This window comes from Schistosoma mansoni, chromosome W (assembly GCF_000237925.1).
Source record: "Schistosoma mansoni strain Puerto Rico chromosome W, complete genome".
Classification (NCBI taxonomy): Eukaryota; Metazoa; Platyhelminthes; class Trematoda; order Strigeidida; family Schistosomatidae; genus Schistosoma; species Schistosoma mansoni.
Genome location: NC_031502.1, coordinates 37,539,254 through 37,611,342, shown reverse-complemented (window position 1 = coordinate 37,611,342; position 72,089 = coordinate 37,539,254). Strand labels below are relative to the sequence as shown.

The 72,089-nt window shown below is 36.5% G+C and overlaps 2 protein-coding genes and 1 non-coding gene across 3 annotated transcripts; 1 reads left to right on the top strand and 2 right to left on the bottom strand.

Moving 5' to 3' along the window:
* Positions 1-8,075: 8,075 nt before the first annotated feature.
* Positions 8,076-8,154, bottom strand: Smp_tRNA_01348_Leu_TAG.1.1. Its single transcript has one exon. It is a non-coding gene (tRNA).
* Positions 8,155-28,821: 20,667 nt separating this feature from the next.
* Smp_046140 (protein kinase) lies at positions 28,822-56,020 on the top strand (the record flags this gene model as incomplete). Its single annotated transcript, XM_018789597.1, has 16 exons — positions 28,822-29,127; positions 29,165-29,344; positions 29,379-29,508; positions 29,545-29,618; positions 29,663-29,888; positions 31,614-31,815; positions 33,118-33,434; positions 33,691-33,957; positions 38,568-38,584; positions 47,713-48,225; positions 49,724-49,890; positions 51,766-51,958; positions 52,886-53,009; positions 54,366-54,655; positions 55,103-55,433; positions 55,521-56,020. 16 exons carry the CDS (start codon positions 28,822-28,824, stop codon positions 55,865-55,867), a joined length of 3,684 nt encoding a protein of 1,227 aa, XP_018655024.1. The 3' UTR covers positions 55,868-56,020.
* Positions 56,021-56,229: 209 nt separating this feature from the next.
* Smp_046130 (putative alpha-actinin) lies at positions 56,230-67,762 on the bottom strand (the record flags this gene model as incomplete). The annotated part of the gene is made up of 12 exons (XM_018789596.1): positions 56,230-56,573; positions 58,353-58,402; positions 59,583-59,697; positions 62,793-62,866; positions 64,763-64,865; positions 66,070-66,906; positions 66,948-67,143; positions 67,180-67,226; positions 67,262-67,400; positions 67,443-67,491; positions 67,534-67,687; positions 67,723-67,762. 12 exons carry the CDS (start codon positions 67,760-67,762, stop codon positions 56,437-56,439), a joined length of 1,941 nt encoding a protein of 646 aa, XP_018655023.1. The 3' UTR covers positions 56,230-56,436.
* Positions 67,763-72,089: the final 4,327 nt, after the last annotated feature.

Here is a 72,089-nt window from a genome sequence, read left to right as displayed (position 1 = left end):
ATCGAGATTAGTGTATTCATGTAACGTTTGGATTTATTTCCGGTGTCGAATAGATCCTCATCACGAGTGTTTGCGTTCACAATACGCTTCGTGGAATTCGGGATTTGAGCACGAGGTACAGGTGAGTTGAGCATTCGGCATACATGACAGTAGTTCGATACAGTCAGACGATGTTGTCAGTGGGACTAAGAAAGGGAGTGTGACTGGTCGGTGTTGTGAATTAGACGAAGTCTCGAAGTGACACGTAACGGAGTGAGAACGTGTAGAGTGTGACGTGGTGGTGTTGTTGATTGGCTGTGATTGTGTGGTTGTGGTAGTATGTATGTGATATTCGGTATTGTCTGTGATGTGATAGTGTGATGGAGGTGATTGTGAAAAGGTATGGTGGAGGTGGGATCCGAACCCACGCCCTTTCAGACTGGTGCCTAAAACCAGCGCCTTAGACCACTCGGCCACTCCACCGACAATTGTCGTCACTCACACAAGCAACCCAACTCTCAACAACACAACCCAGACACAAAATATAAACAACATCCCAAAACACTTATTCCTCAATATCAACATTCCATTTCACCATCGTCCAAACACACGAGACTATTCAGGACAACACAATACACAACACACAATATACACACACGTGCACATGCATAGGCACCGGCACTATCAACATCGAACAAGACCAGTCAGTCAGAAGAACTGGTGGAAACGATCTCCTCCTCATTCACTCACTCAATCATCCAATCAGTCAACCAATCATCCAATCAGTCAATCAAGCACTCACTCATCACCATGTGAATCCTCCTACTACTGTCGGACTCGTTAAACTAGTCAGTGTGAGACATTCACACGATGAGTAGGGGAGAGTGTGTTTCATCCTGTTTGGTTGACACTGGTCGACTCAATGCATCTGCATCTCGGATGTTGATGTTCACACTGAGTTTAGTGTCTGTCTGCTGTTGATTCCGCCACCTGATAGGCGATGTTCGACAGGCTGTTTGACCAATCCATTCTATCGTCAAGTGATCGTGATTATTGACTGATCAGTCGATAGTCAGACGACAACCGTCCGATTTCACTCAGTCCACCTGAACCAAGTGTTCGTTTGTGTGTACCATGCACTAGATACACAAGCACTTTTCATCTCTAATACTCCAATACTCGTCTGCTCGTGTCCATCAGAGACATGGTCAGTGTGTCTGATGAGATGTGTCAGTTGACCATCGTCTGCTTGCCTGTTTGTATACATTCACTGTAGGTGATTTGGTGAGCGATCACTGACTAGATCGATTCGAGTGCGAATCACGTATGAAGTTGATAGATTTCCAATCGTCTGTGACATGTCATCACATCTTGAGCAGTAATTATATGACTGTGTCAATTATTTGTTAGTTATATCCGTTGACCATCGATGCTTGATTGTAAGAAATGGTAGGTGTGTGTTCACACGGTAGACTATTGGGAAATAGGTGAAATGGTGAAATACCATTCAAATATTACTACTAATACTTCTACAACTACCGCTTTCATTATTACTACTATAACTGCTACGAATAATATTACTATTATTACTACAAATGATACTGATATTACTAATAATAATTCAACCTCAAATTCAAATCCAAATTCCAATATTACTGGCAGTGCTAATGCTAGCATTACTACCATTATTATTGTTGTATTATCCTTATTATTATTGTTATTATTATTATTATATTATTATCATTATTTTATTATTATTATTATTATTATTGTTTCCATCTTTATTATGAATAATAATACCACTACTTATACTACTTCTAATATTATTATTACTAATACTAATGCTAATACTATTACTACTAATACTGCTACCAATACTTCTACTACTAGTGCGACAATTCTGATTGTTAATCTGACTGTGGGTTGAATATATCGAGATTAGTGTATTCATGTAACGTTTGGATTTATTTCCGGTGTCGAATAGATCCTCATCACGAGTGTTTGCGTTCACAATACGCTTCGTGGAATTCGGGATTTGAGCACGAGGTACAGGTGAGTTGAGCATTCGGCATACATGACAGTAGTTCGATACAGTCAGACGATGTTGTCAGTGGGACTAAGAAAGGGAGTGTGACTGGTCGGTGTTGTGAATTAGACGAAGTCTCGAAGTGACACGTAACGGAGTGAGAACGTGTAGAGTGTGACGTGGTGGTGTTGTTGATTGGCTGTGATTGTGTGGTTGTGGTAGTATGTATGTGATATTCGGTATTGTCTGTGATGTGATAGTGTGATGGAGGTGATTGTGAAGAGGTATGGTGGAGGTGGGATTCGAACCCACGCCCTTTCAGACTGGTGCCTAAAACCAGCGCCTTAGACCACTCGGCCACTCCACCGACAATTGTCGTCACTCACACAAGCAACCCAACTCTCAACAACACAACCCAGACACAAAATATAAACAACATCCCAAAACACTTATTCCTCAATATCAACATTCCATTTCACCATCGTCCAAACACACGAGACTATTCAGGACAACACAATACACAACACACAATATACACACACGTGCACATGCACAGGCACATGCATAGGCACCGGCACTATCAACATCGAACAAGACCAGTCAGTCAGAAGAACTGGTGGAAACGATCTCCTCCTCATTCACTCACTCAATCATCCAATCAGTCAACCAATCATCCAATCAGTCAATCAAGCACTCACTCATCACCATGTGAATCCTCCTACTACTGTCGGACTCGTTAAACTAGTCAGTGTGAGACATTCACACGATGAGTAGGGGAGAGTGTGTTTCATCCTGTTTGGTTGACACTGGTCGACTCAATGCATCTGCATCTCGGATGTTGATGTTCACACTGAGTTTAGTGTCTGTCTGCTGTTGATTCCGCCACCTGATAGGCGATGTTCGACAGGCTGTTTGACCAATCCATTCTATCGTCAAGTGATCGTGATTATTGACTGATCAGTCGATAGTCAGACGACAACCGTCCGATTTCACTCAGTCCACCTGAACCAAGTGTTCGTTTGTGTGTACCATGCACTAGATACACAAGCACTTTTCATCTCTAATACTCCAATACTCGTCTACTCGTGTCCATCAGAGACATGGTCAGTGTGTCTGATGAGATGTGTCAGTTGACCATCGTCTGCTTGCCTGTTTGTATACATTCACTGTAGGTGATTTGGTGAGCGATCACTGACTAGATCGATTCGAGTGCGAATCACGTATGAAGTTGATAGATTTCCAATCGTCTGTGACATGTCATCACATCTTGAGCAGTAATTATATGACTGTGTCAATTATTTGTTAGTTATATCCGTTGACCATCGATGCTTGATTGTAAGAAATGGTAGGTGTGTGTTCACACGGTAGACTATTGGGAAATAGGTGAAATGGTGAAATACCATTCAAATATTACTACTAATACTTCTACAACTACCGCTTTCATTATTACTACTATAACTGCTACGAATAATATTACTATTATTACTACAAATGATACTGATATTACTAATAATAATTCAACCTCAAATTCAAATCCAAATTCCAATATTACTGGCAGTGCTAATGCTAGCATTACTACCATTATTATTGTTGTATTATTCTTATTATTATTGTTATTATTATTATTATTATATTATTATCATTATTTTATCATTATTATTGTTATTATTATTATTATTGTTTCCATCTTTATTATGAATAATAATACCACTACTTATACTACTTCTAATATTATTATTACTAATACTAATGCTAATACTATTACTACTAATACTGCTACCAATACTTCTACTACTAGTGCGACAATTCTGATTGTTAATCTGACTGTGGGTTGAATATATCGAGATTAGTGTATTCATGTAACGTTTGGATTTATTTCCGGTGTCGAATAGATCCTCATCACGAGTGTTTGCGTTCACAATACGCTTCGTGGAATTCGGGATTTGAGCACGAGGTACAGGTGAGTTGAGCATTCGGCATACATGACAGTAGTTCGATACAGTCAGACGATGTTGTCAGTGGGACTAAGAAAGGGAGTGTGACTGGTCGGTGTTGTGAATTAGACGAAGTCTCGAAGTGACACGTAACGGAGTGAGAACGTGTAGAGTGTGACGTGGTGGTGTTGTTGATTGGCTGTGATTGTGTGGTTGTGGTAGTATGTATGTGATATTCGGTATTGTCTGTGATGTGATAGTGTGATGGAGGAGATTGTGAAGAGGTATGGTGGAGGTGGGATTCGAACCCACGCCCTTTCAGACTGGTGCCTAAAACCAGCGCCTTAGACCACTCGGCCACTCCACCGACAATTGTCGTCACTCACACAAGCAACCCAACTCTCAACAACACAACCCAGACACAAAATATAAACAACATCCCAAAACACTTATTCCTCAATATCAACATTCCATTTCACCATCGTCCAAACACACGAGACTATTCAGGACAACACAATACACAACACACAATATACACACACGTGCACATGCACAGGCACATGCATAGGCACCGGCACTATCAACATCGAACAAGACCAGTCAGTCAGAAGAACTGGTGGAAACGATCTCCTCCTCATTCACTAACTCAATCATCCAATCAGTCAACCAATCATCCAATCAGTCAATCAAGCACTCACTCATCACCATGTGAATCCTCCTACTACTGTCGGACTCGTTAAACTAGTCAGTGTGAGACATTCACACGATGAGTAGGGGAGAGTGTGTTTCATCCTGTTTGGTTGACACTGGTCGACTCAATGCATCTGCATCTCGGGTGTTGATGTTCACACTGAGTTTAGTGTCTGTCTGCTGTTGATTCCGCCACCTGATAGGCGATGTTCGACAGGCTGTTTGACCAATCCATTCTATCGTCAAGTGATCGTGATTATTGACTGATCAGTCGATAGTCAGACGACAACCGTCAGATTTCACTCAGTCCACCTGAACCAAGTGTTCGTTTGTGTGTACCATGCACTAGATACACAAGCACTTTTCATCTCTAATACTCCAATACTCGTCTGCTCGTGTCCATCAGAGACATGGTCAGTGTGTCTGATGAGATGTGTCAGTTGACCATCGTCTGCTTGCCTGTTTGTATACATTCACTGTAGGTGATTTGGTGAGCGATCACTGACTAGATCGATTCGAGTGCGAATCACGTATGAAGTTGATAGATTTCCAATCGTCTGTGACATGTCATCACATCTTGAGCAGTAATTATATGACTGTGTCAATTATTTGTTAGTTATATCCGTTGACCATCGATGCTTGATTGTAAGAAATGGTAGGTGTGTGTTCACACGGTAGACTATTGGGAAATAGGTGAAATGGTGAAATACCATTCAAATATTACTACTAATACTTCTACAACTACCGCTTTCATTATTACTACTATAACTGCTACGAATAATATTACTATTATTACTACAAATGATACTGATATTACTAATAATAATTCAACCTCAAATTCAAATCCAAATTCCAATATTACTGGCAGTGCTAATGCTAGCATTACTACCATTATTATTGTTGTATTATTTTATTCTTATTATTATTGTTATTATTATTATTATTATATTATTATCATTATTTTATCATTATTATTATTATTATTGTTTCCATCTTTATTATGAATAATAATACCACTACTTATACTACTTCTAATATTATTATTACTAATACTAATGCTAATACTATTACTACTAATACTGCTACCAATACTTCTACTACTAGTGCGACAATTCTGATTGTTAATCTGACTGTGGGTTGAATATATCGAGATTAGTGTATTCATGTAACGTTTGGATTTATTTCCGGTGTCGAATAGATCCTCATCACGAGTGTTTGCGTTCACAATACGCTTCGTGGAATTCGGGATTTGAGCACGAGGTACAGGTGAGTTGAGCATTCGGCATACATGACAGTAGTTCGATACAGTCAGACGATGTTGTCAGTGGGACTAAGAAAGGGAGTGTGACTGGTCGGTGTTGTGAATTAGACGAAGTCTCGAAGTGACACGTAACGGAGTGAGAACGTGTAGAGTGTGACGTGGTGGTGTTGTTGATTGGCTGTGATTGTGTGGTTGTGGTAGTATGTATGTGATATTCGGTATTGTCTGTGATGTGATAGTGTGATGGAGGTGATTGTGAAAAGGTATGGTGGAGGTGGGATTCGAACCCACGCCCTTTCAGACTGGTGCCTAAAACTAGCGCCTTAGACCACTCGGCCACTCCACCGACAATTGTCGTCACTCACACAAGCAACCCAACTCTCAACAACACAACCCAGACACAAAATATAAACAACATCCCAAAACACTTATTCCTCAATATCAACATTCCATTTCACCATCGTCCAAACACACGAGACTATTCAGGACAACACAATACACAACACACAATATACACACACGTGCACATGCACAGGCACATGCATAGGCACCGGCACTATCAACATCGAACAAGACCAGTCAGTCAGAAGAACTGGTGGAAACGATCTCCTCCTCATTCACTCACTCAATCATCCAATCAGTCAACCAATCATCCAATCAGTCAATCAAGCACTCACTCATCACCATGTGAATCCTCCTACTACTGTCGGACTCGTTAAACTAGTCAGTGTGAGACATTCACACGATGAGTAGGGGAGAGTGTGTTTCATCCTGTTTGGTTGACACTGGTCGACTCAATGCATCTGCATCTCGGATGTTGATGTTCACACTGAGTTTAGTGTCTGTCTGCTGTTGATTCCGCCACCTGATAGGCGATGTTCGACAGGCTGTTTGACCAATCCATTCTATCGTCAAGTGATCGTGATTATTGACTGATCAGTCGATAGTCAGACGACAACCGTCCGATTTCACTCAGTCCACCTGAACCAAGTGTTCGTTTGTGTGTACCATGCACTAGATACACAAGCACTTTTCATCTCTAATACTCCAATACTCGTCTGCTCGTGTCCATCAGAGACATGGTCAGTGTGTCTGATGAGATGTGTCAGTTGACCATCGTCTGCTTGCCTGTTTGTATACATTCACTGTAGGTGATTTGGTGAGCGATCACTGACTAGATCGATTCGAGTGCGAATCACGTATGAAGTTGATAGATTTCCAATCGTCTGTGACATGTCATCACATCTTGAGCAGTAATTATATGACTGTGTCAATTATTTGTTAGTTATATCCGTTGACCATCGATGCTTGATTGTAAGAAATGGTAGGTGTGTGTTCACACGGTAGACTATTGGGAAATAGGTGAAATGGTGAAATACCATTCAAATATTACTACTAATACTTCTACAACTACCGCTTTCATTATTACTACTATAACTGCTACGAATAATATTACTATTATTACTACAAATGATACTGATATTACTAATAATAATTCAACCTCAAATTCAAATCCAAATTCCAATATTACTGGCAGTGCTAATGCTAGCATTACTACCATTATTATTGTTGTATTATCCTTATTATTATTGTTATTATTATTATTATTATATTATTATCATTATTTTATTATTATTATTATTGTTTCCATCTTTATTATGAATAATAATACCACTACTTATACTACTTCTAATATTATTATTACTAATACTAATGCTAATACTATTACTACTAATACTGCTACCAATACTTCTACTACTAGTGCGACAATTCTGATTGTTAATCTGACTGTGGGTTGAATATATCGAGATTAGTGTATTCATGTAACGTTTGGATTTATTTCCGGTGTCGAATAGATCCTCATCACGAGTGTTTGCGTTCACAATACGCTTCGTGGAATTCGGGATTTGAGCACGAGGTACAGGTGAGTTGAGCATTCGGCATACATGACAGTAGTTCGATACAGTCAGACGATGTTGTCAGTGGGACTAAGAAAGGGAGTGTGACTGGTCGGTGTTGTGAATTAGACGAAGTCTCGAAGTGACACGTAACGGAGTGAGAACGTGTAGAGTGTGACGTGGTGGTGTTGTTGATTGGCTGTGATTGTGTGGTTGTGGTAGTATGTATGTGATATTCGGTATTGTCTGTGATGTGATAGTGTGATGGAGGTGATTGTGAAAAGGTATGGTGGAGGTGGGATTCGAACCCACGCCCTTTCAGACTGGTGCCTAAAACCGGCGCCTTAGACCACTCGGCCACTCCACCGACAATTGTCGTCACTCACACAAGCAACCCAACTCTCAACAACACAACCCAGACACAAAATATAAACAACATCCCAAAACACTTATTCCTCAATATCAACATTCCATTTCACCATCGTCCAAACACACGAGACTATTCAGGACAACACAATACACAACACACAATATACACACACGTGCACATGCACAGGCACATGCATACTCACCGACACTGCCGGTAAAATTAAATGGGGCTCTCTCATCGTGGGAACTAGTAAAAATTGGAGTCCTCCGCGTCACAATTTTAGGTACTCTTCTCATTTTACTTCATACAAATGAATTACCAGCTATAGCTAATTCATCCGTCCTACTTTTCGCCGATGACTTTAAGATTTGGAGACCCATATATAGCTTGTCAGACAAAATAGTATTACAGGAAGATCTTAACTCATTAGTGGCATGGATGAACGGGTGGTCACTAGAAGTAAACCCTAATAAAATTGTAGTAATGCAAATTAATAACTACGATGATTCGTATCACTTCATAATATGTGGACTAGTGTTGCCCAAAGTAAGAAACTATAAAGATTTAGGAGTCATACTAAGTAATGATCTCAAAACAACCATTCACTATAAGGCTGCTGTTGCAAAAGGCTATAGGGTATTATGGTCTATTCGTAGATCTTTCCGGTATCTGGATGGGGAAATGTTTAGATTATTATACCCAGCTTTCGTACGGCCACATTTGGAATATGGGATTCAAGCAGCGAGTCCTTGTTTCAAATATGAGGCGGATATGTTGGAACGAGTCCAACGCCACGGGACAAAAATGGTAAAAGGCCTATCTGGCCTATCTTATGAAGACAGACTGAGACACCTCAACTTATTTCCGTTATCTTACCGGCGAATACTGGGTGATCTAATATTGGCATATCGTATCCTGAACGATGACCTTGGTACTAACATGTCCTATCTTTTCCTCCCGTCTAGGGCTGGTCATTTGAGAGGACATTCAAAGAAAGTCCAAAAACCGAGATCAAATCGTCTACGTCTGGAGTTTCGTTTCTCGCACCGAGTAGTGAATTACTGGAATTCTCTACCAGAACACGTAATATCAGCACCTTCTGTTGATATGTTCAAGACGAGATTGGACCTCCACAGTGTAAAAAACTGCAAGGATTAAAATAGGTCACTAGACCTCCTATCCTTATTACTGAAGACTGAAGACTATCAACGTCGAACAAGACCAGTCAGTCAGAAGAACTGGTGGAAACGATCTCCTCCTCACTCACTCACTAACTCAATCACTCACTCAATCATCCAATCAATCAACGAATCAATCAATCTTTCTATCTCTCTACCATTCAGTCGATCAAACTCTTGCCTACCTGATTTCACCTTATTCAATATGTAAATTGAACTGTAGCTAAATGGTTGTAAATAAATCCCCAAATTCTGTAGTTCCTTAAATCTTCAATTTTTAATGCTGATCGCTTTTTTCGCGTCTAGATCACTTAGATGAGGACGCTTCGTCATGCTTGCACACCATTTGACGATTGGGAACGTTGTGTTCAAAATCTCGAAAAACTGTTAGCCAGCTCAGATCGGTTACTCCTCGATGTATCGATAACCTATCTGTTATATCCCGTGGAGATTTATGAATGGTAATTTTGGGAATCGTTTATGGACCAATATGCTACGTATACTTCCTGTTATATAATTGTTAAGTAACTAAAGTATCCATATTCGTGTCCCTCTTATTATGAGCTTTATTTTGACCTATAGACTATAATTATACGATTTACCATTCTTGAGTTATCCCCAGTCTATTGATTACTGTTCCCCCCTAATCACAGCCACATTTGTCCAAATCTTTTAAAAATGTTATTTTCTATTTTATGGTACAATGTGGTCTGCTTGTTTGGTATATAGACCCAGTATGTTTGAGAATAATGATTCATATTTCAATAGCTATTACTGGTTTTCTGGACTTAACTGGCTGGGCTAGTCAAATAGCAGGACTGATAAGCACTGTAGACTGCTCATAAGGTTTTTGTGTATCATAGCTCTGATCAATAAATCACTGCTCTCTCGTTGGTGAGAATCAGCACGTTCATATATCAAACAGGGCACGCCCGAACCCCTTCGATATAACAACTGGCGACGGGGTAAAAATGATATTCAAGAACCTAGTGCAGTTTTGATGGACGCTGATTATCATAGTGACTCACTATTTAACAGTGATTTTTCCAATAAATCTAATGACAATATTTCAAATGAACCAAATGCCGGTCCTCACCATCCAGTCAGTCCTAGCAGATTCTCTATTGAATGCAGGAAAAATGTTATAAACAGAATCACATTAAAAGTAACTTGCGAATATGAGTATCCAACACTTTCGTGGGGGAAGATAAATAAATAAATATATCTTCGCACATCTTCACTGTTGACTTTTGATTTAACTGGGTTGGCACGTTTCGATTATAGGTGTTACTAGACAAGGTGTTGTCAAATTCCAAATACTCGTGTCATCTTTAGGGTGTAACTGTTTTTTTTGTTGTGACTATGCCGTTTATTCTTCGACTACCGGAGGATTTACTTTGCTATTTAGCTGTGGCAAACAAATTGTAGGCACCAAATAAATTAATTCACAGACTTCAAGTATTACTATGAAATTTGGGAAAATCCATTTAAGACCTTCGCAGCATTGACAATAATTCACTGCCTACATACAAGTAGAAGTCAATGAAAAGCATAGTTTAGGTATTATCCATCCATATGAATCAAATCTCTGATTACAATTTGGTCAGTCGTTGCAGGAATTCATTCTCAGTCTCTATAACAAACAGGTCACATGTTTTTAGTAAGTAAACAACTTACTGAATTGTAATTTTGAGAGCAGAAGTGCATCATTTTAACTGTTAAGAACACGTAGTTGATCATTGCAACACTTACAATTATATTATACACGTTTGCTGCATGTTTTCAAGAAGGGTCATCAGCGTCAGCCACTACCCACACAGTTTTTCTTCCTCAGATAATATTATATGCTCTGTCAAAAAATGACGCTCATAGTGGTTAGGATTGCTAAAATACTGCACTACAATTGCTGGAGTTAAGACTGATACGAACAACCACGGGAATTTCGGCTAACTATTAACCCATAAAGTGAACGAAAACTACATGAAACTTCTACTTACTGCGATAAAGACTATAAAACAGATATCAACATTGCGGAAATGGACGTGTGAAGGCAATAATGTTGTTCATGGCTGAGAAACAGAGACACCTAATACACTTGATGGTACGTAATATGTGAGTAAGAATTCAGCTCCTTTTTCATGCCACAATCGTTTAACGTAGAATCCATATGACGTGACATTTTATACACTGTGCAATACAGTTTTGATTTAAAAATCGTGTATTTATGCACTGACATTTTGTTATCCAGCAAGACCTTTGTTATAACACGCCGAGGAAAATAGGAAAACGAGTTTGAAGTAATAAATAATACAACATTTGTATCAATTTGATGTTGCCTCCAAATTAGCACGCCTCATATTCCTCATGGTTATTATTGATTTCTAACCACATGACCTCTGAAGCGGAACACATAATACCTGGCAAAATTTACATTCAACATTTAAAAATTTAAGGTCAGGATTAGTGAATGCGGGAACACAGGAGTCGAGATAGCATAGCTCAGTCCTGCAGTCGTGGTCACTATATGTAACTTCTTCATACTCAAAATCAATACACTATTCTATCTCCAGCCCAAATGTATTCCTCAGAGGTCAAGAAAAGCATATTGCTGACTGTCACTACAGGACAAGTCAGTATAGACAATGATGTGACTTCCACGTAAGATCCTATAGATTACGTGGGCACATCACGGCAAGTCTAAAATTCTAGATCAGGTCTATTATTTCAATGGCAAAGATAAGTGAATTTATACAGAATAAAATCGTAATCTGACTAGTCCATGGTGGACATCATCCGGGTGTGGCGCTGTTACTTCCTCAGCATGTTGCACAAGGACAGATATTATCAATGTGTCGATCAGGTTTTGCACGAACGAGTCGTCTGATGGTTTAGACGTGATGGTGAAACAATACTGATTCCTTACCAAATGATCCCTGAAGTTTTTTTCAGCGAGTTAGTCTTCCAAGGGTTGGGGGCGCTAACCCCAAGCCTCACCCTCATCTTTTATCAAGGCTTAGGACCGGCAGTAGCTCTATAAGAGCCACAGGCGGAGTGGGAAAGAACAAAACCGATTCCAGCTGAGGAGGAAATTAGGAAAAGAAAGTGGAAGTGGATAAGGCATACATTGAGGAAATCACCAAACTGCGTCACGAGGTAAATGCTAACTTGGAATCGTGAACGGTAGCAAAAAACAGAAAGGCCGAAGAACACATTACGTCGGAAAATAGAAGCAGACATGAAAAGGATGGATAGCAACTGGGAAGAACTGGAAAGGATTGCCCAGGACAGAGATGGATGGAGAATGCTGGTGGGCGCCATGTGGGGTTACAGGCGTAAGTAAGTACACTTTACTGCCTCGACAGTGTAAGAAAAAGTGAAGAATGACCTTGGCGCCAGGTGATATGGCTTTCGCAGCCACATTATGGCGAGTCGGTTAAAGGATGACTACTAGTATAGTAGAGTATATATGTTTATCGACACCAACCAATAGTTGAATAACTTATCAGTTCCATCATTAGATTTTTACATTCCGATAGCCGAAAATATTATAAGGTTCTTCGAAGCAAGTACATCAACGTCTACAAAAGGAGCCAGCCGCACTTTTGTTAAATATTTACTGTAGTCTGTCTATAAAAGTGGCTCCGGTTGTCCTCTGAACAAAGTTCGGACTTTTGTGAAACGGATCCTAGCGCAATTTTAATTCTATGTTTTTAAACACATTGATTTTCGTAACCCCTATACTTTGAATCTAGACATTGATATTTATCTTCTTCTAGTTCACAGACGTAGAAATAACGGCATCAATAATTTTTCAGGTTCTGGCCGTCGGTGTCCGCATGCTCTTAGAATGTGCGTACCAGCAGAATCAGTCTGCTCGACGTGCTTTTAAGTCATATTCACTAATAACATAGCTACCAAAGCCATACACAAAGATGTCCACAATGCGCCATCAAGATACAGAAAATTTTGATTGGTCAGTATGTCTGAAAGATATGGCGGCCTTAAAATGTTTCCATTTATCAAAGGGGTAATTTTTAAGGTCCATCCATATATCCATGAATTTTATAAGAAATTTCGAGGAATTTTTAGGCAGAGGAAATATAGTCTTAAGAGATAATTCAAATTGTTTGATCCGGTATTATGGCTGAGATTCAAAAGTATCGATACTTCATTGTGCCTTGTTCACGTCGCAGAAGAGGTATCACGAAACATTAGAGATTTAAAAATAAATATTTGAGCAAAGGACGCCAAGGACTCCTGGTACTGCAGATTAATACTATGTCAAGACACGAAATCGACTATTACCTACAGACCGTGACAACTAATTAAGAACACAACTCAGCCAGCCGGCGGCACCGGTGAAAACGAAAATACGAAACAAAAGCACAGGCATATAATACTTGAGTAGTATTCACCAAGATTTGTACATTCAATGAGTACTCAAAATAAAGGAAAGCAAGTAAACAGCCAGAAAAATCACACAGGGGGGGGTCTTCACACATTCGCACATGGACATAGCAAATGGGTCTTACAAGTGATTTTGGTGAATTCAGTATTGTAAGAATGAAATTAATAACAGGTTGCTGTGCAACAAGTAAAGGTAATCTCGCCTCCCTCGACGGATTTGTTTACCCTGATTCATAATTTTTGATTTGCTCTTGAAACAATTTTTTCGATCAACGCCACAGGTTTTCAGTTATGGTCGTTATAAAATAAGTGCTTTTCGCTAAAGCACATTAGAGGTTATATTAATTTAAAAGCGAATCATTCAGACTAAAATTCTTGGCTACCAAGAGCATACTCGTCCGAATTATCCAATATTGGACACCATGCTTTAATTCACATGGGGCTTGAGGAATGGATTTGTTCCACTGATAATGTCCAAGTCAGTAAATATTACTATTATAAAGTGGAAGATAGTGATGGGCTTGCAAAATATACACAAAAATCAACTGCGCTGGAAACAGTACACTTTTTATTAAAGCATATTAATAGAATCTTTCAGACTCATGTCTCTATGATAAACAGAAGTATTTGAATTGTAGTATAGACTAGTAATCCCAGGAATAACGCAATTTAATCAAGAAGTATTAGATGAGCACAAACGAATGTATTGTATTTGGAATTCAAAATCACAACAGTCATCAATACAAAGAAGTCATTGGTTCATTCAAACATCACATCTTCCACAGCTCAAATTGGAGTGTAAATGTCTGTAATTGATTGTATGTTTTCTTCTTAAGTTCATCTTGCATCTGTCCGACAGTGTATTAAATGTAGGTTCTGTTTTATCTAGAATACACTCGTAAGTATTAGAATTAACAACCGAAATTGGAACAGACTCACCTGGGTTCTGGAATTATATACAATCATCATGTCGGTTGTGTAGTGAAACCACTGATATCTAGAATTTGCATCATAGACTTTCCAACACTGTCCTCCCCCACGAAATAATGTTGGGTCCTTACGTCGCAATGTTTTAGCCAATATGACGTTCCCAATTCGCATTGTCTTCGTATATCTCACACTTCGATTATTATATGAGTATATAGGGATAAACACTGACACGTAATTTGAGGCATTCTATCATGTGAATTTGAATTGCATAAAAATTATGACTCTTTTTGTTATTCATATTAGAGTACACAGATAAATATACATTGATATGTGTAATTAACACATTATTATTATTATTATTATTATTATTATTATTATTCACAAACACTTTATGGGTACATAAGTGCTGTGAAGAAATCATTTCGGGTTTCTTCAAAAAATGCAATAATACACAATTTTCAATAATGTTAACATTACATATGCCATGTTTGAGAAAGGAAGGAAAAGGAAAATAAAATATTAATAATAGAATAGTAATAATAAATCAGGTTCTGTGTAATTAGCAAGAATTTTGAATTGATTTTGAAGAAGGAAAGGAAGAAACTAAGGAAATAGAAATGAAGGAGACGCGGAATACGTAAATATCTTAACTCAGAACAAGAATAAACAACTATGTATGTATAGCAAAAACGAGTAATAAAAATAAAATAAAACAGAATAAATTGATAAGTAAATAACTTATTATTGCAGTAAGATATCACGTTAGAATAAATGTTTGTGCGTGTACAGTCATAGTTTTGGGTGATGCTATGAATGTCTCAATTAAGTGCAAAAGATAATCAATATGTATGAGGTGTATATAAATAGTGAAGATAAAACGAGTCTGATAAGTTGAATTCAACGTAACTCAAGTTATTGTCTCAATCCAAAGCTTCGTAATCTTAAGAATAATATTTATTTAGAAGGAAAAAAAGGGAGAGAGAAAAGAAATGAACACATAGTGAAAGGGTCCAACCATGATCATAATAGTGTAATGGATATAGACTTTTGAGATGAACGAATAATTTTAAAATAATAATAAGAACAATAATAAACCCTTACAGATAAATACGTGTAGATTTATGTAACGGTATACAGAGTGAAACCGGGTATTAGTATAAACATTAGTGCAATAATAATAATAATTTACAATGATGCTATGATAGTCGCAATTAATTGCAAAGGGTAATTTAAATATAAATTTCTATATGTTATATATATGTTGTGAAGATTTAAAAAAAAATTATTTGTTTAAGTGGAACATAGGGTTTTTTGTTTTTAATTGTAGACTTTGGATATTTAGGAATAAAATATGCTTAGAAGGACAAGAAGAGATGAAAAGAATATCTAATGTGCCGAAAGACCAATAATGATATTAATAACAGTAATAATTATAAATACGAACATAAGCAGACTTTGTATATTAAGATAAATATAAAATAAAGTGAAATAGACGTGAAAAGTTTCAAAGGTTTCACTTTGCTTTTCAGTCAGTTAGATAGATGACGGACCTTTTTTGTATAAATCATTGTTAAGCACGTTGATATTCAATAGGTGACACAATCCACTTTCGGAAAGAAAATCATCAAGAAGACTTCGGAACCGGATTATAGTTTCACTGCATCGGAGGTTCATTGGCAGTCTATTCCACATGGTTGAGTAGCGAATAACAAAAAAATTCTGGCGTAAATTTGTGTGGGTTTTTGGAATCGCTAGAATATTTTCCTTATTGCGTAGATTGTGGGACGGTATCATAGAGTATGAAGGGGTAGATAGCGAAGAGTAAGAAATACCGTTAAGAAGCCGGTAGAGAAAGATAAGGTTTAATTTGATACGCCCGATCCAGAGAGGTTCTAGTTTGAGTTGTTGACATCTTTGGTGATAGTCTTTGTTGTCAGAATACCCCAAAACAGCTTTGGTGAACCTTCTTTGAACACCTTCAATTTTAATCAGGTCATTATGCCTGCGATTACTGTAAACTAAAATACAATATTCAAGAATTGGTAAGATACATTTTCTGTATAATAATAATCTCGATTCGGTATTATTGAAATTAATCATTATGAATCCGATGAGCTTTCTAGCTTTGGATACTTGAGATGCAATGTGTTCAGAAAAGTTCAAACTGTCGCTATATCTTAAACCCAGGTCACGAACAGTGTTGAGAGGTTTCAATGTATGTTTTTGTATATCCAGATATAAGTTAAGGCAACGGCCAATGTTAATAAATCCACTTTTGTCAACATTAAGTGGCAAATTCCACGAAATAGTCCATTCGTACAACTTGTTTATTTCTTCTTGGATTACCGTTGAAATATAGCTTTCTTTTGTGGGAGATGAGAATGAATAAACCACATTTAGATCATCGGCAAAAAGAAAAGGTTTACCATATTGAAAGAGGGAGCAAACGTCATTGATAAAAAGGAGAAATAGTAATGGACCAATTACACTTCCTTGTATAACCCCACTGGTTACATTCACAGGTTTGGAGTAGCAAGATCCAAAGCGGACAATTTGGCTACGTTCTTCTAAAAATGACTTGAGCCAAGATAAAAGGGGATTCTGTATTCCATATGAAGAGAGTTTTAGAAGAAGAAGTTTGTGTGAGACGCTGTCGAAGGCCTTACTAAAGTCGAAGTACAGAATTATCACAGACTGACCAACATCTCTTCTCTGGGTAATTTGATCAAAAAATTCCAGGTGCGATGTGAAGCATGAGCGTTTGGTCATAAACCCGTGTTGGGATGGGCTGATCAGATTAGCCGAAAGCAAAAATGATAATACCTGTTTGTGAATGATTTTTTCCATAGTTCTTGACAGCACGGATGTCAAATTAATTGGTCTGTAGTTAACAATATCACTGCGTGATCCGGTTTTGAATCTGGGGGTGATAAGAGATGTTTTCCATACAGATGGATAGGCCCCATATTCCATAGATAGGTTGAAAAGTTTTAAACAAAATAATGGGAATTCTCTACTACCATATTTCACAAATGATGAGGGAATCCCGTCAGGTCCACCGTCATAGGGCTTTTTCAAGGCAGTTATGGCCTGCTTGATGTTGGAGGGTACGAAATCAATTTTCGACAGGTGTCTGCACGTCAGCATTGGAAATGTATTGATACAGCTTTCAGTTCTAGTGTTATAGCACTGCGAGAAATACTGACTGAATTCTTCGCAAATAATATCGGGGTCATCAATAATTCTTCCGTTAACTATGAAGAATTTGGTCACGCCAAGAGAATTTGACTTCACAGGCGATTGAAAAAGCCGAAGTATTGATAATTCTGGGTTCTTATTACCTAGGGCTTTATTTTCCATATTCATAAAATACTTGCGTTTAGATGAAGCACTCTTGTCAATTAACTTAAGTATACTCTGTAGTGTATACAAGTCATTATGCTTGTGGTAACGGTGTTTTAATTTCCTCAGTTTTCTTTTAAAAGTTTTAAAATTATTCTGGCCCCTATTGGCGTTATAAGCCACATGGCTAATAATTGGAGCAGTGCAGTCGAGGCAGTGTATCAAGTTGTGGTATAGATCAGAGATCGCAATGTCAATATTATTTGTGGTAAAATAAGTTTCCCATGGTAAACAACGAATAAGACTTTCAGTCCGTTTCCAGGTTTGTTGATCAAAATGTCTACTCTTGTACATCATTCCAGCTTTAGAATTCAATTGTATGGCGTCGAAAGAATGAATGATACACAATATTACTCTGTGATCGCTCTTAATAAACTCTTGACCAATATGCACCGAGATAGAATCTATGTTGATTGTAAATAGTAAATCAAGTATATTATTCCTTCTAGTCGGTTGTCGGACCTGTTGGACCCATCCATAAAGTTCTAGTGTTTCAACTAACTTGTCATGTCGACCTGAAACCGGAGTCGAATCCCATGTGATGTTTGGCAGATTAAAATCACCTCCGACGATTTTAAAAGTATGCGGTTGGTGTGAAGCAATGGAAAAGATGTTTGTTAGTAATCTGTCAAACCTAGAGTCTGCATGTGGTGGTTTGTATATGCATCCCACCAGTAGATAATTCCGAGATCCACAGTTTACAGTAAGCCAGGTGGAGTCGTCTATAGCATCAAGGGATTTATCCTCAAATTTGCAGGCCTGAATATCCGAACGGACATAGATAAGTGTACCACCCCCTAATCCATTACATCTATCTGTCCTAAAGAAAACATAGTTATCTATATGCAGGGAGTGATCGGATATAGATGAATTGCACCACGTTTCCGTAATAAGTACAATAGTTGGATTTACAAGCAATAAAAGGGTTTTGAGGTGAGTAATTTTATTGGGCAGAGAGCGGGCACTGAACGAAAGAATAAGAAATTGAGAATTACCATGGTGAATCAGATTAGAGTATAAATCACAATTGGTATTTACATGAATACTCGTAGGATTGGCTAAGGTGAGAGTTGTGTTGCGATCGGAAATAGATTCAACAACTTTGTCATCATTTGAAGTATGTTTATTGTTGCCGGCAGAAAAGCCGGCGGAAGTACAAAAAAAGTTTTCTCACTATTATTGGATATAACATTTGGTAAAGGAATAGTATTCATATTGGGAGCCGGACCAAGAAGGCTATCAGGTCTGTGTGCGACCAAGTGGCCGTTTACAATTTAGATTGCTATTTATACCTGACGTATAGGGAACATGTTCTAAACGCTTATTTCCAAGGTTTGTGGTGGATTTTGGCTCCTTCATAATTTGAGGAGGGTCGTGTGTTGTTAAAGATGCTTGAGATGGTTTGCTAGGTTCGAGTATATCGACGTTAAGCGTGTGGTCGGGCAGATAATTTTTATGACCAGTTTTCCCGTTATCCGTTGCACAGTCACTGTAACTGGTTGTTGCACTAACAGCGACTTGGACTGTGTTATCCCATTCGAAATCAGTACAACTACTTAGGGTTGAATCTAAGTCAACATTCTTAAAAGGATGGGCATCACCTACATTGGGACTACTTTCTTTTGGGCTTTGAACTTTAGGAGATTCAGGAGAGTTTTCCGGTGGTTGCATATTCGTAAAGTTAGATGTCCGCTTAGGATCGGACTTAATTTTATGACCTTTAGGATTATGATACGCTTGGGTGTTTGATGCTGGTAGTCTGTGGTTATCTCGGCCTGCTTTTCGTTGGCATGGTGTTCTATCTGGTAGAATCTTAATATCTTTGAAAATCTGTTTCTGTTTCAATGAATTGGAGGAATTTAAAAACTCACTAGCGTCTACAGATGAGTTGAATTTGAACAAGATCGGTAAGTGCATATCAGGGTGACTTCTTTTTAATCTTGAGCATATACATGGTACGTGTGTCATATTGCTAGCTCTAAGCAGACTAGTTTTGATATTTTTAAGGGCATATGAGTCCGGTATATTAAACACAATTGCATTGCTAGATCGCCTTATTCTTTCAAATACCTCTGATGCAACACGATCTAAGAAATTATTTATGTCATTCATTTGATCTGGAGTCTCTGTGAGGTTAGGGTTGATGAGATACTTGAGGGGATTGAGAATGTTCATGTCAACTTGCAGCCTTTTTATATCATTCGTATGGTTGCAGTTGTGATTATCATCATTGTTTACCAACAGAGTCTTCAACACGTCTGGAATGGAGACAACTGGTAAAAGCTTGTCTGCTTCCGGATGAACGAAGTACCTCGTCTCATTGAAACTGTCAGTAGCAATTTAAGATTGCGTAGTTTTCCTACATTTGGCTGGACGCCTACAAGCAGGGGCCTTTATTTTCTTTTGTTGCATGATAAGGAAGTGACGTATAACAGATGGATTGAACAAAATATTGGAAATAGAGATGAAAGAAAAAAAATCAATGCCGAGGACTGAATTCTAGTAATCAAAACCTATGCTTAACACAAGGGTGGATGTATCGTGAGGATCGGTGAAAGTGTAGAAAAACAATGGATAAGAATAGCAGGAAGATATAAGTGGTGACAAAATATACTGTCATAAAAAATAAATAAATAAACCTATGACAGACTCACCGAATTGGACAGGTGATTCCGGAAATTAAGTGATTAATCTTACCCAAACAACCAATAAAGGGGAAATAAAGGCGAACAAAGGGGAAATAAAGCGGACGAAAGCGTAAATAAAGGGGAAATGTCGCTTTTTCGCCTGCACGTCGGTTATTTAGGGGAAAAGTCGCTTTTTCCGCCTTACGTCGTATATTTGGGGGATATTTGTAGACAATTTGTCGTAACGTATAACATTTGAATGAACCGCAATAAGGAACAACATTTTGCTGAGTATGTCAAAAATAACGAATTATTACATTAAATTCATGAATTTCATCATTATTACTCATGCAATAAAATACGGACACAGGCTTTTGTATGTGATGCGTTTGTACTTACTTTCTCTGTTGTTTAGCTAAGGTGTTCCGACATGGTTGGCCGCCATCACAAATTATTTACACGATGCAAGTGAGTGACGTGCTCTGTGTTTTTAGTTCCTTCTAACTGTTTATGTTGTTAGTCTAATAACATGAGTTTATGCGAATTCAGTGATAGAGCTCGTAGACGTAGGGCAACCGTGAACTTGTCAAGAGTCCTCGGATGTCATAGAACTACTTATAACAGACGTTGGAATAAGTTACGTAACGATTTTCTGAGGAGACATGACTTGCTTTCGTTTAGTAACTTTGCTAATAAAAGCACAACTACAGGTAACTGACTTTAGCAACTATATATGTATAAACTATGTCAGTTGACAGAGAAAATAATTGTCATGAGATTCCTTCAACTGTATTACCTTCCACAAGCTGTACCAATGAAAGGCTTCTGGAAGATAATGGTACGTGTTTGAAGTTCATACGCTAATAAATTTATTATAGAATGTTCTACCGTCGATTTGCCCTGTCAAAAGCCTTTGAGTCGCAAAGAGAAGATTAACAGGATACTAATGCATTTAATGACATCCACCTATCTGAGTATCCGGGATGCAGACAGGGTTCTGAATGAATTTCGCCTTATCGTACCAGACTTGCCAACGAGCATTAGAAGTATCTTGAGAACGTGCACAAGTGTACAACCTAAGTCCATCAGCAGTGGGGTTTACTACCATCTTGGATTGAAAACTAACCTCCTAAGATATGTTGAACTTTGGTTGTGTACTTGCGATTTTGACAGTCTGCAATTATATATTAATGTAGATGGCCTTTCTATGTCCAGGAGCTCCAGTCAACATTTGTGGATGTTTGAGAACGTTGTCTCTCCCATTGCCAAGTAAGTATCTTTCATTTGGACATGTCTATTAAGCAGTTCGACACAATTAGACAGCTCGCCCTCCACATCCGAGGATAAAAATCTAACTGCTCAGTAAGTCATCCCTACGATCTACTTCTATTTTTCCGATTTGACAGAATTTATACTTTGCTGCTTAAAGTGTCAGCAAGCATTAGTGAACTGAATACAAATATGAAGCTGGTACTCTCAAAGTTCACTGACCGCCAAGATCCGCGTCAATTTGACTGTGGACTATCCAGCCAACAGTTCCCTTTGTCATCAGAAGAGGAACTGGGAACTTTGGACGCTTGTCTAGAGCACAAAGACGTTAGGGACAGATTTGTAAGCACAACATGATTTTTATCATTCATTCCTATTACAGATGGCTATGTTGACACGTCTAATGGATGACGATCCTAAAACCTCTATGCGATATATTTTGTCGTACATCATGAAACCGGAAGTCGCCATTAATTTCACATTGCTGGGTACTTCATCAAAAAGAGCGATTCAGAAGTGCAGGTTTTACAGCTGCGCACGAAGTAAGATATATAGGGTTTTTAAACTTCAGGTGCACTGACTAATCGTTTCCTGTCGTCATCTATCAACGAGAAAGACCTTGCGAAACTCTATGACATGGCTACGCAAAGTTATTTCCACGACATGAGAGACAAAGTCCAGAAGCGTCATCGACGTAACAAGGAACACGTATGTACGGCTTTAAAGTGATTACTGTTTTCGCATTATCTATAGGAACAGTCTTTCGTAATCAAGGATATAACCGTAAGTCCAGCTCCAAGTACCTTGTTGTGCAAAACAAGTTTCCTAGATTCAATAACGTTTTTCTTTATCACATTTTAGAATTCACAAGAATTGTTTGACTTTCCATAGTACAAGAGGCCTGGTGGAAATAAAGAATACGTGAAATGCCTGGTCCGTGACAATGACAATTACATATGGAGCATTGATACTCTACCATCTGCCAACTGCTCATTACTTTGTACATTGAAGTTTTTGTTTTCAATAAAAATTTGGAAATTATACCCTTTGTTCGCCTTTATTTCCCCTTTATTGGTTGTTTGGGTATCCAAATACGATTTTAATGAAAGTATATGGAACAGTGAGTACAGTGCTTTGTCATACACGATTATATATATTTCTAGATGTTAGGTAGAGATCCGAATAGATCCTGTAAATACATAAAGTACGTGTGTTGTAGCATACAAACACGATATAATGAATAGAATACAAATATGAAATTATATTCCTCGCCGAATATGATTATATACGGTTCTTGGAATGACAGAGAAAGGTTATATAGTATAGCCAAAATGAATATACAATTATTTGATTATGAGTTATTGTATGAATGTGATCATATATACCATCAATAAGTTAAAATTAAGATCTTATCGTATAGCATAAAATTTGCAGCTTAAACGTGAACAGATCAGAATTGGGTTGTCTTCCGTAATTCCAAGAAAAGATAATCCATCCAGCTCAGTGAGGATCCTAGAAAAAAGAAAAATGTAGACCACGGCCAAAAAGTAACGACCCCTTCGTGATTCACCTAGGCTTGATTCACCTGAGAAACAATCGGATGGAAAACATGCATCTGCCTCATATTCACTAGGATAATCCTGGACTTGATTTGGATTATTTGTCTGTGCAAACTCCATATCTGGGCAAACTGATTCTCTGATTGCTTCAGGAAAACCTACTTTTCCCTGTGATTCATCATACCACTGACTAGGGATTCTACTCAACATACATTGTTCGTGAGAATATACAACATCTGACACAATAACATCAGAAATGTGACTAGACTTCGACTCATTCGGAACATATTTGTCACATTTATTAAGAATATCATTAGAGATAAATTCATCGTGAGGACCAATGACCTTGATATGATATCAGAATTTGATTTTTTCTGAAATATTTCCATCAAATTTATCAAGAGTTTCATTAGAGAATAATGGACCATTAGAAAAATCTGCATCTACCAAAACTGAATCTGTTTTTTGATCATGATTCGACTCATTCAACATTTTATTCTCAGAGTTGTAAGAAATTTCACCAAAAGTATGTGAATTATTACGACAAACCATATCTGGTAAATTAACATGAGAAATCCGATAATAAGTTGGTTAAAAAATTTTGTCTCACAATAATTCTGGGTTTCATTCAACTCTGGACTATTATGTGACGTCATACCACTTCTGGATAAAGATAACTGATTATTAGATACATCCATCTTAGCATTACTTTCAGCGAAATGAACCATGATATTACAAACTGAATGAATATGTCCAGTTTCACCACATTTAAGGCATTCGGAATTACGTAATACACATGAATTACATGGGTGAAACTTGTCACAGAACAAGCATTTACTAAACTCGTGCTCATCTTCATGGACTGTTTCACAACTCAATGAAGTATTATCTGAATAACCTTCATTAGGCATCGAACTGCGACGACGTAGTAAAGTAGTGGAATTCCTGATGTTCTGGCGAGTCATTTTATCGGATTTTTCTCTCTTACCGCATTCGGAATTTTTATACTTTACATGATCCAACAGTAGTAGCTTGAGAGTTGCATGAGAGTGAAATCGGTTTGTCTGGAAGTGCCAAAGCCTTTATAAGGCTGTATGCTTCTTTTCCGATGAATGTAAGGAAATGGGCCACAATATTAAAATCTTCATCATCTTCCTTGGTCAAAGCCTAGATTTCGAACCTCTCAATGTACTCATCAAACCATTAAAATCTGAACGTATATCTAACTGTTCCATCACAGGCTGAATCGCGACGCCAATATGATAATCAGAAGTATTTGGATCGTAGTATAGACTAGTAATCCCAGGAATAACGCAATTTAATCACGAAGTATTAGATGAGCACAAACGAATGTATTGTATTTGGAATCCAAAATCAAAACAGTCATCAATACAAAGAAGTCATTGGTTCATTCAAACATCACAGTCTCCTTAGAGAGTGATGCAGACACTTTACATTTTACAGACGACCTATCGTACGAAATAGGATTATCAGTGACAGGACTGAACTCAATAGTTTGCAATTAACTGGACAATGGGTGCAAAGTTAATAATAAGTATATATTTGTGATATCCTAGTAAGAAATCTTATTTCTAGCTTTGATACAAATTGATATTTGATTGTCCTTTGCAAATAATTATGACTTTCATGGCTTCGTCCTAAACTACTACTATATAGACTTTTATACTAATATTATACTTTACTTCAAATCCTATTGCATAGATTTACATATCTTCACCCGAGTGCACTAAAAATTGATGTTTCACTTAAGAGGCCGACATTCAATTTATTTATTTATTTATTTATTTACTCAGGTTGATCCCCTGACATATTATTTTTTCCTTTCTTTTCTCTTTCTTTCCCATCTATGTACACGTTTTATTCCTAAGCATCCAATAATTATAATTAGGACATAATATCTTGTACTACACTGAAATAAATTAACTATCAGATTCATTTTATCTTCAACACATATATATGACCCAAACAAACCGATATTTGACGATTATTCTCTGCATTAGCTAAAGCCTTCAATGCATAACTGCACAGAATCTTATTCTACCTCCAAGTCCTACTGCACTAATGACTTATTTGTTATTTATTTGTTTATCCAGTGATTTGTTTTGTAACACATCTTACGGTTTACTACTATTCTGTTTTCACAAACACGCTTAAAAAGTTATTTATATATTACACATTTCCTGCCTTCCTTTTTTCATTTTTTTCCTGAAAGCCAACTTGATGTCCTTCTAAATTTTACAGAACCTGTTTAAATTTGGCGAGTATTATGCATATGTTATCGAAATGTGTGTATAATTACGTTTCTGAATGGTTTCTTCACAACACTTATTTATCAATAAGCTGTTCGTTAATAATAATAACGTTGATGATTCTGATCGTATTGTCTCTTTTTTACCATCCAAGCTTGCGTTAACCCTATAACTGCGACGAAATGACTTGCATCAACTCACGAAAAGTCAGAAATAAAATTTTCTGCTCATCGGGATGTCACAAAATATGTTAATGGTGAACTAGGTTTATAGGAAAAGTCTAAAACCACACAATAAGAGCGTTGGACAATTAGTAACTAACCACATGTGAAAAGATCAGAGAGCGAGTCCGTTCATCATACTACACATCCTCTACCCATGTTTCCAGGGTGTGGACAGTTGAAAGTTGTTCCAACTATGAAAGACAATGCCAACAGAACCTTCAATGAAGTCATGAGGTCATTTAAAGGATGTAAGCTTTCGGAAAGTTGAAAACAAGAGTACCAAGTAAGATAAAACATACCAGTTGCGAATGGTGCGGCGGAGAATAAAGAAGTAATGACCTACGTGTCATACGTGTTTTTATGCGAATATTTATGGGGCTCGTTGTACTCTAAAAATACGTACAGATAACTTAGCACCAGCTTTCTAAGACATAGAGATTTCCTGAAAATTTCAATGTAGATTTTGACGCCATGAATTGTTAAATTATTTACGCTAGCCAACCCCGTTGTGTAAGTAAAACCTGACTTCTGAACAGGATATATACATACGGTAAAATGGTACTTTGCCGTTAACAGGAAGGAATTTATCAAGTGCTGTATTGGAAGACGATATAAAGTCCGCGCTATTTACTTGTTTCTACAAGGAGTGACAAAAATACTTTAGTCTATCGGTATAAACTGATTATCTGATGAATCGAAAGATCGACGACTTATAATACCCCTATGACTGCTGGACGATCTTGCTAGGAGTCTGTAACGGAGTGCAGTGGTCAGTCAACCAAATCATATTTTTGTTGGACACAAATGAACTGATTATCTGGACCATGCTCAAGTTATTTCTACTCGAGGAATTAGATGACTCAGTGGTGACGAATGCTGATGAAGGAGTGAATCAGTCATATCTGATGCATTTTTCCTGCCGACAAATTTGAATAGAGCAAGAACAACAAACGTAGCAGAATAACCTGAATTCATTTAATTTTGGTATTTCTTCACAGCCGCATACAACCTAAACAGAATAGTAATGATCATTAAAAACCCTTTTTATATACTTTATATAATATCATATATGTTCAAATCAATGGTCATTGACAAAAGGATAATAAATATGAAAGGATAGTAAAAGGTGTTGAGGTGGCAGTATATTCATATGGTACATAACATGAGAACTCTATTAGGATTGATATTAAAAGTTAGGAAACAATAACAACAAAAACGGATCGGTCACAAGACAAAAATGACCCAAGCTCAGACAAAACTCAAGAAGGCACTAAAAGGAAGAAAATACCTAACTTTTCAATATGTAAACAAAAATTGTCGCAAACAATGGCTACCAAAGCAAAGCAAGTGTGACAGCCAGATACTTCACCATCTTTGACACCAAGTCGTATGATATTATGATGTAAAATAAGTTAAGTGATTTTTTCTGCGATTATTTATATTATTTCAGGCTCATATGTAACCGAAAATAGACCACGAAGTAAGATGAATTCAGATTACTTTGCTACGTTTTTTTATAACCACTCCATTTAAATTATATTTGAGCTAAACATCCATCACTCAATACTCAATGGGCGATAATTAGTATTTTTTTAGTTGACTGTCAGCCATAAAGCCGCCCCTTTTTCAAGAACACATGACCAATCCTCTTATTGCTTCAGTTTTGTAATGTTCTAGAAGCTAGCATTCGTTGTTATCTTCCTAACTGGGAGTACTATTTTACGCTTTTGTACTAGTTGTACTGGTTCGTGCCTTAGAAATGGATTATGATTGTTATCTGCATGTACAACTCTCTGTTTCGACTGCGGCTTTGATGAGGCTCTGTGCGTGGTTACTTCAGGACACATTCACTGAATTCTCCATTTGTACACTAAATCCTACAATGCCCTCTGAAAGATGTAAGCGTCATTTTCGAGCAAATCCCACTATACCAACGTTTCCACCGCAAACGAACATCCAGGCTTCTGGCAACTGTATTTGATAACCACGGGTTAAATTGTCCAAAGATTCTCGGATGGTAACATGAGAAGTAATTGCGACACGACACTGAGGTAACGTATTGGTTGGAAAAGTAGTATCAGTTTCAGTTTCAGTTTTAGTTTGGAAAGGACAGGAGACTTGGTGGCCTGTGTTAGTCCTGGCAATGATGGTCTCTCAGCTGATCCAACTTTCTCTTGAAAGAGCCGACGGATGGAGCCTCAACCACGTGCTGAGTTAATGAGTTTCACTCGTCGATGATTCGATGGGAAAGTCGGTAGTCAGCTGACAAGTAATTCGTTTTGGGCTTGTGAACGTTTTTGGAGTGTCCTCGTAGATTTTCTGTTTTGGAAGACAAGAAAAATGAGGGCATATCAAGTGCAAATTTGTCATTAAGCAATTTGAAAGTTGTAATCAAGTCGCCTCTGATTCTTTTATATGACAGTATGTATATATAAGAGGTGGAAAGTCTCACAAAGTGCAGATACGTACATAAGAAAAGTGTCACGAAAGCGAGATCTTTTTATACTTTAGATGAAATCTGTTTATCCGGAAGAAACACCAGTCATGACACATAATTAATGATTGAAAGTCATTGCAGAAAAATAGCACCGTCATAATTTAGATAGTGCCCAAATCATTTGAAACTAAATTAAAATCATACAGAAGTATATGGAAAAAATAGAAACACAGAGATTAGGTCATCTGCTCTCGAAGCGTATTACAATGACCAATTTGCTGTCAAGGCCATTTGTCCATCAACGTCTTAAGGTCAGTTTAGAGAGCGGTTTTTGAAGTTCCGTAAATTACCTTCAAATGTATGGAGGTTGACAACCAAAAGATCGAGCAGGATAACGAGATTTCATCGGAACAATCTAATACTGGTGAAGTTTTGTCACAACAAGACATTAGTGATAGAAAAGATGAGGACGAAGAAGAAGAGGAGGAGGAAGAAGAAGACAAAATTGTGGAGAAATCACACAACAGCCGTTTCCACAAAAGAAATAAACGATTCCCAAAACAAATTGAAGGGGTTGACAATGCGTTTGTCGCAATAGAACCGAAATCTGGCAAGGAGGTCATATGGAATGAATGTATTCTACCTGAGAAGAAAACTGATAAAGAAGTAGCTATTGTTAATCAATATTAATCTTAGATACTAGAATAGATACCTTTCTTTGATCAAAAAGCTCAAGAAAAACTCCCATCCCTTTCTTGTGCGTTTTCTGGACGCTTGGGTTTCCAAGACGGAGGAAGGACCGCGCAAGCTAGTCTTCATCACTGAGCGTCTCGATGAGTGTACACTAAAACAATTTTTGTGCAATTCTGCGAAAAATAACCGCGTTAGTATAATAACCGCTTTTATGATCTTTGTAGCTATGGAACAGACACGTGGGTCAGCTTCTTTCTGTTCTGATGTTTCTCCATCGTCTTGGTGTTGCTCATGGTAATCTGACTAAAGAGTCAATATACTATCAAAACTCGGGAAACCTGAGAGTTGGATTGTGTAAGCTTTAATTACCCACTAATTATTTGTGTTTAGTCGCTCTTGGTAGATGTCTAGACCAAAAATCTGAGGCTTTCGATGTATATTCTCTTGGTGTTGTCTCTTTGGAGGTAGACAAAATAAATCTAGGTCATGTTTTTTTCAATAACTTTAGATTGCTGTGTGGACACCCACTGAATTTCCATCGAATTCGGACTTAACTGAGAGGTGTCAACAAATGATTTCACGCTTGGACAACAATAATCAAAAAAGCTTCATTGAGGCGTGTTTTGATACTGGATCCACAACAAAATGTCTCATCAAGCGACTGCTTAATCATCCTGCTGTTACGGAAGTGCCAATCTTGAAGCTGTTATCGGCCAGAATGATTGTTAACTCAAGTGAGGTTTGGTCTTACTATGTTGATGTATTGTTTTATGCTTACATAGATTCTATATCTGTCAATTTGTGCTATCGAACCCTGATACATTCCCGATTGCTACATATCATAACATTGTTGTCTGTTAAGTATTTTGTTACCTGCTACAACTCATTAGCTTTAGTTACCTCTCCATCTGTATCATGCATAGTTCAGCATAAGCCTGATTCGGGAGTTTGTGAATAAACGCCAACCTAGTATGTGTTGGTCAGACAATTTTGTATAGAGACCCCTGATTTGTCATTTTGAATTCTAATCCACTTCACTTATTTCTACACTAAATGTATGGCTTAGAAGGCTGTTCATATACAATTAAAGTATGGAAGAAAAGGCTTGCAGAATAAAAAGCATAAAATAAGTTTGAAACTCAGGATCCGGTTATAGACAAAGAGTGCGTATGTGCCATTGTAACCAGTTTCGAGTCATGCCACCTAAACGTCTTCAATCATTGTTCACTGATTCGAATTTAAATCAAGTTTTTCAAGGGTATGGTGATTCAACAAAAATTGTCAAATGAAACTAGTTAGTAGTTTTCAGAATAAATAAAGGCGGCATAACCGTACAATACCACTAGCAATAATAATAAGAACATTCTAAAGCACTACTCGAATATCAATTTTTTTATCAAAAATATACCTCATTGGTAATGCAGACCACGAAAAATCAGAATTGCTGCAAACTATATAGAATGTCTCAAGTCGGTCATCATCATTTTTAAAATGTAGCCATACCAATGAAAACGGTGCTTAAAAATGTGGTTACCGACTGAGTGGCCTCTGTTTCCACCAAACACAAGAGCTATTCTAATATTCCCATTTCAGAAAGGAAAAGGTTCACGAGCTTAGAGGACTATATTTTACCTTGTTCTCATAGATTCTTCGTAAAATCAAGAGCATCCCTTACTATCAGTTCTCATTTCATTGTTTTCACAACCAAATTCGAACAACTCTAATTCGCTGATTATGTGCTTACAGAAGAATAGAGAAACAAGATATGTATCGTGATGAATGATGATAATGTATGATAGTCTAATTAACCACCTATCTACCGTTTGTATCATTTGGTTTTCATTGATTTTAACTAAAGTCGGAAAACCATTGAATGGTAAGCTTAATAAGAAAGTTTGTCATTAAACAAAAGGCCAACTGAAATTTAGTTAGCAACGAAATCTGGTTGGTAACATCATAGCTGCAACAGCTACCATAGTTTACGTACAATCTGTTACTGTCCCAGTGAAATCACAATATTACCAAAACTTTCATCTTCAGTTAAAATAAGATGACATCTCAGCATTTATGCTTCAGTTTGTAATTTTCAGGACATATACCATTGCGGGATTACCTCTGACTTATGTGTTACACATCGGTAGATAGTATCTCATAGTTGATTTGGGTGCTCGGTATATCCTTTTTTAGGAGGTTGTTTATATAGAACTGTTTGTAATGAAACAGTGTGTTGTTGATCTATACAAATATTTCCATTTTCGCTTATAATTTTACAATACTAAAATTGTATAGCGTATAGTTTGTTTAGAAGCCACTTATCTCACAGAAGAAAAAGATAATACATAGATGTTCAGACCAACGCAAAAAGTTAGATATTAACAGTAAACTTCCTTAATTGTGTATAAACATTGAACCAGTCAGTAAATCAATGTGTATTTATCTGTGTATCCATTTGTTCAAAGTGATTTCTGTTTCTAATGAGGATGGCGGTGCTAACGAACCGACAGGATTTGTCAGTCTATTAAAGGACTATCTCAATCGTTACGAGGACGAAACTGTTATTATGGAAGTTCATTTTCCACATGACGATGTGGTCAAGTCTAAATCATGGAAAGATTTCCGATCAAACTTTACTCTTACTTCCAAGTACCTTGAAGACGTTAAGTAAGTTCTCTGTATTCTTTTCATCGATAGTTTTCCTCACAGCTTGTTATAATTTCTCTTAATACAACCCAGTTATTCCTATTGCTTAGTATTCTTGGACACCAATCCACTCGACAGGTCCCCAAATTAGAACACGGTTGAACAGGAAAGAAATTACACTCCAAATAACAAGGGTAGATGGAAGTAAGAAGCAAAATAAGAGAAACGTTAGTATATTTATGGTTTTTACATGAGAAGATTCTAGAGTCTTCTCCAAGTGTCGACTAGCACTGATTAGATAAGAAATGGCCAATCAGCGTGCATCAACACAATCGTGTACGGAACGTGCTTTGATCCAATCTATGTCCCGCTAACACAGCCACTGCTTGTTTGTCCTTCTTTAGCTTTCAAACTCAAAATATGGTGGTATCTAGTTGATTGCTTATTTATCGTTGTTACTTCATTTTGAAAACTGTCAATCTCTACAGGTGTCTGTAGTTCAGGTCACACCTATCATGTTTGTTATAAGCGGAGACTATGAAGAGATCAAAAGACACTTACAAAAACTGCCTAGTTGTGAACATCTGAAACGTTCATTGCTAAGGACTTAAACTACTGAATACTGTCATAAAGTACTCGTTATTGCTAGATTACGTACTGAGTATGATACCAATTCTTGATTTAATAGATATTTTTAATATCGTTCAAATAAGTTATGGATATAATGCTGTCCCACACTGATTTTAAGTTGCTCCATTTTTTAAAAATGTGAGCCAAAATGATGAATTCACCAGCCTCAGTTGAAGAATCTTTGCCAAAAAAAATTAACTTTCAGATTATACTTATTATATTCAAGTTTAATGAAATGGTGAAAGTTTTTACTAAAAAAGGAGAGTAGAGTTTTGTTCAGCACATGTACTAAGTAGCAAAAGAATAGTAAGTGCTTCTCAGCTGAAGTAATTATTGAGGATTCCTCAGTCAATAGTGAATGTATCCTATGATATTCAACACAAACGACATTGAAAGTATTTATCAAAACTGGTGTTTATGTGTACCGCTAGAATTTAATAGAAAAGCAGTATGATAATCTGTTATTTATGACATGATAAAGTACCACTGGAAGCTCGAAAGAAGCGATCAGCTGTTTTGTCCTTAACAGTTTGTTTTTCGTTTCCCATAAGAAATTAGTCTCACCACTTCTTCAAAGCATAAACACTTATAACTCACTTTATTTTCCTCGAAACCCTTTGTCAACAAGTCTCCCTATGACTCATATTTTCATATTATATATTTTATTTTCTATTTTTGTACTAACACTGTTAGAAATGGATTCTATCCGTTATTTGGATGCCACTGGGATGCTTATCAAGGAGAAGAGGAAGATAGTACATTTCCTAATTATTCAGGAGTCTCAGGGTTCCCTCCTTGTAACGGTCTTACAAGTAATCTGTCAAGTGCAAGTGGTACCGTCAAGAACGATCCATCAGCTTCTGTCGGGAATTCTTCTTGTACATCAGCCACTCCAAGTGCATGTGCTTCGTGTAAAAACTCTACTGCATCAAAAATTACAGATTTAGCTATTGGCTCACAGTTGGCTCCAGAGGATCTGGTTGTTATGCAATCTGAAGATGCTGCAAAAGGTTTGATGGTTATTTTGTCTGCTTTGTTTGTTGAGTTGGTGACACTTATAGAACTTTCTATATAAGTATTATCTTCATAAAATGCATGAGCTGTTTTTATTTGAAAATTTTTCTAATAACTTCTTTGTTATGTCGACTATATCAGTAATAATAATGCTTATGTTCCATCATGACGTGATATTTTACTTCACGTTTATCAATAGTGACTTATAATATATTTTTAATTCTATAAACCTTGTTTGCGGTTTCATTTTAGGTTGCTCTTCCTCCAGTGTATATGCATCCCAAATAAATCTAACCAACCATATGCCACAAATCGATCCTAGTTGTTCGTCTAAGGTGATTGATAATGACTTAAAAAAGAATGATTATCCAACTTCATTTGGTGAGGTAGTTGGTGTAGCTTTTATTCCAAAGACTGATGAAGATATTCACCCCTTGTCTAAGGCAACGCCTTCAGTGAATGCACCCCGACCATTGGAATTGGGTTATACAGACCCGAAATTTCCAGACAAACCTTTTGGTAAGAATATTTTAGTTTCCTTATTTACACCCTGTTTGAATACTATGAATAGGTTTTAGGATTTTAATTGCAAATGGAAGAATTCTTTGTGGAACAGTCACTACTGTGTGGATGTTCTGATGTCTTGCGTCTACTGAGGATTATTTGTGTAAAAAATTATTAGATTTAAAATAATAAACATATAAAAGCCTCCAGAGAGCAGTTCTGTCCAACGAATCGAAGGCAGCCCTGATATCAAGAAACACTACGATTGTTGGCCTGCGATAAGTATGACGGTGTTCTTACATTTGGCGTAGGGTGAAGATATGATCAATACATCCTCGACCAGAACGAAACCCAGCATGCTCCTTGCGATTCAATCTTTCTCGAGTTTTGAACAACCTACGAAGTATGACAGAAGCCAATAGTTTGTACGCAATCGGAAGTAGAATTATCTCCCGATAGTTGTTACAGGAACTACGTGAAACCTTTTTAAAGATAGGGACAACTGTCGACTCATTCCATGACGTTGGAACACTCTCTATCTCCAAAACCTTTGTAAACAACGCAGTCAATTCCTTAGCCAGAAAGTCACCACCATCTTTAAAAAGAGCTGGAGGTAAGTCATCTGGGCCCGGTGATTTGTAGCGTTTCAAGAGTTGGAGTTCCTTGCGCACTTCTGGATCAGTCGTCACCGGCCATGGAGGGCAGGACAGTCTGATCGATGTTGGTGGGGCAGCAGGCCAGTTGAACTGCTCTTCGAAGAACTCTGCCCATCGTGCAAGACGTCGATGGATGTTAGTGATTGGCATCCCGTCATCCTCACAGATTGTTTCACTCACACCAGACTTCTTTCTGTCAGTGGCTCGGATGAGTTGGAAGAGCTTCTGGCAGTTACCAGATGCAGCTGCTGCTTCCAGCTTATTAGCACGCTCCGACCACCAGGCTTCTCGGTCCTTACGCAAGCTTTGCCCAATTTTATTACGTAACAGCCTTCGTTTGTGATCAAACTCATGGTCACCCTGAGTAGACTGACGGGCTTCGATGAGTTGTACGGAGCCTGAAGAAACCCAGTGCTTATAAGCTGGACGTTTCGGGAAGCCGCAAGCGACTTTACTCGCCATTTTCATGGCATTATGCAGTTGTAACCAATGCTCATCTATACTTTTCAGTGGGATGGAGGCTAGACTAGAAGCTAGCTCAGTTTGATACTTACTTGCAACAGAAGCTGCAGCCAGTTTACTAACATTGATCTGTTGATGGCGGTCAATCCTTCGGCCACTGAAAAGTAAGGTAAGATTGGCGCAGACCAGGGCATGATCAGAGTCCAGATAGGTACTCCAAAAGGAGCGGCAGTCTTGTACACAACTGCTCCAGCGGTAGCTGATCGCAATGTGATCAATCTGAGTCCAGACTTGAGATTCAGAGGGACGACGCCGGGTGACACATCGGCGATGGCTGTGCTGGAAGCTAGTGCTAGCCAGAAACAGGTTGTATTCTGTGCACAGTTGCAGTAGACGATCTCCGTTATCTGTCCTGCGAACAACAAGTCCCCATCGGCCACCTAAACGACTCTCTTCTGTGCCTAGACGCCCGACCTGTGAATTTAAGTTTCCGGCTAGTACTACAATATCTGTCGGATGCAATTTCTGGAGAAGAACAGTTAATTGGTGGTAGAATTCTTCCTTGATTGCATCCGGGCTGCAATCTGTTGGGGCATAGGCGGGTATGACAAAAAGACTTCGTTTCTCACGCCGATTTCTTCTCACTTTGATGGAGCTTTCTAATCTAACAGCATATAACCGACTGTTAATGGGGATCCAATCGATTAATGCTGCCTCAGCTCTAGCGCTTAGTGCGACACCAACGCCATCAAGACCAGGCGAAGATTCAAGAGGGTCCCCGGGTAAACGCACGTAAAACAAACTTTTTGAAGCAACAGATGGAGTGCAAATTCGCAGTGCTTCACTAGAGTCTTAAATACGGGTCTCGGATAGACAGCAGACGTCGATATTAAGACTTTCTAAAAACATAGCCAGAACTATCTGTTGTCCGATCTGTATTAGTGTGCGAATGTTGAAGGAAGTTAGTTTGAATGGTGTACGTGTTTCCAGAATGATTGGTTCAGTATTCCTTTTCAGTGGAAGCAGACAGTAACTGGAGATCGTTTAGATAGAACAGAGTCTCCACCATGAGCGAGCTGCTGTATAAGTTAAAAAGTGGGAGTACATGAAGTGGGAATAGAGGCAGATAAGTGACGTAGTATATAAAAAGAAATGACAATAATAGTAATAATGATAACGGGTGTTATCAAGTGAATGTGAATTGTCTGAATTCTAATTGAAGCGAGCATAGTATTTCATGAAGTAATTGTGATCTCATAAGATTTGTGTGAGGGTTGTGCTACTGCCTGGGTGCCCAAACCGAAGCAGGTGGTTTTCTTGGGGGACCACACCCTGAGCCTTTGACCCAAAGGTCCGGTCCACAAGGCAGTGGAGCAACGTAAGGAGATGCAGTCCTATGGTAGCTGGTGACTAACGATTGGTTCATACTCCATTTGTTCCCTTAGGGTACTAAAGCCCACGTGCACCATTGGTTTGGAACCAGGGTTTCCCAACTCCCTTAGATGGACCCTCCGTCTCCACCAATTAGGTTAAAGCGCCGGAGTTCCTCTATTCGTCCCTTCACTTTCGTAAACAACAGTAATGCCACAAGAAGGCAGTGAGTAGGACTTCCCTGACAGAGGTTATATACGCGTGGCCATGTGAGAGCATTTCGAGAGGGAGAGCGGACTCTCCCCACTCTCGACAGTACCAGGGTGTTTGGAGGAAATAATATTTCATTTTTGTGGTGCATTCTGTTTTTGGTGCCCACTGTACTAAAATTTGTATGTTATAAATAAAATAAATATATTGTGTCAATTATACTACTTAGTAGAGTAACAAGTTTCCCAGTTATATTTTCACGTCTTGACGTCAAGTTATTACGCTGTTGTGTATTACTTGAAACATAAGGATTGTATATTATCAAATACTTCTTTGGTGTTTTTTTTCCACGTATCGGGTGTAAAAGGAGGTTTGTAGTTCCTTTGGTGAGAAAGGCTTTATTACTTTTCGGATCGATGGTAATGATCGCGTATGTCCACAATGATATCTGAGTGGCTACTAATAATTGTTTAATGTAGTACGACTTAACATTTCGTTATCCTTGTTTTGTTTTTAAAAACATATGGTTGCCTTATATCATGCACTTTGAACATTGAGAGCATACACCTGCACAAACCTATACTTGTTTGAATAGCTATAGAGCAGGACACTCGTGTGACAATTGAATGTGGCATTTTGGTCCTACTAGTTGTTTTATACCTATTTATAGGATTAATTATGAGCTTTTGTCCACGTACAATTTTCATATATGTGATTGTTTGTTTGTTTATCCTATCTATCAGCTATTTATTCTGTATAAGCTTAACAATTTACGCAGTGTTTTCCACGTCAATCCACACATCACACAACGTAATCCATATACTACATAATTCACACTTGTGAACCCTATACATCATGCGTTTAGCTTATTGAGTCTGAGTGTCTGAAATACCGCTATCCCAAGAACATTCTGTATCAAGCTTCTTGATATCAAATTATCAGGTTTAGGTGATTACACAATAGGATCGATCTAGGAAATATACGAAGTTAGTAGGGATCTAGAACAACTGAAGTCATATTTACTTACTGAAAACTGAAGCACCTGTTAAGTGGTAGAGAAGCTGAATGGTTGGTTGTTACATTTTGAAAGAAGGTTTGAACCATTCGCTTAATAAATACGAAAATGTCGGCTTGGTTAAGCCAGTTTCAGGGTGATATATCCCGACGAGAATAATGAATGGTAACTGTTGGGATTTGTTTATGAACTAATACTATACATATATTTTTATTGTATAATTGTGCTGAGAATTCTATATTGTACCAGATTATAATATTGTATAAAGCCATCAATAATAATAATGATAATAATAATAATAAATAACTAAACTGTGTATTCTCATACTCCTCTTATTATAAGCCTTATTTTGACCCATAGACTTATTATACGATTTGCCATTCTTGATTTATGCCCAGCTTATTAACTACCGTCTCCCATAATCATGGCCTCTTTGGGCTAGATCTTGTACAAATGTTATTTTCTATTCTATAGTGTGATGTCGCCTGTTTGGCTTGTATATAATCCCAGTATGTTTGAAATATATTATTCATATTGCGGAGGCTGATATTGGTGTTCTGGACTCAACAGGCAGGGCTGGGCAGGAAGAAGGACCAATAAGAACTCTAGATAGCTCGTATGTGTTTATGCGTCATTGGTCCGGTCGATACGTCACTGTTCTCTAATTGGCGGTATCATTATATATTAATAGGGCACAAGGCCACAAGTTATAACAAAGGGAACTTTTTGATACCTATCATTCCCAAACTTGCTAAAATAGTTAAAAATTTGATAGAGCGTAGGAAAAAATGTTGTATTTCTTATTATTTATTACGTTACATAATAGTGTGAAATTATTATTGCTTCCTAAGTGTCCCAAGGTATACTACTTGCTTTTATTTTTCTTTTTTTTATACCGGCTTCAACTTCAGACTACGTAGATGAAAGTGTAAGTTCCAAGTCGTATTTGCTAATTTTTTCCTCTTGATTTATTCTGAACTTCCATATATATACACCTATCTTTTTTGTTGGGTTTTGTCCATATCTATTTGAATGCAACTCATTTACTTAGTATATAGGTCTGTGAACTTGTCTTTAAGGGGCTTTTCAGTTGCTTGAGGAGCAGTAATGCTACCTGACTTCCCTAAGCCTAAGTAATTGAAATAGGCTTTGAACTTGATATCTATTGATTAGAAGCCATGTCCTATAGCTCTGCTAATGTCTGTGTACGCTAAAAGTGTTTATTATGTAATCTCTTTGGTGTAAACTTGTTTATAAAAAGACTGTTGCAAATAAATCTAAAGACGCTATATTGTGTGACATTTCAATATTTTTTGCTTATAAAATTCATACTGTTCACCAAAGCATCTGTTTTTATATCATTCTTATCTTTTAATGTCGTGGTTTGGGACTTCAGCCTTATAAAATACTTGGATGGTAGGTGATTGTATTCGAAAGCCTGCTGTTACCCCATAAAATTCTGAAGTCCTTAAATAACAAAACGCGATTTCGTTTATTCAGTTGTATTGTTGTATATAAGGCTAGATAAAGATATCAAATCAATTGATGAGTTCATTGGAACACGTATTGTGTGTGCCCAACCACCTACTTCGATGGCTGTGTTTGATGCTGTAGGAGTGGGTTAGAAGAAAGCTGGAGGCTGTCAAACCATTAGTTCATCAAGTTATTGACAATTGAATTGAACCTTATAGCTAGATGAAGAATACCTGGTTAGGGTCCTCTCGATTATCGTAACCATTGGTTAGAGAAGTTGGGTGATATAGTTGCGAATCAGTCATAATGGCTCACATACATATTTTCTTTATTTTAAATTACTTGTACTTTTCATCCTACAAATGTATTCTTTCTTCGCTAAACATATTTTACATATCTAATCTTTCCCACTACCATTAATACCGTTACTACATATATAGCATTTTTCTTGATAATTTCATACTTCTATCCTGATATGGTGTAGCTACCTGGATCAATACACTTGTGTCAGGTGATGCTTTGCTTATGACTTATATATCAGGTCGGATACACTATATACTCAACAGACAATTTATTGGTTACTCAATTGTGATTAACAATATTTTACCATTATGATTTATTGGTATACATTTAACCGGACTGAATTAAAAACTACATAATAAGTCACTTTTATATTCTGACCCATTTGGGTGGTAATATTCCACAATTTAAGAAAAAAAAACAGTAATTCACTTCATTAGCACTCAACCTTTAGCTATACCGTAGGTAGTAAGGACTAGTGATACTATTCGGTTACTCAAACCGAAGTAGATAGTTTGGATTAATGAAGCAGATTTGGAAAATTTGATAAATAATACAAACACATAAATCCATGTACATGGCTATAAAATATCGGTATTTGTTTCTAGGTCATAACTGTTCATATATTATTCGGTAAGACAAACTTTGAAACCCCACCAATTCATTACCACTAACTTCCATGAATTGTACTTAATAACTCCACTTAATCCAACTTTCAAGTGCATGAAATTATTGAATGTTATAAAATTCATGAAGTATGGATACATTTTGTTTGATAATTAATCTTTTTACAAACCTAAAATTTATGTCTTTTTTTACCAAATAAAACTATGGTTAATTATTTGTATGCTAATCTTGACTCATTGGTAATAGGTAGTCACCTGAAGTAATGTGTATTATTCATGTTCACTGTTCACTGTTCTCTCGAAAACAATCAATGATTTTTAATACTGCACAAAATTGACTTCTCCATTATTTCCACTCATATTTTCATATTTATCATATGCTTAACAACCATTTTATTTCTTCATCAAGTTAACTATTCTAATGTGATTTATAACAGCCAAAGTTCGTATAGTTAATTTTCATTGTCTTTATATAACTATACACAAAATGGATTCAGAAAATTTGTATTTTAGAATAGAATGATTTAGAATTAATTTAAAACTCCATGTAAATTAATAAAACTTAAAACCTACTTTTAATGTTATTCACATTATGATTTGACTGTGCAACTCTTGATTTAATATATAATATATAAAGTAATATCTAAAGTGTGAAATGTAACGTAGTTTCGAAGTTAAAGCTTTTATTTTTATCTCTTTCAATGTCAGTTCATGATAAATGTCTTTAAGTTAACGTGATCTAGAAACTCACTCAACTGATTGACATAAATTTATTTCTACTCTGAGAATTATTAATTAGGCTCAGTCGTCTTAATAAAAGTTAGTTGTTCAAATTATTTCGATTGAATTCTTGTCAGGATCATGTTATACTCTATTACGTAATCCTAAAATAAGACTATATAACCGTCCAATCCTTTCCAATTTCATATATTCCTTTTCAAAATCGATGTCAAATGTCAGTCTACTAAGTAAGAAGAAGTATGCTGTAGAATTATTCGTTTGAATTACATTCTCTATTCATCCAATCGGATTCAATCAATCTTTACGAAAGTACGAATTCATCTGAGAATTTAGTCAAATATATTTAATGACTTATACAGCTATATTCACAAAACATAGACGTTATTACATGACAAAATGAAGACTTTGTATACATGTAGTTGTGTGTTATTTGAAACAGTCTATTATAAGTACCAAAAGAACTATGTTTCATGAGTTGCATGTTTTACCTCAGGGTCAATGGTAACATGATCAATATTTTCAACTATATTTTATATGTATGTTTATACACAAAAGGTATTATAACTATAATTTTATGTAATCTCATTGATTATTCACAGTTTATTATTTTTTTTTTACTTATCATGTTCATTAAATTTATATCTGTCCTGACTCTATCTCAATAGCATTATCTGTTTCACGTTTTTATTATTTTTTTTTTACAAATTTCAATATTTTGTTTTTTTGTTTAAAAGGTGAAATTAATTCACTATTTCAGCAATAAAAATAGATAACTAGTACTTCTATACTCTCTATGTCTCACCATCATAAATCTAGGACCCTTTGTCAATACGGAAAGTGTTTAAAATATGAAGTATTGACTTTTCATCATTGTATGCTCGTCTATATAGTTGCATAGTTTCCATACAGTAATGTATCCGAATAAGTTTGTTCTTCAAAATAAAGAATCTACTTCTTAAAGAAGTGAAGTATGTGTTACAGTGTTATCATCCAGTTAAAAAGTCCCAAATGAAACTAAATGTGCGACTTGGGTTCTACTGCTAGCCATATATATATATATATATATATATATATATATATATATATATATATATATATATATATATATATCCCGACCGTTGCTGCTACCTTGACGTGGGAGTCGGGCTTGCCTATCGTGATGAACCAATCGAGCCATACTGGCTGGAACAATCGTTCCTCAAGGTCCTACCATGCCAGGCAGGTCGGTTGAAGAGCGGTAAGACTAAAAGCAGCAAACCCAAGGTCCGAAGCGAAGTCGTACTGCTGACTGTACAGAGGTGTGACGGCAGTAAGGTGTTTCCCTTCAGACAACCAGCATAACAGCGATGCTGCCTTCCCACAAGGAGGGGTGGGGTTAGAAAAGGTCGACCCTAAAAATGCACACCTCGCCTTATCCCACGGATTTCCGTCTCCGGCGATAATGTCCTTTAAAGAACGGAGCCGACACAAAAACCTACCCACAAAAAGGTCGTGTGTGACCGACCCCAAGCAGTTGTCCCTTGGGCACTGCGGTCACGCTCTCAGGTCGTTAAGACCAACACTAATCCGACTTCTTTTTCAGGTCCCTCAAGAAATACCCTTCCACGGTGTGGGTATCCGGGAAGTGATATTAGCCCTCATAGCCGTAACTGCAGACGAAACCAAGTTGGTCACTTTCAAATCCTTCCTACACCTAATAACTCTCTTATCTCCACGACTAACCCTTCCCACGTCCTTTTATCACCTCGCACCGCTAGGGCAAACGATTCAAGTACACGGAACGATATACCTGGTCTCCTGAAACCACGCTCTAAACTACATATAGGAACTTTTAATGTCCGAACACTGTGCCAAATAGGTCAACAGGCTTCCTTAGCTAGGACTCTAGAATTTTACACCATCAATGTGTGCTGCGTTTCCGAAACGCGCATACAAGATCCGAGTAGCGTCATTCATTTGACCTCACCTAATCAAAATAAAGAACCATCTCGATACACACTCCGTGTATCTGGAAGCCCTGATGCTGCTTCCCGTGGCCTGGCTGGAGTAGGTATAGCATTAAGTCGTAGGGCAAAACTAGCTCTTTTAGACTGGATCCCAGTAGACAGTCGTCTATGCGCTGTCCGACTAAACGGATCAGTAAGAACTCGGAAAGATAGGGAAACCCGTCGTTGCCTCTTCGTCGTCTCTGCCTACTCTCCCACTGACTGCAGCTCAGACGATATAAAAGATGAGTTCTACAGGAAACTTTCTGACCTTCTCCGAAAAGCTAGGCGTTCTGATGTAGTAATAGTGGCAGGTGACTTTAATGCTCAAGTAGGTAAACTAAGCGAAAGGGAAAGACACCTGGGTGGATCTTATGGTGTCGTGGCTAAAAGGACAAATAATGGCGACCGTCTGTTGCAGCTGTGCTCAGATAACCGCCTATTTCTTGCAAATACTAACTTTAAGCATAAGGAAAAACATCTTTTGACATGGCGACCCCCGAATTCTTCCCAACGTTGGACCCAATTAAATCACATCGCTACCAGCCACCGATGGAGGGGCTCGATAGAAGACTGTCGCTCATTCTGGAGCACATGTTTAGACTCAGATCATGCTGTGGTGCGAGCACGTATCTGTCTGCGTCTTACTGGACGTAGGAAAGACACTGCAGGGAAGCCCATAAGGGTTCTACTCAATGATAAGCAAGCTAAGAATATATTTCAGGAACAACTGGAAAAACAGTTAGACAGACATGTAAGTTGTGCCACCCCGAGGCAGCGTGGAATGACATTCGAAAAGCTGTGGAAACAGCAGTGATATCCGCTAGTAAGGTAAACCATAAGGTTAGGGAGAAACAATGGATCTCGGCAGCATCTACCGCACTGATAGATGCTCGAAAACTCATCCCACCTGGCTCTGAACATAACGAAGAGCGGAGTCAGCTTAAGCGAAGGCTAATAAGAAGCCTACGCAATGATCGTGAACAGTGGTGGGTAGCGAAAGCAAGAGAGATGGAAAAGGCAGCGGCAATAGGTAATAGCAGACAGCTATTCAGACTTATTAAAGAAACCGGTATTAGGAACCCAACTATTAGCGAAACTATCTCAGACAAAGATGAGCATCTCATTCATTCTTAATCCAGGAGATTGGATCGATGGGCAGAACACTTTAGGAATCAGTTCAACTGGCCTTCTGCCACACTTCAGTTACCCACGATCCCCAGTCGTCCTGAATGGCAAATTGAGGTAAGTCCTCCAACTCTCTACGAGGTTGAAAAAGCTATAGGAAATCTAAAGCGAGGGAGAGCCGCAGGCCCTGACAGGTTTACCCCTGAGATTTTTAAGGATGGTGGTCCAGTACTAGCAACGAGATTGACTGAGGTCTGAGGTAGAATCTGGCAACTGGACGTAATTCCATCTGACTGGTCCCAATCACTGATTGTGCCAGTCTATAAGAAAGGACAAAAGTCCTCCTGTGACAATCACAGAGGGATCAGTTTGACCAATATAGTGTCTAAAATATTAGCTTCAATAATACTTGGACGCCTAACCAAAGCTCGCGAAGAGCAGACTAGAGAAAACCAGGCTGGTTTCCGACCTGGACGTGGTTGCACAGACCAGATATTCACTCTACGTCAGGTCCTAGAACATAGACATACATTCAGACGTCCCACAATAGTAGTATTTCTTGACCTTAAGGCGGCATTTGACTCCGTTGATCGTGAGGTTCTATGTCAGTGTTTGTCACTGAAAGAAGTACCAAAGAAGTACATTAACCTCATAAAGGCTCTCTACTCGAACACAACTGGTCGAGTTAGAGCCTATGGCGAACTGTCATCAGAATTGGTTACCTCAAGTGGTGTTCGTCAGGGCTGTCCACTCTCCCCATTCTTGTTTAACTTTGTCATTGACATGCTTTTGGAGATAACACTTTCATCATCTCAATCTCCAGGAGTTGAACTTTTATCAGGAGGCTCACTTGTTGACTTAGAATACGCCGACGACATAGTTTTATTTGGTGAAGACGCTGACAAAATGCAGAGTCTTCTGACCACCATAAGCAACAATGCAGGCATTTCGGGATGCGATTCTCTCCCTCGAAGTGCAAAATGTTACTTCAGGATTGGGTTGCATCGACACCTGAACTAATGATAGGGAGTGAAGTAGTTGAGCGTGTTGAGCGCTTCACTTATCTTGGGAGTCTCATCAGCCCTTGTGGTCTGGTGTGTGACGAAATCTCAGCACGGATACAGAAGGCTCGTCTAGCTTTCGCCAACTTGCGTCATTTATGGCGTAGGCGAGATATCCGTCTACCAACCAAAGGACGGTTTTACTGTGCAGCAGTCCGTTCCGTCCTACTTTATGGCAGTGAAACATGGCCGATAAGAGTAGAGGATATTCGTAGGCTACTAGTGTTCGATCATAGATGTCTTCGAAGGATTGCTCGTCTATCCTGGGACCACCGGGTAAGTAATGCAGATGTTAGGAAACGGGTACTAGGTAAGGATGGCAAATGGATTGATGAAGTAGTGAAACTTCATCAGTTGAGATGACTGGGACATGTGTTACGTATGCCCAACCACCGACTGCCCCGACGTGCAATGCTTTATGGTGTAGGAGCAGGTTGGAAGAAAGCTAGGGGCGGCCAGACCAAAACATGGCATAAATCCATGAAGTCGCTGACAAGTGGACTGGGCCATGTTGGTAGGTGTAGACTACCTGGTTGGGATTCGCGAGATGATAGCAACCGATGGTTAGAGACCTTGAATGACATGGCTCAAAATCGTTTGCAATGGCGAAGGTGCATCCACTCCTTGTGTTCTACCAAATTCTAACCTTTTGAATTCTTCATGTCCGTATCCCTTTTCTCTTTCCAAATTTATTTCACTGTATTATACTCCTTTAATAACATCTTCAAACCCTTATCTTTCACATAATACTTATACTCTTACTACTTCTACCAATATGGAATTTGAATCGACAACTTCATCTCTGTGCTAATGTGGTATGGCAACTCGAACTGATGTATGTACGTACGAAGTTCTACGTTGTAACTGACTGACTGACTGACCAACACAAAAAGGTTGTGTGTGACCGACCTCAAGCAGTCGTCCCTTGGACACTGCGGTCACGCTCTCAGATCATTAAGACCACTTCTAACCCAATTTCCTTTTCAGGTGCCTCTAGAAGAACCCTTCCACGGTGTAGGCAATCGGGAAGTGATAACTGCCCTCATACCTCTAACAGCACTCAAGACTGACTGATACATATATATATATATAAAAATATTTAAAAACTAGTAACTTATTTGTCAGTTTGAGTTTTTGAAATACTGTATTTGATTAACCCTCCATTATTCAAAAAATGTTTTCCTTAACAGTATGACTGTTATATTCTTATACTTGATTAATTATACCATATGATATGATCGACAATTAGAGACACCGACCTATACCACCAGACCAATGACGCAGAAACCCATACGAGCAGCCTAGAGTTCCTATTGGTCCACCGAGTTAATAGCTTCTTTCCTAACCCAGCAGGTCCAGTCCAGAACGCCAATATCAGCGATACAAATCACATATTTCAGACATAGTGAGTTTATATACAAACAAACTAGACCGCATCATACCATAATTAGAAAATAACAATTATACAGGATCCAACCGAAAAGTGGCCGTGGTTGTGAGAGACCGTTACTAATAAACTGTGAAAACACAAGAACGGTAAATCGTATGATAATAGTCAATAAATCAGATAAAAGCTTATGATAAAAGGAATATGAATATATACATATAATATAGTTAATAGCCATACAATAAAAATATTCGTATAATATTAGTCCATAAGTAATTCCTAACGGTTATCATCCATCTAATCTCGTCCGGATATAACAACAACTGTTATTCTGCTATCACGATTCTTTATTAATTAACCTTAAAATAGTGAAATTCTTCATGAGTTGTATGTTTAGAAAGTATTGCTTTTAGACTTATCGCGAAACTTCAACCAATCATTTTATTTTGTAGAAAAGTTCGTGTTTTCTTGGAATTCACCTTTGTATATTTCTTCACATAAAAAGCGGAAGTTTAAAACTCGACAGTGCATTGAATAAAACATATAATACTTACGCAGACATCTTTACCTAAATACTGATAATCTGTGTACTTTTCGTTTCCTCAATGAATTTATTATTCCAAAAACTTTCACTGACTGTGAATCGCATTTTGTGGTCCTTGAAGAGTAAAGACTGTTGTTAAACACCAGATTATCAAGTACCCGCTAAAACATTTCTTTTTGAATATGCAGCGTTATGTGCACAGTATTTTCTACAAAATCCGTAGTCATTGCATCCATGTACTGCCACTATGCTAAGACACTATTCACGACCTAGTTAATCGGCTATATAAGTGATGGGAAGGTGGGAACTTTCTGTTGGGAATCCGTGATAAGTATAACCAATGGTTCGAGATGTTGAGTACAAATAGCTCCAAACCAGCCACTGCGAAATAAATCCATTTATTCTTTGTCTTTAAATCTTGAGTTTTATGGTCATTTTATACTTTTATTACGGCCATTCGTTCTTGCTTCTCTCGATTTAACCTCTTTCACAGTCATAGACATTACTATCACTTTTACTTCTGTACTATTCACCTTGTTAATTTCATATTACTGCGCTTATATAATGTAGTTATTCGAGCCATTAAACATTCTTGCCAAGTCTTACAATGTTTAAACCGAATAACATGCCATTTTATGACATATTTTATATGTAACCATAGGTCAACCAAACAAATGATAGAAAGTATAAGGAAGCGAAAAAATCCAAAGTACTAACACCATTGGATTCGAAAATGGATTAGACAGATAATTTTTTATGTATCATACACTCACCTAGAATTTTATACGTATTATTATTATTTTTTCCTCAGGAATCCCATGGTCATGGTCAAACAGTGTCTGTACTTGATGAACATGATGGTTGTTTATCATCACCGAAACAACAAAATAAATCTCTACTTACATCTCCAAGTTGTGAACAACGATTTGATTTTGTCATTGACACTCAACAGAAAGAAGTAATAAATAATAGTGAAGCTGTTGTTGTAAATGAGAAAACATCTGACGGTCTCATATTATCCGATAAACAGGACAATCTTAGCCCGGAACCAGAAGATGATGACGGTGAGGTTGATGATGAAGATGATGATGACGATGATAAAGATGAAGACGATGATAACGAAGATGATGATGACGATGATGATGAAAAGCGTGTGGTAGAACCGGTTGAACGCTATGAACCGCAAACAGTTCATGTTAATCCACCAGAACGTGCACCAAGCCATCCAGCTTTATTTACACACTGTCAGTATTTGTATGTGGGAGCTGGCCGTTGGCAAGTTTATGTCCAAATGTGGTTTGTTGAAGATCGTTTAAAAAGGGAGGTAAGATGTATATGATACCATATTTTACAAAACGTATAGTGTATATACTTTCATAAGTTTATGTATGTATGATTTCACACAGAAAAAAACTAGTATTCATAATCATTATCATTAGGTCGTTTATTATTCAACTGAACGAAACTCTCTTTTGCCTGCCAAAAATAATAAGGGTAATGAAATGTGTCATTGATGGCATATAGTTCGTGTTGAACAAATTTAACTAGCGTCATTTTTCCTGTCATTTTTTAATGCAGTAGTTTTAGATACATGTTAGTATTTGTCAATTTTGTAAAAAGTGTCCCTTTTCAAAACCATACATAGACTCTCTGAGTTTCTCACATTTATAAATTCGTCTTTACCTCTAGTTTAATTGATCTATTAGTACACACGGTTTCCTAATAAAACTTTGGGACATCTATTTAAAAGCAATTCATTAGTTAGTATCGATAATCTAACAAAGACAATGTTCAATATGAAAATATTTTTAATTTTCGATTAATATCAACTGTAAAGCGAAAACCAGTATGCACATTTGCTTCGCCTCATTTTAAGATTATACAATATTACGCATGCACGGTATCGTACAGTGTTAGGACTACTTCCCTGCGAAGCAGTTCGGAAGGTAACAACTGAACTATATATATATATATATATATACATTGATCTCTTGCTTTACAGTTCTCTTGCTTTACAGTTGATATTAATGGAAAATAGTAAAGGTAGTCTACTTCGTCCACCACGTATGTTCAGGAAAAAACTAAATTGCTTTATACTGTAGTATGCATATAACTTGATAAATACTTTATCACAATAATCTTGGTGCTTCTTTTTGCCGTGTTAAGCGCATTTTAAATGGAATTTTCTTTCATACATCCTAATCCCTTGATAAATTTAAACAAAGCCAGAAGAAAAAGATTTGCAGAATAAAGTCAGTTTCGTGATTATATAGCAAGGTTTCTCACCAGTTACCAATGGTCTAAAGTTACACTTCTTATAAACAAAGTTATACATAATCTAATCTATATCGGTATACATAAAGGATCAATCTAGCTGTTATTTTACAATTTTACCGAATCTTTCTATCTTAAAGCTTCTTTTTTTAAACACATTCATTCGTCAATTTCTACAAACAGCAATCATTGTTGAATTTCATTGAAATCATAAACCGCCCTAAGTTAGGTCACAACTGAAAACCCTAAAGGCCGTTTTGTCCTGGTATGTGACTTTTCAGCAGTGCGCGTCCACGATCCTGCACACGGGAATTGAACCCAGGACCTTCGGTTTCGTACGCGAACCCTTAATCTCTAGACCTCTGATCCGGCACCCAACGATGTTAGTGTCTGGCTTCAATTAATCCCGTGGTGGTCTAACGTAAATCAGGTCATGATTTCACGAAAATTCGACGTCCTCTACAATGCCATACTGAAAACATTCATTGCATTTATCTGATTCTAAGTAATATTGACAGTATTTTTGCTTTTATTCTCTTTCTCTACAGACCTATGTACAAGTATTTGATAATGAATGGCATGATTATGAACGTGTTGCTGATCTGTTCGAAGCTTCACGGTGCCTGAATCCAGTCGATCGTTCTAATCTTGTAAGATTGCTTGCTTTAGCAAGACATAACTGTGCTCTTATTGATGGTGAACTTCAGTTTCCTGGGTAAATTATATAATTCGATCAATTAATATGTATTAAATTGTGTATGGTATTATCATTGAAATCGTTTGACAGTTTTTATTTCAAAAGTTTTGTATTCACGTTGTATAACATTAAATCATACAATTAAAGAGTAGTCATATGAAAAAATGTAAATAATATAATTTTGCAACAATTGATACTGTAGTCAATCAGTCACGAGGTAGAACCTATACTTATGCACATCGGTTCAAGTTGCCATACCCCATTAGCACAGAGGGATGAACTTATTAGGTCAAGTTCCAGAATATTATAGGTAGTGATAGTGTCAGAGGCAACAGGAAAGATTAGGAATCGGAAATACAACTCGAGAAGAAAGTATAAATTAGCGGAATAAAAACAAAAAAGTTATGAGGAATTTATAATTTCAGGATTTGGGGGGAAGACAAAGAATGGGCGCGCCTGCATGATTGTAAACGATTTTGAGCCATATCATTCAAAGTTTCTAACCGGTGGTTAAGGTAATCACGTGAACCCCAACCAGGTAGTCTGTACCTATTAACATAGCTAGTCCAATTATCAGTGGCTTGATGGGATGATACCATGCTTTGGCTTGACAGCCCACAGCTTTTTACTAGCCTGCTCCTGCATCAGAAAACATCGCCCGTCAAGGTAGGTGGTGATTGGGCATACGTAACACATGCCCCAACTTCCTCAGTTGATGAAGATTTACTACCTCATCAATCGATTTCCCATCTTTACCTGGCGCTATATTCCCGATCTAGTGACTGCTTACTCCACCGTCCCGAAATACCCGAGCAATGTTTCATAGACACCTATGATCGAATACCAGTAAACTACGAATATCCTCTACTCTTCATGGCTTGTTTCACAACCATAAAGTAGAATGGATCAAACTGCTGCGCAGTAAACTCGCCTTTTGGTCGGAAGACAGGACAGAGTTATGCTGTATAGTTTTAATGGTTATTATGGGAAAAGGTGGCATGGGTTGTGGACATTTTTTAAAAAGGGTTCATATTCGTATATATTTTGATGAATTCACGAGTAGTATGACGTTTTATATCATTGATATAGGTTCTCTATGGAGGTAAAAATCATTAGCTTTAGTTCGCATATACCCTATTCACCTTCTCTTCTCCCTACATTCACTGAGACATACCAGAATGGATTAAGCAGGCATCTATCGAATTTAAAAACGTATTTACAACATCTATGATAGTAAAATAAAAAGTCAGCATGTTAAAGCAGCAACGAACTAATAGGAGAAAAACGATAATAAAGTGAGAATGAAGACGAATACTGTTGACGATGAAAATTGGACTGAGCTCAATACAACCGTGGTATAGAACAATCCACCCAATGCTCAAGTTATTTGAAATTGTCAACTCAAACCTTGGTATTGACATCTACGTGGCATAGAATGTTACTTGTTAGGAATACAAGACAACTTGAATTCCGGCATTATGATTTTCATTCACTTATCAAAATGTTTTTCAGGCAGTAGAATATTTCGAATTTCTTTTAGGCTAAAATCACTGTAGTATAGTTAACATAGAGCAAGACGATAATCGTAGTATATATACTAAGCCGATAGTTCTAAAAACGTAAAACACTTGTTCTGTGCAAGATTTCAGTTCGCAATCATGTGATAATGTAACGGATAATAGATGGAATACAATAATTGTTCTTCACAGATCTATGACAACACTTCTCAACCGATATTCAATATCCACTTTAACAAGAGAAGATTAATTCTTGTTCGAAAACTCTTCTTATCTCAAGTTAAGAACTGAGTTGTACAAAGCTCATAGTTTTCCAAAGAACAACATGTAATAACGCAGATTATATATATAGTCTTTATTTGTTCTACTATTCTAGTCCGATAGCATCTAGGCAGAGCAATTTCGACGCGCTTGAATTGCATGAGAAACTTGTTGCGCTTCACCTTCATCAACAAGCAAAAGAACGTTTAACTTCCAGAGATTTAGGATTAGCTAAAAGTTCTATACATTCATCTTCAGCTACACCAAATAATGAAAATGGACCTGTAGTCTCGAGTGATCATGACCAAGTATGTTTGTCATTTTTCAGTTAACCTGCTTACGAATCATGGCATTCCAATAAAAGTGAAAAATTAGGCAACTGAAACTTCTTACAGTGTCATTTCTTATTGATTATGACATAATTAACTACTCATATAAGTAATAAAAACTTTAAAAATACACTTTCATATTTTGGTTAATAGTCAGTAAATACAAATATATATTTGTTAGATAAATTATTTCATACAAATTACATTAATTGATTAAATTCTTTTGAATTTATGGTAAGCGTACATTTTTACTTCTTATCAAAATGATGCACACAATCATCTTGTCACTGTAATTATTAGGGAGGATCATTTCTCCTAAACACAACTGACAAAGTGTCCAGTCACTCATGAACAACATAGAACTTGATACACTTATGTGTATTATTAATAAACAATATGATTCTAAAAAAAGAATGAATCCTCAAAATGAAAATTATAAGATAACTTTTAAACTCAAGATCTAAAGAAGGACAAAGAGTGCATGAATCTGTTCGATTGTAGCCGATTCTGAGCCATACCACTCAACGTCTCCAATCATTATTGGTTATGATAATCACGGTTGCTTGTATATAATCTTATGCATTCAATTCTTTAAAAGAAACGATATTCCACCAGGATAGCAAAATACTAAGTAGTCTATAAACCGCCAGCGAATTGGATTTCAGGTAATTTTTAGACAATTATAATAAGTTTTTGAAAGGTTAATTAAAAGTCACTTCACCCAAAACTATGCTATGACTACGTTAGATTCTTTCTTCAAAAATACATACAGTTTGGGTAATCCTCTGTCTCTAGCTTTGTGTATGATGTATACCTCTTCTTATTGTAAATCGAATTTCTCTTATCATTCTATCGTCTACATATTTTTTTGTCTCAATATTTTCTATCTGTATTTTATTTACATAGAATTTAGGTGATATTCGGTCGATGGATTACCAAAATCATGTACCAATTCCAAATGAAGTACAAGCCTGTGCTGAGCATATTACACAGGTTCAATTGCATCAACGTGCAGATCAAACACAAGATCGTATGTTTAGTCCACATTTTTCTCTTATTTCACTAACTGACTTAATTAAACTTTAAGTAAATTTTTTAATTGTTTCAATCCATTATGGTAGATTGATTATAAATAAAATGTTCTGTTAATTATTACTTATCAACTTCATTCATATTCGAGTATATTCCTACTGTATGCATTGATTACCAAAATATCAACGTTTGTGTACCGATTATTCAGTAATGTGTGTAAACACTTAGGAACGTTGTAATCACTTACTCGATGATTAGCATAAATCATATTCATTCACTAGTGTACACACTTGCCACTTAATCATTTGATAATGGATCTTAACAAATAAAATATATCAATTATCCGCTTATAATACGTGTAGCTCTTAGTTCAGTACATTTAAATTTGAGTAGTTTATTGTTCTGTCTACTCTGTCATGTATTACACTACCGGTGCAAATATGATTCAATTACTTTCATTCGAAAGGTGATTACTATATCTAGGCATTGTGTCTTACGAAATTTTAATGATGATGCTTACTCAATAATTCTTCAGCGACATTTATCCGTACACAGAAATATTATAATTCATTAAATTTCATTGATCATACGTACTTGCTTACTAATAATGGCCTTGTAAATAATAGTAGTCAAGAACGCACATAAAATATTTTTCAAGTGACCTACATAAAAATGTAGTCACAGATTTAAAATCACCGTTATCGTTGGTATTCACACATATAAATCTTATAGCCTAGATCATAAAATTGAGTTGAATTAATAATACATATGTATTAATGGGTGATGTACTTTTCTAAAATTGTGAGCATATATTTCTCGTTAATAATATTAGTTATACTTGATGCAAATATTGCACATAAAAGATAGATAAATTGTTGTAAAACAGGTTATACTCAAATTATTTATTAATAGCTAGAATACTTTCAGATGATGTGTTCAGGTGTTGCTGATTAGCACAAATCAGAAAGCTGATACTCTCCATGAAATGAATAAAAAATCAAACTATGGGGAATTTCACGTCTTGGTTTCGTCAACTAGCTATTTGAAATATCAATTCCTAGAAGTGTTGTAGCGTTGTTATATCCAAGGTGTATGATATGTAAATGTTATGTAATGATATGTAAATCACCTTATTTGCTGTAACATTGCAGCAACAATTGGTTTACACAAAACCCACCAGCTGACTGTTTTTAAACAATTACACGGGTTTTCATTAATTTTACTGAACTAAATTTATTTTAAATGGTATGTACTTTTTGTATACACCAGTAAAGTTATGACGCCTATTTCATTATAGCATTGTTACGGAATTGAAAAATGTAACAGTATATTTTTCATTAATTTCTTTACACAGCCCCAACTCCATGTCCTGTATCAGTTGGTTTATCTGATATAGATGGGACAAAAGAGAATCAAGACCCAGGGAAGCAACAAAAAGTTAAAAATGATCCGAACAGTGCACTTTTTCTGGATGTCAGTTCACTTGCTCCTCGTAATTCATATTGTGCTTTATGTGATACGCATGATTATCTACATCAAATTCATTTACCAGCTTATTTAATCTCTCCCTGTTATCATTGCCGTGAGTTTCTTGCAAATGAAGCTAAAATCACTCCTGAAATTCTCCTAGACTTACATTTACAAGTAAGTAATTTTAATTAATAAGAATTTATATTACTCATTCAATTTTTAGTAATATGTGGTGATTGAAATCCATTATATTAGTTCATAACTAGTTGTTATATCTGTCATAATGCTATGGTAATCTATGTAGAATTCGTCCAACTCTTTGTACGAGCATTCAGGGGTGATCAAATTATCTTTTTAGAATAGACATTATTGGATTTTATTATTACTTTCTGCATAATGTTATGAATGTCCTCCGAATAACTCTTCTAGCCTTTTTGGGGAGTATCATTAGTCATTTAACTCAATGATTTGATATGACACACAGTAAAAAAATGTTATGAGAGCTTTGTTCAATAGTTTACACATTTTATATGCCTTTTTGCATACTAAAGTTTAGGAACGAATATTAAATTTTAAAATTCTCTTATACGACCCGTCCATAAAATTTCCTTTCTTATGTAGCATAACATCCCTTGGCCAGGATTCCTGCAAGCTAGATTTGGTATTCCTAATGATGGTCGGTCAACTGAAGAACTAATTGCTTACGACTGCCGCTGGCGGAGCAGACAACCTTGTCGATGTTTAACTTCTGTAGATGGTTCATTATTACCACCTTGTGTCGAATTTCCATGGTTAACTCCTACAGTTTCGACAGGTTCATTCGAAGTTACTGATGTATCAGCAAATCAAAGCAAACTCGACAAACAAGATTCATTAAATACGCAAACGATTGCAGAGATTTCTTCACCCACCACTACAGATCCGCGCACTTCCGATTTTTCCACAACGACACGTAAGCTATTCGATTTTATCAATGGTAATGGATTCAACTTAATTTATGCTATGTGAAGCAATCTTAAATGTGTATTTTTCGTTACAGAAGCACAAACGAATGCAACAAATCAACCGTGCCCTACCCCCACTGCAACCTCGGTGAGCGCAAGTAGCACGTCAGCTGCGGGAAATACTAGTACATGTTTAAAGTCAATTTTGCCGTGTTCAAATAGGCATATTCGCGGTGCTCCCATTACCTGCTGTCATGGCATACATTTTCCTTTAGTTGGCATACCAACCGTCTCGAATTCATCTGCCAATCAAAATACAGATGCTGGCTGTATCCCGTCTATTGATTCTTCTAATCCACAATCAACGACCGATAAAGGATCAGTTGTCATGACTCAAGAAATGCAGCAAGCAGCATCATTAACAAACGATGTATCATCTTAATATTGTAATTTTTATTATCATCATTATCCACAATCATTTGGTAAATGTGATTCGAAAATTGTGCAATATACAATGGTGTGCATATATACCTATCTATCTTTTGAATAGTAACAATCTCAGAATCTCATTATAAAATAATGTTAAAATCTAGCACACATCTCTACTATAATTACAACACTAGTCTTTATAATACTGTCAAACATTATTTGCCTTTCGAAACAAGAAAAAAGATGGAAATAAATTGTTACCTATAGTTAACTGTAATTTTGTGGTTTATACTTTTTTAATTGATTTTTTTCGTCGCTTTAGCTATACACTTATTTGTATTGTTAACATATATTACACAACATAAGACGTATCAAAAGCTGTTTGCAGTATCTATTTTCTAAATAAAGAAAAACAATTTGATGATAAATAAAAGTAAACAGATAAAAACTGTTTGTAAAAACAATGCAGAGTATACTGGATGCATAAAACTTCATACATGTTAATACTATTAATGGGATGATAGTCCTTTCGATGCAAAGTCGGGTCTATCCGCATATATAGGTTTAAAAAATTAGCGATTCCTATCGAAAAATTGTCTTGTTTTTCAATCGAGATATGGTAGAAGCTTTCAACTTTCGTACTTTTTTCAATGATTTATCCCGAATGGATGATAAATTTGTTTGTGACAGACTAGAATGTCGCAAACTGAGGCATATTTCTAGATTATAAATAGCAACAACAAATAAACATTTAAAAAACGTAGTAAAAGTTAATAATCAAATATATATAAACGAGATAGACAATTATGACTAATAAGTTAAGATTTCTATCCAATAGGTAATTTCTGTATGAAAGATGAAGAACTTGCCAATTAACGTTTGTGATGCGTTTTTATCTTTCTAAATACAAAATGTTACTTCAAGACCGGTTTGCTTCAAAGCCTAAACTAGTGATAAGGTGTAGAGTAGTTGAACCCCTCGATCATGTCATTTGCCTTGAAAGTCTCATCAGTCCTGTTGTTTTAGTGTCTGATAAGAGCTCTCTGTTAGTTTTTACCAACTTATGGTGTCAACGAGATATCTGTCTACTAACTTAAGGATAATCCTAATGCGCAGTAGTTCGCTGTATTTTACTATACGGCTGTGAAACAAACTTTAAAGATAGAGGATATTCGTAGGTTACTAGTATCTGATTATAGATCTCTTCGAATCCTTTCTGAGGCCATCGAGTAAGCAATTTTGAGGTTAGACACATGATACTAAGAATGAAAAATCAGTTGATGAGATAGTGGATATTTATCGACTGAAGTAGTCGGGCTGTGCTTGATGTATACCCTACCATCGCATACCTTGCCCCCCCCGCCCGATGTTTGGTGGTGTAGGAGTAGGTTGGGAGAAAGCTAGAGTCAGTCGAACTAAGACGTAACATCAGTCCACAGTAAATTAACAATTGAATTGAGTCTTATAAGCTAGTTACAAACTACTGGGTTGAAGACGTTAAGTGACATAACGCAGAATCGCTCACATGGCACAAATGGGTTTTCTTCAAATACCTCTTATTTATTTAAAATTACTTGTACTTTTCATCCTACAAATTGATTATTTTCTAGTCATATTTTGAATACCTAATCTTTTACACTGCCACTATATATATAGTGTTTGTCTTAATAATTTCATATTGCTGAGCTAATATGGCGTGGTAACTTGAACTGGTGCACATATTCCAGGTTCTACGATGCAAGTGACTAGCTGACTTCTCCTTTCTGAACTTCTCCACCCTAACTACTTTGGAGAAACAGTAATCATTATCAGACGGATATGAGCTACATTGTTTTGTTGAAGTCCTATATTAGACAAGTTGAATGCAGATGGATGAAACCAGAAGCAATAAATTTAAGTTTGAGTACGAAGTATTATCGAACGTAATAGGGTATGAAGAAGTGAGGTATTACACTCGAATGGTCGGTCATAGTAACTCCCCCAACTACAAAAACAGATCGGTTACGAAAACAAGACTTATACTGTTTCTTTTAATTTGATCTTAACTTTCTTACAATTGTAGATATGATCTTTTGTCTATAAAAATCTGAGATGTTCTTAAAGCTAATAATTAACTGTCATTTTTATCTGGTAAATTAGTTTTTTTTTATACACCATTACATAAATAAAGAAACAACTAATCTTGTTAATGATGGCAGTTTGAAAGCATACAAAAGCTCAAATATCAAGCCCGTGTATAATATCTTTTTGTTTATGCAATCACAGTCCCAATTGTAGATTTCCCTTTTTCTTGATGGGTATATTCTACGTAACTTTTCTTCACAGGAGTTGTAGATTATAATCTTTTCCGATATTTGAAGATAATCGAATCTATGTCGTTGTAGCAACCGGCTAAAGGTATTTGTAACTATCAAAAATTGTTCTACATGAATTGTGACTGACACCATGAGTTTGAAAAATACTTTGATGAAGTGAATTTATTAATCACAAAGACTTACGTTTGAATTTACCTTCGATGGTTTTTCGACCAGATGATCTCGCTCGATGCCTACAAAAACAAAACTTATACACTAATAAATGTTACTGAAAGTACTAAACACTAGGTTGAAAATGTTAAACTACTTGATTTTTTATCGATCAATTAGTATTGGATCATAAGTAGGATATTTTTACCAAGTTAATAAAATAATAATTTGGCTTAGGTATTCTATTTGAAGACCACCAAACAAATCACGGTTTAAAATGAATACAGTTATATGAACGAAGAATATTTTTTCAATAATTTCTTACCAGGTTCTACAATTATATATCCAAATTACTAATCCATAAAATTGGCCAGGTTTAAAGCAGAGTACATCAAATAAAATGATCAATTTTATGGATTAGTAATTTGGGTATATAATTGTAGAACCTGGTGAGAAATTATTGAAAAAAAATATTCTTCGTTCATATAGTTGCGCTTTAATATAATGGGAATTTTCCAGCGATTAAAATGAATGGTTAGTTTACGATGTAAAACGTATTCAAATCGCCACCCCCAAAGTCGTGTACGAATGAATATGCTCGCAACATACAGAAACTATCTGTTAGGTAGTAGCTAAGAATTGTCTAACGCGAGTACATTATCTGCGAAGTTCTTAAATTCGGTTTTTAAAAGATATTTTAAGATTTCGGAATGAACATATGGTTGCAGATATACTTTCTGTTAGGTGTCAACAAGCATGAAAGAACTTAAAGAGTGTAAAATAAATATTTGGATGTGTTAAACACGAAACAGTTTACGGTAATCATTAGTTTCTGAGATGTCAGTAAAGTAAGTGTAGCAAAACTTGAAAGATTATTACCCCTATGGGATTAGAACCTGCAACACCAGGTTTTGCGGTCAGAAACGTTGCCACTGAAGTACTCAAATTATCGGTGGCTTTCTACTGCATGCTTATTTCTTAGTACTAATCATGTCGATCATATTCAAATATGGACGACAGACAGGTTGGGTAGACATTGCGAATAAAAATTAGTACAGAACAATATGGAGTTTACATTCAGGATTTCCTAAGTATCTCCAACAGCCAGACACCACAATGTAGATTCACCAAGTCCATTGATCACATTGTGTTTTAATTTATTGAATTTAATCATTAAAGTTTAGACAAAATGATAGTTGATTACCACAATGAACCATTAATATTCATTTACAGCTTTCCTTATTATAATAAACAAACACATACTTCGGTTCGAAATCTCCAGTGGATTCTGAAAGTTCAGCTCTTTTGTCAACCACACACAACAAGTCAGAGATTAGCTCTTCTTCACGAGCTTTTTCTTCTTTAGTTTTTAGAATGTCTACACAAAAAGTATACAATAAAGATGCATTATGATGAAAAATAAAGTCACAGTTCATTTTCATTACCTTTTTAAGACTAATACCGAAATTCGTGTGTGTCAGTTGCACACTCATGCGAATATAATGAGCCTATGATTATCATATCGCATGCAAATTTTATTTCTGAAAAAATTCTGAATAATTCTATACATACCTTTAAATTGTGTGTTTATGAACTTAGTGAGTTCTAACAATGAAATATATGATTTATTTGTGGTATCCCGGTGAGTAGATAATTAAATTTCTGACGTCTCGCAACCTAGTGTGAGCCGCTTCTTCAGAGTAAACAAGTGTAATATGATATTAGTTAGCTCTAGTCATAAAATACTTTACTGATTATTCACTTCATTTTATGTATACAATCCATTACAAAAGTATAACGTTAAATAAATGGTATTCAAATATTTTTAAACGCTACATTTCAACTATGTACAAGTTTGTGGACAAGGTCTTGAAACTTGATAATTCTGTCAAGCTGTCAGGACTGTATATCAAGTGAATGAAAGCCTGACGAAACAGAAACATAATAGTTAAATAATTAGAAACTAGATCACTGAAACACAAGTAGTTATTTCTGGAAACCTTCAGATCACAATAGATATAATCATTAGTCTTGTTTATGGACCTCTGAAGATATGAACCTGAACTATAAGTGAGGAAAATAATATTTTTAATATTTCAGTAAAATGAATACTATGAGTTTTAGATACTACTGTATGAAATAATACACAACCAGTTTTACCTGACTGATTGAATTATTTGCTTTAATTTAGGATGTGAAAACCAGTACCCATTGATGCATCTTTAATTCATGAGAACACCTTCAGTTGTACTGTGTACATATTTTCGACTTCAATCTACTTATAACTTCTTTTATTATTTTAATGGGTTATTTATAGTTAGATTTGTAGCAGAAAGCTCCTAGTAGTTTGGTAGTGTTTACTAAGAATTGTTACTTTATTTTATTGTAATAACGATTTAATTAGTCTTTGTAAAATTTACTTCTAAAATAATGTACTTCACAAAAATTTTATAATTAATACTGTAATTTTGTCTACAAATTTGTTAGTATTGTGCACAAGCAAATGGAGTAATGAAAATGGTTGATAAATGTAGGTTTGCTGTTTTAAGTAAAAGAATTTTCTATTCTGATCTTAAGACTGATTATTTATTCATTGTTTGATATCTCTTCTACCTGGAAAGTTAATCGTCTATTATTTATAGTCAGAAGGGGGTTTTGTGGAGATCTTAGTAATTTTATATAGTTCAGATCATGAGTCAATTGAAGTTAGAACACCATGGAAAAATTGGAAGCACTGGACAGCCGTTTCGTCCTGTCATGGGACTCCTCAGCAGTGCGCATCCACGATCCCGCCTCGCGAGATTCCAACCAAGGATCTATCAGTCCCACAATAGAACGAAACGGCCGTCCAGTGCTTCCAGGTTTTCTATGGTGGTCTAGCTTCAATTGACTCATGTTCTCAACTATATATTATTTATAGATTAAGTAGTAATCAATTCTATCTTGATAAAATAGAACTTCATCTTACTTGGCTGAAGCGAAAACGTGAAAATGATGTAACACACGAAAGGATTTTAAATATAATGGTTCACTTCATATTACATAATAAAGGAATTCAACGAAACTAGGAAAGTACACTTGTTTATCACTTTCTAATATTCGATTGCTCTGTAGTTGAAATCAGTTTGTAATGAAAATTACCTCTTAAAAAAATGAGTCGTTCTAAAGCATCATACTTATAAATGATGCAAGAGAAAAAATTGAAAGTAGGATAGAACTATAAAAAGTATGGATTTCAATACTCAAAAATAAATGCACAAAAGAGTTTGACGCTTAACAAATACCAAACTGTTAGTTTTGCGATTCTAAAGAAATTCAACCACTCTGTTACAACTTTATCTCATATTTATGATTAGCACAACTATGCTGTGCTTTTCATCTTATTATTGGATATTGTAGGGAACTGTGACTAAACATTCACAACATATCTTAATTATCTGTTCAAATGAAGATTTACAAACTTAACAGATAGTCACAGTTGTTTATTCAATTGTTAAGTATAGGTTTATGTACTCGGATCTGAGGAATATTATTTATGTATGTGATAGTGATACAGATCAGTCAGCCAAACTAAATTATATGGAGGTGGATTTAAATTTCTAATCACCTGGTAGTTGAAAGTCTAGTTATCCAACAACTAAGTCATAGGTTCTTTACTAGACTCTCCTTTGACTGTAAAATATATAATCACTACACGTATAACAAGACGAAAAACGAGGTTGAAAACAATGAAATCGATACATGTTATAATAACTCCGATAATATTATGTTATCTTGGAAGATAACAGGTATTAATTAAAATTTCAAGCAACTGACAAGAAACCATATGATTAATTCAACACATACTATCCTGCTTCAATTATCACAAGTGATATAATACTAAAACTCCAGATTTCTGAAATAATATGTTCAAAATAAAATTGAAGATTAGACATAAAATTAGCTATCATAACTGAAGACTGAAAAATGACAATGACCCTACGTAAGTTAAAATATGTTGTTGATATCAAAATAAATGGTTAGTAAGAGTTCAACCAATAGTTTAGTAGTGAATGGAATAAACAATTGTTCTAAGAAAAGAAATGGTAACAAATGTAGATGGCTTCGACTTTACACTATACTTTTCTACATAATTGCAAACTACTGTATTGACGAGGGTTCTACTTTTTAATTCAGGCAGTAGTTAAAAGATCCTATAGTTAAGACTCACGTTATGAACAAGAAAGCTGAAAACCATGTTAAATAATGAGGCGGGAGGTTTTAACCAAACACTAGAATATCTAAAATGAAGCAAAATGAGACACATGTAAAATCTGGGAAACTATAAATACAAATACCAATTTACGTACACTTATCTTTCCAAAAATGAAGCTAAAATTGTTACAAGATCTCTATCACCGAAATGTGATAACAGTAAAAGAGATTTGATTAGGCATGCAGTACAGGATACTTTTCTAATATAAAGATTCCCACCTTGTTTGGCCATTAGAGTTCGTAGTTCATATTCTAAATCAGCATGACGGTCCTCTAGCTCTTGACAACGAAGCCTGTCGACATAAATTAAATTTAGTGATACATTGAGCTTTATACATAAATGTTAAACGAAAAAATTGACGATCACTGACGGAAGTAGAACTGAATGAGAAAAAGGCAGATAAATTACTGGAAATATATATGTACGTTTCTCTTTTGCTAAACAATCTTTAAATTCAAAATCAAATAGACAGCAATCGTATATCAAAATAGTAGGTTTGTTGTTTAAAATCAAAAGAATAAAGGCTGTTTCATGTGCATTCAGTTATTATTCCTTTGATCAAACAGAATATGTTGGAAAAAGTATAAATGCATGTTACGCAAACTTGGGTAGAAAAAGCAAGTTTCGAACCGACGGATGTGGAGCGACCGCTTAATGGCTAAAGAACGCAGTTTTCAACAACTGAGTTGCAAGGTAAAAGCGTGTTCTATCTATTTCCGTTTCAGAGTTATATCACTCTGCTGCCGTGCAAAATGTATTGCTGGCAGTGGAGTGAATAAACTTGCACTTTGTTATAGATTTACGATAAAACAGATGGATAAAACGACACTTTAAAATGGCACTTAAGTAATCGATAACAAAATATAACTTTCAAAATATTTTGTAAATAGCTTCAATTCCTCTTCACCAGACACTTTTGTATACAATATCACTGATCAGATGAAATATCCATACAATACTTAACATTATAACACAAACAGTCACAAAAATGAAACATATCTGAATGACACCTCCCCAAGTCAAATATCAGTTACTACAAGTTATGTTCTTTGACTTCATGTTGTAAAAGTTACAATAAGACGAAATTCAGGGGAAATACACTATCGAAGGCATATATAAAGAATTTACAGATCGACATTTGCTACAGACCCGGACAACGTTTAGCATAATTACTGTCTTTTAAAATGAAAACCCTGTAAATTCGACAGAAATGTACCATACTAAATATGTTCATTTCTCAATTCCTTAAAAAACCGCTAAGGGATTCTAAACTCGTACAAAACACTATCCTTATGATACATGTTGTATGTAGCGTGAGAATTTAGTTTATGCATCATAACTAAGGTCCATTGTTACTTTTTGTACATACTACATAAAACACGAAATATACAGTATTTCCAAAGGACTTGTATTACCTTCTTTTGAATTTACCGATAGCAGTGAAGTTTTAGAACTAGTCGAGAAATTTAAGTGTTTGTGTTATTGTACAAGTACAAGAACTGGTAGAGCAGAGGAGAGTAATCTAAACAGAGAGAAACAGTATAGTGTATGCCATAGTGGATCACTTTAGATGTCATTAGGATAGCAGCCTGGCTGTAAAAAATGAGGTTTACGATGCTGTTATGCACGTCTAAAGTCACCTACGCAAACTGAGATTTTTGATAATAATAATAAATAAATAAGTGATAATAATAAGCGCTCGATCATTCCTGTTTACATAATGATGGCAGTATTTGACAACAAAACCACTTGAATATTATTGGCATCCTGAAGTATATACGGAAGCATTAATGACATGAGTCAACGCTACGACTGATTGCAGCAAAAAAAGTTGTCAGTTTATTACATGAGGGTATGTAATAAATGAAATTTCTGCTAAGGTAGTATCTGTCGGCAAATTACGCTGCCTTTAATAAAGTGGCAAAAACCATATGGATGAGTGACCACAGCCAGCATTTGTTGTAAGCGATCATGATTCTATTCATACTGCTTTCCTTGGTCGTTATGATTATGATGATGATATCACTTTTACTTATCAGGTTTCTTTCAGAGACTGTTATTCCCTTTTGTGAGGATTTTGTCGTACTCAAATGCACTTCTTCAACAACCTATCCACTCGCAAATATGAAAAGTCATCATGAAATACAAGCGCAAAGAATTAGACAGCAACATTCAATAGAGGAAATACCTTTGAAGTAACTCTGATTCCTTTTTGAAAAGATTATCCTTTAATTCAACGGTATGGAGCCATTTCTTTAATAGTCTCTTGACGCTTCCATTATTTTCAGACACTAATGTATGAAAAAAATTCGTAGCTTTGATGAAACATCTCTATAAAAGAGTCAGCTTAAAGTTCAAAAACCGCATAAAAATTCTAGATAAAAGATGGAGTACATACCAAAGTTTTAGATATATCAGAGTGTAAAAATCTAGAAACACGCTAACTATTGCAAACAAATCTGCGCACAAAATAAGCTTTGAAGAGAAACCATAGAGTATTCACAACCTTTTAGTCTACATTTGACCTGCTTCAGTTTGGGCACGTGGGCAGTATCACAGCCCTCACACAAATCAAATGAGATTTGTGCGGCGCATATATATCTGGTGTGCCTTTGTACCAATATTTATGTGTTTAAATAAATAAACATAAAAGTCTAAATTTGAGACATGATTTTCAACGAATGACAATAGATGACAAAAGTATACTTGTTTCTTGCCAACCTACGAAGTCAAACTAGATAGGAAAGCAATGAAGCAATACTGCTTTAAGAGTAAGTTAACTGGATGCATCTGAACTATGTAAATCAAATTACCATACTAACGAATAGACCTTTAGTGGTCTATCTGACTGCAATATTGTTTAAATTTCAGGTGCACTTAAACTTAATTGTTTGTACCTGTTTCCAACAATAAAATAATCTGTATAAACGAGAATAAACTTTAGTTTGAAATATATTTCATATGTAATTTACATTAAGGAATCTTGGTTAACTAACAGTAACTCAGGATGAAACGAAAACTATATAGGAAGGATGGAATAACTTGCACCATTTCCAGATAGCTTCAAATATGCGTTTGATTCATATCGCGCACTTGAGGAATTCATTGGTCATGCAGTGATGAGAAAGCGCCTTACATAATTCTGCCCGACTTAAACATTGCTGATTTTAAGTATATAATTGTATTCTACCAACAGTTAGATGAGTCCAATTGCAAGAGCGTTCGGAAACGGTGTGAAGGAAAACTTTCATAAGTTTTTTTATTTAACACATCAAAGAACTCATTTTGGTAAAGTGACAACGCAAGATAAATATTAGGAAGTAACTCCAATCATAGTAACTGGGATTCTCTACAGTATATACTATTTTCACTTTCGAGACCGTAAGGCACAGAATTTGGTTTTAGGTGCGAATTTATGCAGACATTATGCCTATATTTAATACTATATGAAGCTGAAAACTATGACCACGTTTATATAAAGAATATCTTACTTACTTTCTCTAATACTTGTTTGAATTTCGCGAGCAGATAGTTCCAGATTGGAAAGTTCATTGTTTATATCATATAGCTGTTTGTGTAATTCTGTGTATGGAATGAAGTTGCTTTGTCGATCGCGTCTGATATCATGTCGGGATAAAACAGGAATAGGTGGGGCAGGCCCTTTGGTATTAACTGACCTAGTTATCTTTGCATTTGATCCATCAAGAGGAGATTTTGAGGACTGTATTGCATCACTACTTAATGAAGAGGACTGTGCTTTATTCAGACTACCATAAGCGAGTAAACTCGATAAATCATATATAGAAGAGTGAGCAGTCCGAGGATTGATTGATTCATCTGGGACCAATTTTTCCACGGAAAAAGTTTGATTATTCTGTTCCGTGTACCTATTTCTAAAATTAATAGGCGTTGATACCAGAGATGGAGGGTTTGATATACTTGATATGTTTGAGTGGTCAGAATCTGAAGTATTATTAATTTCTTCCGAGTCTGAGGCTGATAAATCGTCGTCAAATGGATTATAAGGCTTATATGTACATTCGTGCTGAGAGTTCACATCATGTGGAGAGTCATCTTCGAACGGATTTAAAGCAGAAGGATAGAAAACTATGTTCTGATGTCTTGGATCAGAGTTATTTCTATGATGTTCTATGTCAGCTACTTTTTTAGCTTCTGTCTTCAAAACACTATTCATTTCAGAAGATGCATTATTACTTAAAACATCAGGAAGTGGTGGTCTTGAAGGAGGTTTGCGTGTTGATTGACGTTTTTTATTGCTAACAGTGTCTAATTCTTTTTGTGAACTGAATCTTGTTGGGAATGAATTCGCTTCTAGAAATGAAGATAGAGAGGAGACGAGCAAATTTTTTTACCTGAGAATTTAGTCAGCGTTGGACCATCAGAACAGTTGGAATCTTTTAGTGTTTTGTTTCGTTCTTTGAGATAAGCTAGTTGGTTGTCACGATAGCAACTACGGTGGTAGTTCCTACTAAAAACAGTTAACTGCTCGACACGAAATACGGGTTCTCCACAAAGACCACATACAGGAAGTCCCTCCTCCTGTTCACACTAAAAACACGTTATATAATATTTGCAAGGGCATACCAAATATGATAAGTTTTTATCTGGAAGCTTATCTGAACCTAATTGACCTGCATATTTAGAGACAGATAAAGTCATGTATTACCTGAAGACTTTCTTGTTATTGACCCATACAACTTAGAAACGTATTCGAATATTATCTTCTCATCTGCATCTTCTAATACTTTGACTTGTGATCTTGTAAGCACCGGTATATTTAATTTTGTTTCTGCAACGAAAAACGCCTAAAATATGTCATCATACATGAAGGACATATAATAACCAACCAACTCAAGATTTTTTAAAGCATCTTCGGACTTCAAGTGAGAAAAATCTCTTAAAAAGTGAGATGCAATTTTAATGTTCTGTTCAACCTACATAAGATCAGGGAAATGTTTGTGAATTAGAGCACAAAACGCCAGACCATCTTTCCATGACGATGTGAAATCAGTGATATTGATATGTGGGTACGTTTTGGTTTGTTCAATACACCAATTCAGAAGATACTGAGGAAAGTCATCTCCCATTTCCCCTGTCGCAGAAAACAAAATTAGCCACGAAAGTTACGAAAGTGACCAGCATTTAAGTTCATCGTCCGTTGATGCATTTAAACCGTTCAAATGGTTCAAATGGTTGAGGACGGAAAAGAAGAAGCTTTCGCCTAACGGGTTTCTGAGTCTAGTAGCAGTGGATCACTTATACCTCCAGGCAAAAACCTAAGTATCTTAACGATAATAGAGGAGAAAAGAATTTGGTAAATAAAAATAATATGTTATCCTTAGTCCTTAAGAATAAGTCAAGTTTCCTCTTAAAGGAATCCTGGAAAGTCGCTTGGACTAGCTATGTCGGCAGCGAGTTCCAGCATTTGACAACTCTTAAGGAATAGAAGTTGTGTCTGCAGTCTGTTCTGCTATGCTGGATTTCCAGTTCATACAGTTTGAATTTGAGTCCCAGAACTGATTTCGTGGCCCGAGGTTGGATACGTTCCAGAGTGTCCTTATCCTTTTGGAGGGAGGGAGGAAATACTATGTTTCCGTACTCTAAATGGGAACGAATGAAACTGTTGAAGATTATGTGGAAAGTTCTACCGTCAAACTGGCCAAAAATGCGCTTCAATGTTACCAGTGCAAGGTTTGCTTGAAAGGCGTTTTTGTCACAGTTAGCATACGACTTCAGGTCGGAGGGGGAACCAACACTCCTAAATATTTTTCGACTTGGGAAACTTCTAGAGAGGAGTTTCCTAAGTTGTAACTATAGTCTGAAACATGTCTCGGACTACTTTGCACTTTGAAGTGTTGAAGGTAAGTCCGTTGTCGTCTGCCCAACTTCGAAGTCAAGTCAGATCCTCCTGAAGTGCTAGTATATCCTTATGGTTACGTATCTCTCTTCAAAGTTTCACATCATCAGCGAAAAGCAATTAGTCAGATGAAACTTGTTGAGGAAGATCGTTAATGTAAATTAAGAAGAGAAGAGGTCCTAGTATTGAGCCCTGGGGACCCCACCAAAACATTCCATAGCCTGAGAGAGAGTGAAGTTAACCCTGACCTTAAAATGTCGGTTTTCTAGATATGAAGTGAACCATTCAATCAGAGGGGGTTTGTTACCCAATCGTCTAAGCTTATTGATAAGACATATGTGGTTGGCCCTATCAAAAGCTTTTGAGAAATCCAGGTAAATGACGTCGACCTTCCCCTTGAGATCAAGGATGGTTGTCCATCTATCCACCGCAGTCAGCAGGTTGGTCATACAAGAATGACTCTTTCTGAGACCGTGGTGTCGGGTTGAGAGGAACTTTAAGGATAATAAGTATTCTTGTATACCGTCGTATATTAGAGATTCCATAATTTTAGAAGGTATGGAGAGAAGGGCCACTGTTCGGTAGCTTGAGGGTTCACTGCGTCGTCCTCCTTTGAAAATTGGTGTGATGTGGGCCAGCTTCCAAATTTTCGGCAGTTTGGCTCTGCTTAGCGATTGTGAAAACATCACGCTAAGTGGTGATGTCAGGACTGAGGCTGCTTCCCTTAATATAGCAGAATGAACCATGTCCGGACCGGGAGTATTGTCTTTCCTTAGGTGCTGCAGTTTACGGAGTACCAGGTCAGCACTCAGGTTCACTCCGGAAAGTCCTGTACAAGTGCAGGTGAAGCTTTCGTCAGTATAGTTGATGTGGGTCGGCTGGAATGTCCCCCCAGCTAGTTCGGATATTATAAATGAGATAAAATGACCTAGTTACTCTTGGGAATTTATTTGAAAATATGTCAAAGTAGTTTACAATTTTCGGTGTATAACCAAACTTACGTAACATATGTGATACTGCTCCGAAAATGTGAAATTCATGCCTTTCACTGACTGATAGTCAGACAAAAATAGATCCCAGTATAGGTTAGTTAAGTAGTAACAGTTTGACACTGTACAGTTTGCTTGATTGCCCTTGAGGTTATGAATTTAGTCTATAATCTCTATTCACACACAAATCAAGGGATGAAGAGAAGATGATATACCAGCATTATATGAATACCGTGATGACACATTGGCAATAGAGATGCTTTACCTTCCGGCAAAGATAAACTTGCTGACCTTGGTTTGTTAAATAAACTCAGTTTAAGAATATTTGTGAGATCCGACAAAGTACTGTCGACCTGTGAGCGTACTCAATGCGCTGTTTAGCTCCCAGCCAACGTTATTTGCAAGCAGTACTTTAAGTTCCTAGACAAAAATTTGATCCTCTACGAAAAGCAATGTAGTTTCCAAACAATTTATTCTCATCTCACGAATGCATTAGTAGCTCCATAGGTCTGATGTGCTCTTGAAGATGAGATACTGTCTAGAAATGTGGCCTTAGTCAAATTTAGAGGACTTTCGACAAATTATCACACAGCAGATTGTTATCTAAAATAAGAGGCATTTGGAATAAATGTAACTTAGTTTTGCGGGTAAAGGATTTTTTATATGAACTTTAACAAAGAACACGGGTTAACTCCAAACTGTCTAACTAGAAAACTTTCCATGCTGAAGCGCCACATGGCACATTTACGGAACTAATGTTATTCTCACTGTGTGGAGACGACTTTATCCTTCTATCGACGCCAGTCTCGTTCATTGCTGGTAATATTTAGGTATGAGGAGTAGTTAGAAATAAGCGTGATGTTTTGGAAGCTTAGTATGACGTCATGGAATCGTCTGAGCAATATCGAACTTGGCAGTTGTCGGTAATTTGTTCCAAGTGAATATTGATGCGTATTATTAACACGGTGTCGAAACATACACGATGAACAGTACTGGGCAACTAGTTCCCGAGAACCTACACAGCTTGACAAGCCATTGGTGGGTAAGATCCGAAAACCATCACACACTGCTGTGCGATAGCCTCCTAAACTTTTCGAACCTTGTGGTCGATACGTGAACCCTTTGACCCTGTGGATGTTAAGACCTGTTTGATTTTTTACAGTATTCATTCTACCTAGGTTCAAGTATTTGTCACAAACAGGCATCTGTTGCCTCAGAGAAAGTAAGCTTTTAAATTCCCGGAACCACATAGATTCGGTATGATGAGATATTGAACAAACTGAACCTATCTGTTGTATCCGTATTGCTCAATACTTATTCTTGAAATAGGAAACCACTACGATTCTGACGGCATGAGGTAAAAATTAAGAGATAAGACTAACACAAGTGAAGATTATATGGCTCTGAAAACACTACAATCCTAGTCAAAAATACATTTATCTATATGTTTACTGAACGCTCATTTTGATTGTTGTTTAGAAAAAATGTCACGTATATGAAAAATACTCAGAATTATAACATCACATATTTCATTATCATACTGTGTACTGTTCACGGAAATTCGGTGCAAAAATACCTAATCTTGAAAAAAATTGATGCTAAGATAAACCTTTTAATACCGAATAAAATAAAACACTGAAAATCATACAAAGATTACACTTAGTAATAACCATACTCAATTAAAATGGAAATAAATATCGAATAAGAATCAATATAGGTTAAAAATATAGCTTTGCCATTTTATCCCGCCATGTTACTACCCAAATCTGTTTGACATTCACTGAAATGCTTGCTGAATGATTTGATCCGGGCTAAGTAAAATTTAACTAGCTCTATGATGAAATACCGTTCGTGAATATACTTATGTATTGAGGTGTTTACAAAATGAAGCTAACGAAAATAAAGACGTTTATCTGAGCAGCCACGTATGACGAAAAACATTATCAAAAACAGTGTGCTGTTTTTTGTGAACTAAAAGCTCTTTGCTATGGTAATGAGAAACTATTCCACAACATAATGAAAATGTCGTTAAGGTAAGGTACACAGTACTGTAATAGACTGTGATATTTAAGAGTATTTGAATTACAGTATAAACTAGTAATCCCAGAAATAACGCATTATAATCGAGAAGTATTAGATGAACACGAACGAATGTATTGTATTTGGAATTCAGACTCAAGTAGTCATCAAGTACAAACGTTTCACTAGTTCATATAAACACCACGTCCGCTACAGGTTAAATGAAGATCCAGATTTCTGCGATCAATCGTACCTCTTCTTTTTAGAATCATCACGTGTCTGTCCAACTGTGTAATAGATGTAAACTTTGTACAACCTAGAATATACTCATTTGTATTAGATTTAATAAAATTATTTTGAACATGCTCACCTGATTCCTGGAATTCTATACAATCATCATGTCGGTTGTGTAGTGAAACCACTGATATCTAGAATTTGCATCATAGACTTTCCAACACTGTCCTCCCCACGAAATAATGTTGGGTCCTTGCGTCGCAATGTTGTAACCAGTCTGAGGTTCCCAATTCGCATTGTCTTCTTATATCTCACAACTCAATTATTATATGAGTATATAGGGATAAACACTGACACGTAATTTGAGGCATTCCATCATATGAATTTGAATTGCA